Here is a 71,860-nt window from a genome sequence, read left to right as displayed (position 1 = left end):
ACATAGAATAGTGGCCACAAACTGAGAATGTGACTGCTAAATCCAGCCTTTAAATGTTATTTGGCCTGCACAGTGTTTAAACTTTTATATTCATTGCTAACATTTAAAAACCAGACTTCATACATGAATAGATTTTCAACTTCTCTAGTAAAGTTGAAATATCTGGTGACACTGGGCCCACTTTTAACATGGTAATAATTAGCCCAAACCAAAGAGTTGCTGGGCCTTTTTAGGCAGGATAATGTTCTCTATAATCTCCACCTAAATCTACTTGACTCATATGTTACCTTATTAGCTAGCCCCTGTATACAGTTGAGCTTGCAACACCTGTCTTAAAGGGCCCTTGGGATTTTGACAGGTAAAGGAGCCAATGAGAAAATTCAAAGGTGTGGAAACAAAACATGGGAAGTGTGAATGGAATGGACAGACATGGAATATCGAAAAATAACAGTAGTTAATATAGCAGGGAGAATAACAAAAAGGCATAAGGCTAGAAAGGTAGATTTACACACCATGGAGCCTAGATCATATGGATATATGGTATACATACATTATACATTCCCAAAACACACAGAAAAAAAATTCAGATGCAACTACCCACACACAAGCAAACTCTGAAATATTCATTCATTTGCAAACATTTTTTGAATACCTACTATGTACCAAGTTTTGGAGATTGAGAATTTTTTTATGACACAATTTCTGCCCCATTTACTCCAAGAACCTAATAGGAAAGACTACACAGTTCTTGCACAAAGTTCAATCAATGTTTTGTGTGGCTAAATAAATACGTACTTTTTTTACACTATCATTTTACTTACTTTATATGCGCTTTCCAAATTACAACACATAATAATACATATTTTATAAGCAGTATACCATATACAGCAGTCCCCTTTATCTGAGGTTTTCAGTTACCTGTGGCCAACCAGTCTCGAAGCAAATGATTCTCTTTCTGAGGTGTTGTCAAAAGGTCAACAGTAGCCTAATGCTACAGCACAGTGCCTACATCATTCACCTCACCTCATCTCACCACACAGGCATTTTATAATCTCTCATCTTGGAACATATCACCGGCAGATGCGGGGCAACTACTATATAGTATGTATAATAAACATATTACATAAGTAATTCATATAGTTTTATAAAAGGCTGGAAGGACATATTTCAAAATATTAAACACTGGGTCTACTCTTTCATTTGTGCAACAAAGATTTAATGAGCATCTAGAATGTGCTAGACATTTGGCTAGGTGGAAAGGTGGTGGCTGTTCATATTCTCATTACCATCACTTTCATCATTATAATGGCTGTGCTATCCCTGCTCTCAGTGGATTCACACTTCAACAGGAAAAGCAAAAAAAAAAAAAAAAAAGGAATAAATTTCAGGTATACAGAATCGCACTATTTAATGTTTTTGTAAGTTTTCCAAGTATCCTGGTAGTGAGTGTAGGTTATTTTCATAATTGGAGTGGAAACACTCCAAGAACTGAAACATTACAAGTAAAATTAAATGGCTGAGTCCTTTCTTAAAAATAAAAATGCACACATTTCTATGTACACATATACCTCCCCCCATTTTCCTTGGGAACTTCCAGCCACACAGTTCCCAAAATGGAAGGGGTCTAGTTTAGCAGCTAAGAGCACGGGCTCTGGAATTCGACTTTCTTCCAACTTTCCTGAGGGCGGTAACTGCTAGGAAGTCAGTTCACCTAGCTGCCTCTCCGCTTCCTCAACTGTAACACGGGGCTAGAACACCTGCCTGGCAGGATTACTACAAGGATTCCACCACATGAGGTACGCGAGGGGCTTGGAACAGAGACTGGCACATAGCCTCGCATAAATAACAGTTGCTATTAAGACGGAGGAGATGGTTTGTGTCATTACTGTCGTTACTGACATTGGCTCTCTCTAGACGGACAAACAGGCGCTCTCACTTGTTCCCACATACAAGACCAGTCCCAAACGGGACATCTGAGGTCAACAAGCGCCCCCAACTTCTCCGACGCTGATAAGGAGAGTTCCTCACACAAACGTAGCGCTTCAATGACCAAAGCGCTTTACAGCCTGCGCGTCCAGCCGGGAGGTGTCGGCAGCCCAGCCCCAGACCACCTCCTCCCACTCCCCAGCCACCTGGACTACCCGGCCCCGAGTCCCGAGCCCCCGCACCCCGCCGGCCTCCTCCCTGGAAGCCCCGAACCAAGCCCACCGCCACCGCCACCCTCACCGCCGCCACAGCCGCAGAGAAGCCACGCCTACTGGCCCGGAATACTCCTTCCGTGCGAGGCGGTCCCGCCTGCCCGAGAGCACTTCCGGGTCAAGCTTCCGCTCGGGCCCGAGCAAGCTGAGCTACCAGTCTGGTAAGTGAGGGTTCTGTCGGGGTCGTGCGGAAAGGTACTGGGGCTGCTGAGACATGGGTTTGAGCCGATGGGTCGGGTTTCGACGTGAAGGGGGCTAGGATATCCCAGGTCCTTTTTGAAGGCCAGGGCTGAGCTGCATTTCAGCCGTCGTCCGTTTCCTGAGCGTCAGCTACCTGCCAGGCGCTACCCTGGGAGCCTGGGACACACGGGTTACAAGCTGACACTGGCCCTGCTCCCAAGTAGTTGACATTCTGGGGCGAGGCCGACTGTAAACAAGTAAGCAAGCAAACAGTGTTATCTGAAATGGGGGTGGGGGAGATGGTTGTGCGTACTGTAAAGAAAATTAAACAGCATAATGTAATTGAACAAAGTGAGGGAGTAATCCTTATGAAGATCTTGAGGAGAGCATTCGAGGGGGGAGGAATAGCAAGTGCAAAGGCCTTATAGTGGTAACAAACTTAGCAAGGTCAAGGAAAAGAAAAAAGGCCACTGTTACTGGTGCAAAAAGAGGAAGGAAGATGAGGCCAGAGGCTTAAATGGGCCAAATCTTGTGTCTATGAGTCAGGACAAGGAGTTGGACTTTTATTTGGAGAGCAATGGAAACCATTGAAGGTTTCTATGCTGAAGAGTGGTGTGCTCTGATTTATGACTTTAAGATTGACCTTCATTAGAAAAATGCATCTCTTCAATTGTCTTTTAGCAGTGAAAATGCATGAAACCCAGGCTGAAAGCCAGAAAGAGGCATTACAGACAGCTTCATTGTACAGATGTGAAAAACTAAGTCCCAGAGAGGTGTAGGGATTTGGTCTTTTAAGAACCGAGGTCTTCCAACCCCATCTGTTGCCTTCAGAATTATCATCTCAATGTCCATATATAATAATTGTCACTTCCTAAAACCCTTCAGATAGTTTGCTTTTTATAGTGGTTCTCCATACTTAAGGGCATCACTGTCACCTGGTAGCTTGTTAAAAATGCCTATTCTAAAAACAAAAAAATCTGTATAAGTATAAAATAAGTAATTTCCTCTGGTTTTCTGTGGTGATGGAAATTGCATAGAATTTGTGGTTTAATTATGGGATCTCTGGTAAATCACTTAACCGTGTCTTAATCTTACATTTAAAATGCTGCTGATAATTATAGCAGCAGTTTTCAAACATTTTGGTCTCAGGATCCCATTACACTTGTAAAACTTACTGAGAACACCAAGGAGTTTGTGTGTGTGACTTATATCTATCAATGTTTACCATTTTAGGTATCAAAACAACTTTCAAAAATTTATTTAAGATAATAAATTCATTATGTGTTAACATAAGTAGCATTTCTATGACGAATATTTTACAAAACAAAAAACTTAAGAATGGCATTGTTTGGGGCGCCTGGGTGGCACAGTCAGTTAAGAGTCTGACTCTTGATTTCAGCTCAAGTCATGATCTCAGTGTCATGAATCAAGCCCCACGTCGGTCTCCGCACTGGGTGTGGAGTGTGCTTAAGATTCTCTCCATCTCCCTCTGCCCTTCCCCGACCTCCCCCCGACTCTTTCTTTCTCTTTCTCTTCCCACCCTCCCCTCCCTCTCAAAAAAAAAAAAAATATTTTTACAAGTCTTTTTAATATCTGGATTAATAGAAGATAGCTAGATTCTCATATCTCCTGCATTCATTCTCTGGTGATAACGCTCATCATGTAACATCTGGAAAATTGCACCATACTGTGTGAGAATGAGAATGTAAAGGCAAATAAGATCCTATTATTATTATGAAAATCATTTTGAAAAAGTCCCAGGGACCCCAGAGGCCCCAATACCACACTTCGAGAATCACTGGATTGCAATATTGTTATGACAACCAAAGGAAATACGGGCTCAATTTTTAGGTCATTAAAACTATACGCACATTAAAAAGCAGATGCTCAGGCCTTGCCCTTAGAGATGCCAATTCAGTAAGTCTGTGTGGGGCTGAGAAATACTCATCTTTAACAAGCACCACAGATTAATTTGATATAAGTTCTCAAAAATTGCAATTTGAGAAAACCAGTTACAGATCAAATTCACTCTAGAGTGTTTTCCCCACTAAAATTTTAAAAGCTCAATTTCCATATCTTCAAAAACCTCCATTACACTTTCCAGAGACTGAGACTCTGGAAAGTCAGCAAGAAGTTTGTAGCAAGTACCTTTCTAACGGCCAGGTTGATGAGGATCTGAATTCAAATTGTTGAATCCAGTCCTATGCCAAAGACTGAGAAAGTTTTTAGACTGTGATCTGTAGCTTACAGTCTTTTGGACAAATAGATAACTGATAGAAGAAGGAAACTGTTAAGTCTTACAATTGAGTACTCTCAGTGTGCTAGGCGACTGACAGAGCAAAAGAAATTCATCCAAAATGAAGAGGATAAAGGTTGAGAGGACTTCTTGAATAAGGTGAAATTCGAGTTGGATACTATAGAGAGGGTGGAATTTCTACAGGAAGATATATTGGTGGGGAGGAGCGGGAAGTTTCAAGCAAAAGGGACAACTAAAACCAGAACTTTAAGGTAAAAAGTTACTTGGAGAGATTAGAGTGAAACAAGTGTAGTTAAGGCCTTGAGCCATGACAGGAAGCTGGGAAGATTATCAAATTAAGCAAAGAAGGGAATGATAACGATAGTCAGCCTCCAGATGAGGAAACAGACCACTACAGATCATAGCTAATTGGTGACAGAGGTGTAACTGAAGATCAAACTTCTAGATCCATTCATTCCTTCAGCAAGCAATTATTCTGCACACAGATACTACTGGGCTTCCTCCGGCTGTTTCTGTTCTGCCACCTGAATCTTTCTGAAAATTATGGATACCTGACCAAAATTTGAAGCTTATCTCTTAGGCGGTGGAAAATCAATAGATTTTTAAATCATAATGACTTTCTTGGATTTGTGTTTAGGACTAGTTCTGAGAAGAGCAGTGTTTGGGGTATAGTTGGAGTTAATGAGACCCATTTAGAGATTAGAAGAATAGTATGGTGCCCAGGTAAGGTAAAAGGACTGTGACCTAGGGTGGGGACACAGTATGATTTAATTGAAAAACATCTAGGAAGTGGAATAATAATAACAACAGCATGTATTTATAATATACCCACATTAGTTCATCTAATGCTCATAACTACCCTATGAGGTCGTTACTGTTAATTACCTTATTCAGTAGATGTGAAAACTAAGGCCTCACAATCCCATGGCTTCGTGCAGGGATAGGATCAGGCACTTCAGTCCATGCTACTAAACAAGAAGCCATGATGATCTTGTAACTTTGATCTTGCAAAACTGAAAGAATTATATTTTGTGGCTATCATGCAAGATATGTATATACTTGACAAATAGGTCTGAGGGTAAGAATGAGAAGTTCTGTTTTAGTTATACTGAGTTTAATTTTTTAGACTGCAGAGAAAAAAAAGTGGGTAAGGAGATCGTAAATCTAGGCCCATTACATGCTACATCCAGTAGGTATTCTTTGTCATTTGCATCCAGTAGCTTCAGCAAATGCTTATGGCAAGAGGGTATAAGCCACAGTTATAGGAAATAATCCTGAGTTTAAAACAAAGCTCCAGTAAATACAGAAGAAGGTGTTTTTCAGTGCACCAGAAAATATGTTGAAGTTTCAGCTGAGTGCCCAAATGCCAGATATGAAGTGTGCGATGGCTCCAAGATATGACTGGGAGCGTAAGGGCTATTTTAATTAGGATCTTTTCAGAAAATGATCCTCAAAATGGTGATTTCTGTTGGAGTATTACTAACCTTTTTATGGTTCAGATCTCTATAATAATGCTTGAGTATGAGCAGAACAATTTTATGTTTGTTCTTTTCAAAGAATAGGGGAGTAGGAACAATCTGCTCTTCATTGCTTTTTCTCCCCCTTGCCAATTCGGAATGCCACTTTGACCATTTGTGTACCTGGCATGGGGGATCTTCTCCATTTTCCAAGTGTAACAGTGCAGGCAGAGAAGAGTAGATGAGCTGTAAATACAACCTAGGCCACATTTAATTATGGAGAATAAAGCATTAATATCCCAGTATACTTGAAACCAATACCATCTGGGCATCAGTGTTTTTCCCCACTTTGTGTTATCCCAGGACTATTTCTGCAAACAGCAGTTTCCTCAGCCAACTTAATATTGAGCCATGAGAATGGAAATCAGCACATTACTTCCTTATTTACTTCTGTTGAGAATTGGAGCAGAATGGAAATATTTCTTCTCCCTGAAGTTGGCAGGAACAGCAGCAAGGCAATCTGTTAGGGATGACAGCTTAGGGGCTTTTCTTTGTTCTTTGTTTCTTTCTTTATTTTTTTATGATATAGCCAATATTTAGAATGGTTCTGTTGGGTAAAATCATCTACATTTCTGATTATTCATGATCCTAGAAGAGCTTATATTTTATTGTACCTAAAAGATGAAAAAGGAGCTGGATTAAATTTGAGCATCACTTTTCTGTGGTGGCTAAAGAAAGGTAATAAAACTTTCTACCAAGTAACTTCACCCACAAGCATAGCATAGCCCTTTTTAACTGTTTGTAGGAAGGTGGCACTTTGATTTTCCTTTTTGAACTCTTTCCTCTTAGCCTCAGATGTCAACTGCAGCATTAAGAAATAGCTGGCTCAGCAGCAGTTTAAGAGTGTTCATAGTATTTTTCTAAACCCTGTCTTGTAGGTTTCTCTAAACTTCTAATAGAGGCAAATGGTTGTGTCTGTACAGAATAGGAACCACAAATCTTGACCACGTGAGTAGTTTGTGCGCCACACTCTGGTGCCTAAGGAGGAGAGGCAGTGGAAATCCATGATGAGGATTGCCTGGTAGCCACAGCCACAATTCAGTCACTTTTGCTGAACTTAATCTTTTTACTCCTACCTAACCATTTCTCCATTTCCTTTCTTGTTTTTACATTTAGTCTTAATTTTTGTGGTTTTAATTTTGAATGAAATTGTATAAAGATGTTTATTTCTTTGAAAAGAAAAAGTCATACTGGAAGGAGGAAGTAGAATTCTGTCAGGAGCCAGAGCAACACTTGAGTGAGCCTCTTTCTCTTCCCCTCTGCTCCCCTCCCACTCCCCCCTCCACTTTCCCCTCTCCTCTCTTCTTTTTCACCACTCTCTTTCTCTTCTCCATCCCTGTGCTCCTGTCTCTCTGCTTCTCTTTGTATGTGGCCCAAACCTGACTGCCTCAACCCTTTCTCTTTCTCGAATGGCCCTAACCCACCATGTCTCAAATCTAAATTCCAAGATCAAAGCTTCTGATTAGTTTAGTTGGGCAAAGGGTTGACTTCTATCTTGGGCCCCAGAACATAGAGGCAGATCTCAAAAAAGGGAAAGGTAAGCTAGGCACATCACAACAAAGATTATTTACCACAAATTCAGAATGCACTAGAACAATGTAACATATCATGGTTGGACTCCCAAGTTCAGTTTACAATGCCTGTTTGATCCATATTATTACTTATTGACAATGAGCAAAAGGAAAATGTGAAATTTAAAATTACAGATTGAAATTATAGTGTTTCCCCTCTCCCCTCCAAGATTTTTAAATGGTTGCATAGTATTCTGAGTAAAGGTGTTCCATTTATCTTAAATAATGGTTTTATTATCAGATGTAGATTTTAGCACAGTATCTAAAAGAACAATCAGCAGTAATAACTAGAGGTTATTCAGTGGTTACTACGGCCAGGCCCTGTGTTTTATACAATTTCCTTCAAGCGTCACAACAGTCCTATAGAACAAGTAACTGTTAATTTCCCTATTCTAAAGATGAGGGGACTGAGGCACAGGGAGATTAAGTCATTTACAAAAGTTGCAAGGCTCGTTAGAGTCCCATCAAAATTCAAATCCAGGAAGTCTGACTCCCGAGACTGTACTCCAACTCTCTCTGCTACCCTACCTTTCTCAGAGGCCTACAGTTCCGCTGATCCAGGGTATCTAAGTCCGAATGGAATGTGAGTGATAGTTCTCTCTTCTTGGAAGTGCTCAAACAGTCTGCAGTGCTGGTGTAAAGGAAATGAGGAGCTATAGTCATAGTCTCTGGATGCCAATCCACGGACCCTCGGCCTCAGAATCATCCAGGGAGCTAATTACATATCATAAATTCCAAAGTCCAAGTCCAGAGGTTCTTCACGAGGGCTGGGGTGGGACCCAGGAATCTGTATTTTTAACAAGCTGTCTGGATATTAGTAGTCAGCCTGGGCTTGGTAATCTTTTTATACCCACTGTGATATTCTAGGACATGGTGATTGAAGATTTTGGGAGTTGGGGTTGACTCAAGGACTGCATTAGGCATTATGCCTCTTAAGTTCTCTGGAGATCTTTAGCACTGGCTGTCTCAATATAATAAGTGCTAGTAAATGCATGTCAGTTCGAATAATTACAGTCCCTATTGCATAACATTCCTCAGTTTACAAAGATATATCACATGCTTTATCAAATTTAAACTAACTTCCATGAGTAAATATTTATTGAACATGGGCTAGTTGTGAAGTATAGCAACAAAAAATATAGTCCCTGTGCTTCAGGAACTCCTAGGTCAGAGGGGTGGACTGCCTACCAGTACAGAGAGGCACATACCAGAGCCAGTGAGTAGTGTAATGGTGACGGCTACAGGAGTTCGGGGAAAAACCAGCTTGCGTCCAGATATACTCTGGACTACATGTGAGGGAGAGCCAGGACTTGAGAGGAGACTCAGGGAAGCTGCATGAAGCAACTCCACACAGCAGCTACACTGCCAGGACCCGGCTTGCCCCACAACCCTCTCATGTGGAGGCTGTTTATTCTTTGAAAGCTCCTGCATCTCAGGGAGGGAGAGTCTGGTTTTTTTTGTTTTTGTTTTTGTTTTCCTATTTCCAGGGTCGTCTCCTCTAGCTGCCTTGAGGGGGACATTCCCTTTCCTACAGGTGGTCTATCCCACTCTTGACCCTCCACATTCTTGGACCTCTTCTTGTTGGACAACTGTCTCCTACACTCACTTTGGCCTCCCACTCCAGTTCCCAAAGTCCACCTCCAGATGTGCTGTTGGCCCAGACTGCTCCCCTCCAGAATCAGGAATCAGACCCAGCACTCTGGCCACCTCTTCTCATTACCACAACTTGTAGCTCTTTTTCCTGAACACCTCCTAACCAGTGATCCCTCTACTTTTTCCTCTGTCCATTTACTACAACACTTCTCTTCCATTCTCAATTCCTATTTATCCCTCAAGTACTGTTGCACACCTCACTTTCTCAAGGTGGCTCTCTGTGACACATTTAGCTCCCCACATTGGGTACTACCATAGCATCCTGTACTTTACCTTGGGCAGCATTTACCATATTTTGCATATGTTTAGTTAGTGTCTGTGTCTTTTGCCAGACTTAGCTCCATGAAGGCAGAGATGGTGTCCTTATACAATAGGTTGGCACATAGAAAGTGCTCAGCAGATACAGGTGAATAGATGAAAATGTATACCTCTAGTCTAAAATTGTGGTTCTGGGGTTCCTGGGTGGCTCAGTCAGTTAAGCATCCAAGTCTTGATTTCAGCTCAGGTCATGATCTCAGGGTCGTGAGATTGAGCCCAGCTTCAGGCTGAATGTGGAGCCTGCTTGAGATTCTCTCTCCCTGTCCCTCTGCCCTCCCCTGCTTGCATGTGTGCTCTCTCTAAAATGGAATGAAATGAAATAATAAAATTGTGGCTCTGACTCGGTGGAATAGGTAGGGAAGAAAAAGATGATGGCAGGATAAGAAATGAGGTGGTATTAGAATAAAGTAGAGTTGTGGGTGACTTATTTGTTTTATTTTTGTTTTCCTGACAGAGAGGGGCCTCCAGCTCAGAGCCTTTAGCAAATAGCAGTTAATAATAACTGCTTTGTTTTCATCGTATTTCTGTGTACAGTTACTTTTATTTACAGAGGTAATATAGACTTTTCTTTTGAAATAAATGTATGAAAGTAAAATGAGTTGACTTAAAAAGCAAAAAAAAAAAAAAAAAAAAAAAACTCATGCCAATAGAAGAATTGAGTAAAATTGGGAAAATGCTGACTTGGATAAGCCACAGGAACTCATTATCGAAATCCTAGGGAAGGCCTAGAGCACTTTTTCAGCACAGTCATTTCCTCTCACGATTGGGAAGCAGTAGTCTAGAATAAAGGAGAAAAGTTTTGTCCACCAATTATATATATTGTACTGAAAAAGAACTTGGGAGCTTACACATGTCAAGCTCCAAGCATGGTGCCTGGGTTATGGCAGTCACTTACTAAGTGTTCTTTCCATTGTTTGCACTCACCACTCTTGCCCAGTAGAGACCAGGATTCTCCTACTAACATAAAGTTTAATTTAAAGGAGCAAGTCACTGTAGAGTGAATGAGTTAGATCATTTTTGAAATCCCCTCCAATGCCCAATTTCTTTGTTTCCTATAGTGTCAGTTTAATTGGGTTTGGGGAAGAAATAGAAATAAACACATGTGGGGCTCCTGGGTGGCTCATTTGGTTAAGCGACTGCCTTTGGCTCAGGTTATGATCCCAGAGTCCTGGGATCGAGTCCCACATCGGGCTCCCCCTTCTCTGTGGGGAGCCTGCTTCTCCCTCTGCCTCTGCCTGCCACTCCCCCTGCTTGTGCTCACTCTGTCTCTCTCTCTCTCTCTATGTCAAATACATAAATAAAATCTTTAAAAAAAAATAAACACGTGTTCAATCTACTATGTATAACAAAGTCTGAAGTCTTTTGTTTTACTCTAAATAGTCCATTCTTATATTTTAAAGATACAGCAAGATATAGAAAATTATTATCTTTCAACCATCCTTTCAAGGGCTAATGAAAATTAAATGACATATACAGCTTACTGTGATTCAGACTCTGAGGGGTTTAATGACTGAATACAATGATCCATTGCTTTTTATGTTCTGTGATCAAGCAGCCTTCGCCTAAGTACAAAGGAGAGTCATTTCCAAAACTAATTATTTTGGGCCTTTATAGGAAATAAAGCAAGGCATTTCATCCTGTCTTTTATAGAAAAGGAAGTTGAAATTTTTCTTTGAGAGTCATTGATTTAAAAGAGGAATCAAATTACCAGGAAGATGATCATAATCACATACACTCTTAGGCTGGGATATTTTGTTCTTTGTTCGTGGTATTTTATTTGTCCAGCACTCTTTCCCTGTAGTTTATATTTGCATTTCTACTAACTAGACGTTGAAGATGTCAATTCCTCCCTGAGCTGGTTTTGCAGACTTTGAGCTAAAATTTGGTATTTTCATGAATTGTTAAATATACTGTATTTTGTCTCTTGATACTAAAAAAACTGTTAAAGGAAAATTCTTTTGTCTAACATTCTTGCCCAAGAGGGAGGTTCTAACTTCTCAGGAGTCAGTAACTGTTTATGTGTATGTAGTAATGCAGTTTTCTTTCTGATATTAAAACAAACAGAAAACTGCCTTAAGTATCCCTGCATTATTTAAAGCTAATATATTATGTACTTGGATTGCTCAAATTTTGAGCTTCATGGTTATGATCATGATGTATCAGTTGATTTACAGGTGCAGGTTGAAATAAAAGATCATTAAGCTAAATATTTTAGCCTTCACTGGCTCCCTGTTGCATAAGATTTGTCAGAGTAAAATAGAATCCTAGTCTTTCAGAACTAGAAGACTCTGTAGAGAGATCTCATCTAGTCTCTCATTTGACAGATGAGAAAAATGGCCAAGGGAGGATGCTACTTGCCAAGGTCTTACAGCTTGTTAGTAGCACAGCCAGGACCAGAATCTAGGTCTGCCTGCCATTTCCTAATTCAGTGCTCGTTCTGCTGTCTTTGTGTGAGATTTTTAGGTGGTGGCCTTTCTGTTTTGCTCCCTGATGTCAGCGCCAGTTATTCTAATCAATTTCACATCTGTTCATTTCTAGAACATAAGAGTTTCACCCCATTATGAGTCTTTGTTGGTTAAACTTTATATCTGGCTTTCTTTTAGGTTGGTCTCCACACACATCTTTTAATCTTGAAGATTTCAAAATACGCCTGAATCTCCCACTTTTTTGGAAAACTCCCAGTACCAAGCAATAAATTACCCACCGTGCTCTTGTTATAGCATAGAAGCTCCTGAGTTCTCCAGATCTAAACAAGACTTCCTTCTGTTTTTCCATGAAGCCACATTGTTGCCTGTTCACTTTAGTGGTGAGTGTTACTGTTCCAGCTGCTTTTGTTTTGGAAGATGTAGGCTTCACCCAAATGGCCCCACTGGGAACAGATCGTAGTTCCTTCAATTCATCATTTCCTCCAAGCTTTGAGCTCTCAGGTTCCCACTCAGGGGACGATGTCATCATAGCCAAAGAGGGAACTAGTGTTTCACTCGAGTGTCTTCTCACAGTCGACCACTATGAAGATGTCCATTGGTACAACTCAAAAGGACAGCACCTGGATGGCAGAGGCAGAGGTAACTATACCAGCGTATAATTAATCAAGGTCACTCATTTCCTGTTACTTCTGTCTCCTTGGTTTGATGGCATATGCATGTGATCTTGAAGATCCCATCCCATCTCAGTGATCAGGTGCCAGGGGGAATATTTAAAACTTTTGAAAGGCCTGGAGTGTTAGAACTATGAGAAAAAGCAAAATAGTTACAATTACTTAACCAGAAGAAAGAAAGAAAGAAAGAGTAGTTATAAATTTAAAAGATGTTCACATGATGACAGGGAGCGATCGTCTCTCCTGTTGGTGAGCTGGTTTCCTTCTTCACTGAAGGTAGATGACATCAGGGCTGCTGCAGACAGCTAGCCCTGTTCACCTAGACTATAATATGAATAATACAGCGTGATGGCCCTTTGTAAATACAGGAGGAAGGGTTGTGGCTAGACATATGTAAATTTGTCATAAATTTAAAAATTTTTTTAAAGATTTTTTTATTTATTTTTTAACAGAGAGAGAGACAGCGAGAGAGGGAACACAAGCAGGGAGAGTGGGAGAGGGAGAAGCAGGCTTCCCGCTGAGCAGGGAGCCTGATGTGGGACTCGAGCCCAGGACCCTGGGATCATGACCTGAGCCGAAGGCAGACGCTCAATGACTGAGCCACCCAGGCACCCCTTAAATTTAAAAATTTTGTTTGGAAATGAGTCACTAAAAATTTTAGAGGAAATCCAGGACGGTTTTTAAAAGATTATAGCTCTGTGCATAAAACTTTTAAGTCCCTCTGAGAATTAGAAGGGCACTGAGAAAGAGCTCTATAAGCCCTTCCAGCTCAATTTTTTTCTGTGTTACACCTTAATTTACTTGAAAACAGGAGAGCTTCTCTTGTACCTTTGCCTCTCCGTCTTAAAAATCACCCAGACATAATAATGCAACCAAGATCCCCTTTTCGACAGTTTTTTATTTGATTTTGCTGTTTGTGAACCTGTGAACACATCTTAATCAGAATATTATTTCCCTAACTAGTATTCTGCCAGAAAGATCTTTTTGAAGACTACTTGTATTAAAGTACCTCAAAAAGAAATCACCATGAAAAATCAATGGGATAAAGATTAAATGCTGGGATACTCATAAGCTACACTTTCAGAAAAGGCCCTTCTTGTCTTTTTTGCTAGAAAGATAGTCTAACCTCTTGGAATAGAAAGGATATTTGGTTATTCATATTAGAATGGAAAACAGAAAAGGAGACAGATGGTGTTTTCTTCTAAAGTATACGTGAAACATTCTAACTTTGTAAAACTGAGTAACTGGCCACCAGGAGATTGAAGAGTTTAAACTGTTAGAAAGAACAGAATATTTTTAATCATCTTCTTAAGAATGTAGATCTTTTGAGTCGGGATCTCTAGAGTAGTGCCCAGAATGTATATTTTGAACATGATTTAGGGTTTCACATTTGGATGCAGTGATCTAGATTCCTATTTCCTTTGGGCTCTAGGATCCTAACCGGACACATCTGAGAGCTGAATTATTCAGTCGGTGTGATCGTACAGACTGACCGCATCAACAAAGCTTAGGTTAGGATGGGACCAACCAAGTGGGATGGCAGTTTCATTTTCCTTTTTGCTTTCACTTTGAAAAACCACTAACATCTATCATTGATGCTTTCAGTAGCGGCTCTGGAAAATTGTATTAAATTTTATGAATCTCCAGTGAGAGGAGTTTAAAGAGCCTGTCAGTTTAGCGTAAGGTTCATAAATCTTGAGCTATTATCAGCAAGTAAGCTAGAGAGTTTACATTGTGGTCGTAGTACAGTGGTTGATGAATGGAGTGTATGTACTTCACCATACTTTGGATTCATAGGATAGCCTTTTCATAGCTCCAGATTCATAGAACAGAAGCTTGTGGAATAATGAATATATTCCATAGCTATATATTTTCCTCTTTTTTTTTTTACATTGGTGAAGTGATGTCTTTTAAAAATAACTGTAGCATTTAAATTTTGATGACGATAAAATGGGCATAATCCAGAGTGCTTACTAATTGAGTACCACTAAGATAATCCAGAACTATAGAATCTCAGGGATGAAAGAGACCTTGAAGATCTCTTAACTTCAAGATCTTAAGATAAGGCACTCAGGTGGTGCTTAAGAAGCAGTACCCCAGCCTCCTCCAGGACAGTGCCTCTAGTCATTGGGACTCACACCTACACCGCAGGTTAGCCCGTCCATCCCATCTTTGAATGGCTTTTGTAGTTAAAGTACAGGATACACTGAGAATTGACCACAAACAGAATTGTGTGGGCAGAGCCAAGTTACTAAAGGGTGTTGAATCAAGGTGGATAGTCCATAGGCTTTTCTTTTCATACTCTTAGATACTTTTGTGTACGTGTTCCCTGAATGAAGATACCTTCGTATATGGAAGACAGGCAGCATGGCTTAGGTTTAAAACAGAACCCAAAGATCCTTTAGGCATCTTAAGGGCAACTTTATTCTCTTTACCAAGCAGTTTGTTTACCCTGACTTGTGACACATATCTTTTGGCTTGTGCTTCAGTTACTCTTGCCAGAAAATCGGGATATCATCAATAAACCTTTTCTAACAAAACAAATTAAGTGTGCAAGCCATGCCAGATTAACCAGTTAGTAGTTGAACAATGCACTAAATTGGTGGGGTGGGTTGTTTGTTTTTTTTTAACTTGTCTCTTGTTATCAAAAGTAAATAAATACAGTTATATAAAAAGAAGAAAATGTAAATCACTCAACACATTACCCCAGAAATAACCATTGTTTGGTATTTCTGAGGCATTTCCTTCTAGTGTATGAAAATGTATAGGTTAGAGATTGTGGTGTACACACACACAAACACACTTCTTTTTTTTCTTTTTTAAGATTGGTCATTTAGCATTATATAGTCATACCTATCTCCCTGAAAGGCTTGTTATATCTAGCCTCGAAATGTAGCTATGGTAATCATTCACGTCAGGAAGAAAGATCTTGATTCCCTTTTTAACTTCCAGGCTGTTTAAATTCCTACTCTGGACATAAAAGTCCTTTCTTACATGATTTAAACAAGTAGCAGAACCTAAGAGATGAGGTAAAGCACTCCATCATGAAGAGGTGGCATATTTATGGTAAGACAGTTGGCTTTTTCAGTAATAATATTCTTTATGCTCTATTTTTTTATTTCTGTTGGGTTATCAGGTGGAAAATGGTTGGTTTCTGATAACTTCCTGAATATCACCAGTGTAGTCTTTGATGACCGAGGGCTCTATACATGTTTCGTCAGCTCTCCAGTTCATGCCTCCTACTCTGTCACCCTGCGTGTTATCTTCACCTCAGGAGACATGAGTGTCTACTACATGATTGTTTGCCTGATTGCCTTTACAATCACCCTCATCTTGAATGTCACACGGCTGTGCATGATGAGCAGCCATCTTCGTAAGACTGAGAAGGCTATCAATGAATTCTTCAGAACTGAAGGGGCTGAGAAACTTCAAAAGGCCTTTGAGATTGCAAAGCGCATCCCCATCATCACCTCAGCCAAGACTCTGGAGCTGGCCAAAGTCACACAATTTAAGACCATGGAGTTTGCTCGTTATATTGAAGAATTGGCGAGAAGTGTCCCTCTTCCGCCCCTTATTCTAAACTGTCGAGCCTTTGTTGAGGAGATGTTTGAGGCTGTGCGAGTGGACGACCCTGATGACATGGGAGAAAGAATTAAAGAGAGACCAGCCCTGAATGGTCAAGGTGGCATCTATGTCATTAACCCAGAGATGGGCCGGAGTAATTCACCGGGAGGAGATTCGGATGATGGTTCTCTGAATGAACAAGGCCAGGAGATAGCAGTTCAGGTTTCTGTCCACCTTCAGTCAGAAACCAAAAGTATTGATACAGATTCTCAAGACAGCAGTCATTTTAGCCCACCTGATGATATTGGATCTGCCGAATCAAACTCTTACTCCAAAGATGGGACATTGGAAAGCCGTCAGTTGTGAGCTATGCCGGTACCTTAAAAAAAAAAAAAAAAAAAAAAAAGCTCTCACAAAAGGAACCTGTTTCATGCAGGAAATAACATTTTTACCAAAAGATAACTGGGGGTTTCCCCCTTGTTAATATTAAGCACATCAGAATGTGAATTATTGCCAAAATCTTTGTAAAAATTCAGTGTTTTTCATACCTGATATTTCTCAGCTTGATTAAATGACACCTATTAAGATTTAAAGGAGTTTGAGAGGTAAGCATAATGGACAAAGTACCACACTTAGAGTTCCATGGCTTCTCTTCTGGTCGTGGTTCTTCCAATGGTTAGGACTGACACCCTGAGGCCTCAGTTTTCCCACCAGTAAAATGGGGGATTTGCATTAGATGATATCTAAAGTCATTTCTAGCCCTGTAACTTACCTGTCCCCTTTAAACCACCAGAATCATTAGCACATCTTGAAGTAAACCCTTCCCTAGACTTTTAAGTCCCTTTTCATGGAAAGGATAAAGCTGAAACTTTATTTTGTGATTTAGATTCCCATACTAATGCCATAGTGCATAGAGGTTTGGGTGTTTCTCAGATGTTTTGCCATGTGGAACGTGCAATTATATGTGCTAGGTTGGGTCTCTTTGGTGTAGCCAATGTCTGTATTGTTATACAGATATCAGGGAGCTAACTGCTCATTAATAAAATACTTTCCGTGAGTAAATTGGTCCTTTTGGGGGATAGATCATGTCTTTTTAACTTACTGGAGTATCATTTAGTTCATTGAGCTTGGCAGTGATTTCCCAACTGATCTCCAAAAGTGAGCAATTTGTTCTTAAGGAATAATGTTGAAGACATTATTGAAGACACTGAAGGTGCTTCTAGAATAAGAAACAATGTCAAATCATCTCTCTCTGGCAAATCATGGATTTTTGACATTTCTGTTAATAGAATTTCTCAGGCTTTCCCTTTTTGAAAGTACTGGACTCTGTAAGAGGGTTCTGTGTTTGGGATCCCGTTCCAGGGGGAAACTCAGAGCTGGGTTCGTCTTTAGATTTCTATCAACACTCTTGCCCTCCTTGGTTGTTAATATGGTGCTAAAGGCTGCATGCCTCCTTATCTGGTTTATTTTGTTTATATTTTGTTGTTGAGGTTTTTATTTTTGTGTACTTCAGATATAGAATGCTGAGCTAGGGCTGCTTTTGTGGTCTTCCTTAGAAGCACTAACCTGAAATAAGATTAGATAATGGTGTGTGGTATATACGAATATATTAAATACATAGGCACAGAGACAGGTACCAGTACGTAGATACTTATACACACAAATGATATAGAGACAAAGAGGGAGAGAAATTATGGATGATGCCACCTGATTCAGCTGTGTACAATGAACACTTGAGACAGTATTTCTTGCCTGGCTGAGGCCTGATACAGAATTGTAAATACTCTTCAGAATAATTTCTTCAGCTACCAGAAGCTTGGTGTCATACGATTTTTAAGAACTTGGCAGTTGATCTCCATTTGGTGCTTCATGTTTCTTCATTTGGCTTCTGATTATTGAAGCATTACTTGAACTAGAGGCTCCTGAGGGAAATGTTCAGAAGGGGCTTTACCAGGATTTTAATTTAAGGTTTCAAATGGAGAAAGGCAAGAAAATGGAGCGCATAACCAGATAGAGCTCACACCTCCCTTTGTCCAGACTCACCACAAGTAATACGTCTCTTCTGGATCGCATGAATGAATCGGTGTGCACTCTTATCAGATGGCTTTATGGATAAAGAGGATAATGCTGCCTTTTCTGTCTCTCAGGCTGTTTCCATGGCAACCTCCAGAGCCAAACAAAAGCTACCCATCATTTAACCAAAGCTTGCCTCGGCTCATGGACCTGCATGGCTTTAAGGAATAATGTTTTCATACAGTTGGCTATGAGAGCAAGGGCTCTTGCTCTCTTCACCATACCCTAGATTATAGAACACTTTTTCCCTTCCCAGGCTGTTTCTCTTGAAAAATTAAAAATGCTAAAAATCCCTTGTCTGAGGTCCGTTTCCTGACCATCCCTCAGATCTTTAGGTAGTACCTCCAACCCGGTCCCAGTGTAGTGAGTTTAGGGTCATTTCTTAGAATAACGTAGCTTCTCACACTAGAGAAAATGGATTTATCCCGCATGTTCTCACGATGGACATGAGTGTTTGGAACCTTAAGGTAGACCTATTTAACGGTCAGAGTCCTGAGAAATGGGACTTTGGAACAAATACAGTAAGTTTACACAATACTGTATAACTGTAGGCTACTCTAGTGTGTCACCTTTAGAAACATAATGGTGACTTAATTTGGCAGCCCAAATAGCTGGATTACTTTGAAGATTCCAGATTATGGTGCCAGTGATTAAAGAATTACATAGTCAAAATTTAATTGGAGTTGGTGTTATTTTCTAAAGCTAGTTTCCTAGAGGAAGAAAACCACACATTATTATTTTCTGTATCTAACCAAATACTCTTCATATATAATTAATAGTCTCATGTTTTTGTAAAATCCTTAACCTTTTGAACTTAAACTACAGTCAAACAGTCTTTTGACAATAACTGTGGTGTATTTAATCTTTTAAAGTTTCACTGGATTTTATAGTTAGTAAAAATGCCTTTACTCAGCAAATGTGTTTAAGAAGTCCTGTCATCTCATTTATAAATTTTGTATTGTGACCTAATGAACCTTATTGTCCTTATGAAATGAAATGGTGGCTTTGTGAAATAAATTTACCAAAAATAGATGTAAACATTTTATAGATTCCTTGCCAGCTGAAACCAGGAGAGGCATCTTTTGAACTGATACCCGACTTGAGTTTTAGGTAGTTTGATAAGCCTATCCTCAAAGTCGCATCTGTTCTGATAGTTAAATTTTTGATTCAGGACCAGTGAGCATTTGTAGTTCTCCCAACTACCTTGATATAAATACCTTAGGAGTTGCTGATCTGAAACAGTTGTGAGAAGGTTCTTGGCTTCTTTGCCTCACTTAACATGCATTTTGAAGTCAAAGCACGCTGCTTTCTGTTTGGTCCACCAGCCTCAGTGAAGCCCTTGGTGCATTCCTCTCCACACCCTGCACGTAGTTTCACCCTTGATCAGACTCTGTCTCGCAGGTCCCAGAGTGCCCAGAGCACAGCCGGCCGTGGGTGCCAGCCTTGTCTCCGCACACCAGCACTTAGAACACAAGTAGACCCTAGCTCCTGAGTCACCAGTAAGAGAACACAATCTTGTCTCATCTACGCAGGGAATTTGGAAAATGCTCAGCTTTATACATAAACCCCTAGGTTCTCAACACATTTCATAAAAGTGAGTATTATTTGGTATGATTCAGATGATGTTTAAATGGTCACCATTTTAATGAATACTTACATTATGATTTTGTCCTTTTTAAAAAAAAGTGATGCTTGAATATATTTATTAAATGTTCAATTGACTATATTTCATTTGTCTGAAATCTTTTATTGAGTATATATTCATTTTTATGTGTGATGGAATTTGATGTCAACGATTTTAAACAGGAGTAAATTTGATTCAACTTGGATTCTTACATAGCTACGCATTTTACTTTTACAAATATTTAATAAGCATCTATGTTTTTGGTACTATGGGCCATACTAAGATGGATGTCTTGCCCACAGTTACCATGAGGATGCAGTTAGCAGACCGAAGTACAGCACTTTTTCACTTCTGAGGTAAAGCATTCCTGGCAAAGGCCTAAAGAGGATTTAGCACATGTTTTGGAAAACACAATTAGTATATAAAGTCTGATGAGATTTGGCATGTGGGAGGGGTACCTGTGGTACAAGCAAATGCCTGCAGTCCCATGGGAGTGAAGGGTGATGATGGAAAAACACAGGAGCTCAAGAGACAGGCAAACGGAACAGGTAACCCTACAACTAATCACCTAAATACCACAGTTGCACTTGGCTGCATGCCATAGAAAACCAGTTGTGGTGGCTTACCCAAATAAGACCTTTATTTTTCTCAAATAACAAGAAGTCCAAAGGAAGCCAGTCCCAGGCTGGTGCAGGGCTCAAGTCCAGCATCAAGAACTCAGGCTGCTTCTAGATTCCTCTCCACCCATAGGATGTGGCTTTCATCCACATGGTCACAAAATGTCCTAGATTGGGTTCCTCCAGGAGTGCCTGAGACAAGGATTCATCGGTAAGTAGTTTATTTGAAAGGTGATCCCAAGAAGATAGGCGAGTAGGGAAGTGAGACAGGGAAAAGGAAGCCAAAGCCAGGGCGCATTAATGAAGGGCTTACTGCTTTGGGCAACTGCTGTTCAGTCCCACTGGGGACCTCAGGGAGCTCTGTCTGCTCCCAGTATACGTAGCTCATGCCTCAAAGGTCTCACCTGAAGGCCAAGGAGCTCAGATGTTTATGCACTGACTCCCACGTGATTGAGGGCTGCCCCCAAGTTCACTAACTCCAGCACTTTCAACCTGCCACACATAGGCTAGCCTGATTCTATAACTGGCAAAGCTCTCTGAGTCACAGGAGCTTTCAGGAGGGAAGCCTGTGTTGAATACAGGAATGGTGAGTGTCGGGGGTCACGGGCGGAACGCTGATAACACCTGCCACTTGAGACAACTGCACCTTCAGCATCATGGCTACGTTCCAGGCAGGGACAAGAGTAGGTCAAAGGGCAAAGACACATAGCTGAGTCTACCTTTTAATCAAGAAGATAGCTTTCCTGAAGGCTCACTTGACTCGTGTCACTCCATTGCCAGAGCTGGATTACATGGCTACCTGCTGTCGCTGTAAGAAAGCCTGGGAAGAGGAGTGTGTGTGTTTTTTAACTGGACACATTACCTTAAAGCGTTCTATTATGAAGGAAGTAGGGATAGAGTGGAAGTTGTAGGCAACTGGTAATGTGCAACAAGGTCATCTTCACATGAATTAACAGGAGCAAAATAGGGCTCTATAGGGGACAAAGTTGCATGTTCCTTGAAGATATTCACATGCACTGACAAAGCAAGAATCAGAAACAATAAATCTTAGTCTAAATCTTGAAGCCGGGACACCTGGGTGGCTCAGTGGGTGAAGCATCTGCCTTCAGCTCGGGTCATGATCTCAGGGTCCTGGGATTGAGTCCAGCATCAGGCTCCTTGCTCAGCGGGGAGCCTGCTGCTCCCTCTGCTTGTGCGCTCTCTCTCTGACAAATAATAATAATAAATCTCGAAGCCATCACTTATGTTGTCTCCAATACACATGGCTCAAATAGCAGACAGATAAGTTCTAGGATCCTGCTGGGACATAATTGTCTTACCTTAAACTAGTTATTCATTAACAGATGTTGATTGACCACCTGCTATATGCCAGGTGCTTCCAGGGGCCAAGGACTCCGCAGTGGTAGTGACTGGTGGGTGGCATCTTTACTCAGGGTCAGAGAACCCTCTCCAAAGAAGGCATTGGGCTGAGACCTAACTGATGAGGGCCCAGACATTCAAAGTTTAGGGGAAGAGGTACTCCAGGCAAAGGAACAAGCAAAGACAAAGCTCCTAGGGGACAAGGTTGGCCTGCTGGAGGAAAGAGAAGAAATAGGCCTGTGTGGCTGGTGAGGTGAGAGGGAGAAGTAGGCAGGGGTCAGAAATCTGGTTAAAAGACTTCAAAGCTTGTTTTGGCTGACCCCAGAAACGCATTTTTTTAATGAAGAAATGCTAGAAGTACCGAATTTGGAAGAGGAGATTTACATATTTAGGGAGGAAAGTTTGATCATTCAATAGCACCATTTTGTCCTGAAGTCATCTGCTGCTAAAGAAACAATTGTGCTAATTTTCTTTAAGGAATTAAACTCCTTCAGTGTTCCTTAAATTCCAGTCATGTTCTTGAGTGTTCATGTTTTCGCTGGAACCTATTGATTAGGAAATATATATGTAAATACACATATGTCACTCCATCTGCCTAGAAGATCTGTGGCTACTGCCAGCGCGTTTATTCTTCCTGACAGTTGGGAACTCTGCTTTGCCTCCTGCTCAGCTGTGCGAAAGGGAGGACTCAAGTGCCCTGAGTGATGACAAATCAGCCTTCGAGGGGCTTCCTTCCGCTAGAAGAGCCACCCCCTGAGAAATAGTTTGTCCCAAAGCAGAAGGGAAGTTCGTCAGTAGAAACTCCCTCTGTGCAGTAGTTTTGCGTGTCAATTTCATTGCTCTTTCAGAAGCCGCCGGCAGACAGTCCGACCCTGCTGAGGCTGCTCCGCTGGAGCCCCGTGACCCCTTGAGCACCACAGGCCATGCCTATTCAGTTTTCCAACAAATGTTTGTTGCACACACACTAGGGACGCTACCACAAGCAAAATCAGAGGTGATCTGTGCTCTTGGGAGCTTAACAACCTTATGGGAAGACAGAGCCTATTCAAATAGTTACACAGAGGGTATATAATTAAAAACTGAGAGGTGTGCTAGAAAACAATTCAGTGAGAGCCTAGAACAAAGATGCCTGATCTAATCAGAGGTCAGAGAAGAATTCCCTAAAGAAGGGACACTTGAAGCAATAGGCACTGCTTGAGGACTTATTATGTTCCTATCCCCGAGCAAGAAACTATGGATTTAAGTCATGGATCCCACTTAGAAGGAATTTATAGATCCATGGGAAAGGTAAGATATTTCTACAGTAAGCCACCTGAAAGAGACAGTGTGTCATCAAGTGCTAAATGGATTAGCACTAGATAATAAATGCAGAAGAGCTAAAGATGAAAAGTCAGTAGTAGCAGAGGATGGGCAATACTTTGTGGTTGGGGGGAGATTTGAGCTAGACACCAGAAAGGTGAAGAAGTCATGGATGGGAAGGACGTGGGTTAATCTGATCATGGAACTCAGGAAACTTCAATAGTGTCCTATCATTGAAGCAGGAAACAAATCCGATTTCTTGACCCTCCAGGATCTGCTCCCAATCTGTCTCCCCAAGTTTATCATTTGAGGACCCTTCCACCCCCTTAGAAATACACTAACATATCCTTCCTTTTATGTTATAGTTATTCTTTCCTTGCCAGTTTGTGACCAGGTTGAGAGATGGCATCGTGTATCAGTCACCTATCCTTGTGGCCCTGAGGGTAACACCTTTCATATAGAAGAGACAGTAAATGTTTGTTTAATTTAATGCAATGGGAGGGGTGAAACTCTCATGTTATGATATATGACCGTGACCATTGGTCAGTTTGGGACTGAGGGGTGAGGGCTTGGGGGGGTGTGCCTGCCCCTTCTCCAACAGCATTCTCTTCTTTGGTGACATCACCCACTTTCAAAGTTTTAAATGCCATTTTCACACTGGTGACTCCCAAATGGATATTTTTGGCTCTAAATGCTTTCTTCCAGACTCGTGGATCTAACACCTCCCTACTTGGCATCTCCACTTGGCCAGCCATCTCTAAAAGGCATCTCAAAATTAATACACCCAAAACAGAATTTTTGATTCCCTGCCCTGATAACAAAAGAATACATCAGTTTCTACCCCCACCATCTTCTCTCCACAAGCAAATGGCACCACCATCTACTCATTTGCTCAAGCCAAAAACCTGTGTCATCCTTGACTGAATTTGCCTCGCTCTTCATATTCAATAGATCAGCAAGTTCTGTTGTCTCACTTCAAAAAAATAGGTATCTATCTGATCCACCCACTACTCTCTACTTCCATTGACACCATCCCAGTCCAAGACACTATCACCTCGTGTGTGTGCTATTTGAGGCCCCTCTGAGCTCCCTGCTTCCACTCTTCTCCCCAGGTTATCCATTCTCCACACTACAACCAGAATGAACTTTCAAAAGCATAAGTCACATCATGTCATCCTCTGCTTATATTCTACAGTGTTTCCCATCATTAGAAGAAAATTGTAGAAGAAAATCCAGACTCTTTCCCGTGGCCCACAGGCCCTGTATGAGGTAGGTCCTTCCTGTGTGTCTTGAGCTCATCACCTACTACTCCAACTCATTACACCCTAGTCATCCTGAGCTCCTTGCCATTCTTCAAACACACCAAGCTTGCTCCCACCTCAAAACCTCTGGTCGTCTTGTTCCATTTGCCTACAGTGATCTTCCCCTACATGGGCCTTTCACTGGCTTCTTCTTGGTGTGCAGATCTCAGCTCATTTGTCCCCATTTCAGAGAGGCCTCCCTGACCACAGCACAGGAGGTGCATCCAGGGCTGAGGTTAGAGTTGGGGCTACCTAACTCTCTTTTGTTATTATCACAGTGTTGGTCACTGTCTGCTTTAGTCCGTTTGGGCTGCTAGAATAGAATACCACAGACTGGGTGGATTAAATGACACACACTTATTTCTCACAGTTCTGGAGCCTCGGAAGTCAGATCAAGGCGCCAACAGACCGAGAACCTGCTTCCTGGCTCACAGAGGGCTTCTCCTCGCTGTGTCCTCACAAGCTGGGAAGGAGTGAGAGATCTTTCTGGGGCCTCTCTTATAAGGGTACTAATTCCATTCATGTGGGTTTCACACTCATGACCTAATCACCTCCCAAAAGCTATGCCTTCTGATACCATCACACTAAGGAGGATGTTTTAACATATGAATTTGTGGGGATACAAACATTCAGTGTACAGCACTATTTGATATTAGTTTTTTATGTCTTTGTTTACCTCTCAGTCAGCAATTTCCCCCAGCTAGAGGATCAGTTACATGAAAACAGGGACCTAATCTATCTTATTTTCTATTATATTTCTAGCAACTAAAACAGGGCTTGGCACCAAGGTTGGCAGTCACTAAATATTTGTTGCATCATTGATAAAGATGGATGGGTGAATACTGAATAATTGTGTGAACTTAAATCATTTAGCATCTTTGCCTCAACTTACCTCCTTCCCTGATGTAGGTTGAAGGTTTTATACTACTTGTCTCTCCTTAAACACAAAGGCAGTGGTTAAGATAAATGAGAAGGCTGAAGGCTTTACCACTTATTATGAGAAAAATATTGGAGTGTATGGGCAAGGAGCCATTTGAAAGTGGCAATGACAGCCTAATGGAGAAAGAAATTCATTTGTTTTATTACCCGTGAACCTCCTGGGGACTGTGTAAGATGGGGGAAAATGAAATGTACCCATTCGTAATATAAAAATTCATAAATACAGCTTACATTAATTCAGAGTAGAGTAATACTTTGTTTATCTGGCGTCGATAGGTATTTTGCCAAGTGTTTGGGGTTTTTTTGGGTAGTTAATGTTCCCATTATAAGTAGACTTTTTTCAATTTGACTGTTTTAATGGAAATGGTTGTCAAATGAATTTAGTGCTGCTTTCTCCGACAGCACACTAAACAGAGCCTTTTTTGTCACTAACTTGGGGACATCATTATAAGCTTATATTTTATATTTGGGTATCAGATAGTGCTATACTCTGAAATCACAGAAATGTAGAACTATTATGCTTTCTGAGATCTCTTGTGTGTATTGCCAGGGTTTTTCTCTCTTCTCTCATTGATTTAATCAACAAGTAGGGTAATTAGCACCAGCAGGCTGGTTATTGAGAATTCTACCCAGAGTGATAAGCAAGAGAAATGTGGTCCCTGCCTTCCTGGAGCCCATAGTCTGCTGGGGAAGATTACAGTGAACAAGTAAGTAAGAATATGACAGGACTCTCAAAGGCCTCCCCAAAGAAATGGCCTTTAAGCTGATTCTTACAAACAAGTTGCTCAGGGGAAGAGTGTTCCTGGAACATGGGGAGGCTTGTGTAGGGGCTGTGAACCCTGAGAGCCAAGGTGCATTTGAGCAGATGAAAGAAGACCAGCATGGCTCCTGAGGGCTGCAGAGTCAGAGGGGCCAGACTGTAGACCCCACCTCCCCGAGGGCCTGGCTAGGAATCTGAGTCTTCATTCTAAAAACAACTTAAGTGGTTTTAAAGAAAGGAGTAACACGGTCAACATTATACCTCAAAATGTGTGTTATAAGAAAAGTAAGTACCGCTAAACCCATGTGTGCTTTCACACATATTTTGGTTTGGACGAAATTAAAATAGGTGTGCCACAGTCATCCACCTTCTACAAACTATGGAATTGACAGGTGGTGTTCAGGGTCACAGACAGAGTGCAAAAATCGAGAAGTGGAAATTCAGGTTTAGAAAATGCAGGTTTCAGAAAGGAACCTCATTATTGGAGGCTTGTTACAATATTGTTCATGTAAGAGCCCAGTTTAATTCAGTTCAACATTGCCTGAACCATCTGCTATAAGAAGTTTGTTAGGGTGGATGAACATGCACTAGGAACAGAGGCCCGCCTGGCTTTGGGGAGTCTCTTCCCCTCTGGACCTCAGTTTCCTCTCCTCAGAATAAGATGCCTACGGGGCCCTCCACTCTCGGCAATGCTGAGAGGCACCTAGCTTAGCGGGCAGGAGGCTCAAAGGGGTCTCCACCACCTACTCACCAAGCAACCTTAAGTCACTTCTTTGAACACCACTTTACCTATTTGTGAAAACCCTACCTCACTGGAGAGTTGTGAGGGTTAAAACAGTGGGCACAGAGAAAGCAGTCAGGAAGTATTAAGATCACTCTGTAATCGTATAGCTTAATATCTGATGGCTAACACATTAGCCCAATAAAACAGGAGAAAGGATAAGTGAATGTTTCCTTCAGGAAAAAAAGAGGCCCCTTATGAATTAAGAACTCATGCTACATATTATATTTTTCTGTATTCTTTTGAGACTTAGTAACATTTTGGGAAGCATCTTGCACCATCCATCTGTCCAACATTTGTGCTCTGGAATATCTTTCCTCTAACAGCTTCGCCAATTCTGTTTTGCATGTGTTCGGTGCTGCTATCCCTGGTCTATCTATTCTGAGCATGTTATTAACCTGAGCTTGCATGTATCAGTATAAATTCTGCTAAGACCCAACATTTTCTTAATTTCTGAGCATCCCTGCAGCATTATGCTTGCATGGTTTCTCTGTGCTCTCTTTGCAGCCCCCAAGGGTGTTAATAACAAGTCACATAACCTCTATTTTTCTTATTATTTTTAAATAACTGGGTTTTAAATGGTAAGTTTAATACATGCATATTACTTTAAAATATGAACAGTATAGAAGGTTTTTAGGTTAAAAATAAAACAGAAGGTTTTGGGTTTAAAAAAACAATCTTTTCTTTGTTTCCCACACCCTGCTTCCTGGTTATACTCCCTATATATTAGCAGCAATTTATACATTCTTCCAGAAATGTTCTCCCTTCCTTCCTTCCTTTCTATGTATATTCTACATAATTATCTTCAGTTTACACAAATAAGATTATACTCTCCTTCTTTCCCACCTTCCTATATGTATCTTATATCATTGTATTTATTTTACCCAAATGGAACCATAGCAAATGAACTGTTCAGACCCTATATCCTGGACATTTTCCTGTAGGGAGTGCCTATCGGTCTGCCTCATTCTTTTGAGTGGCTTTCTGGCATTCCATTAATGGAATGTACCCTTTAACTAGCTCTTTTTGATGGGCATTTTAGATAATTCCAATCTTTTGCTCTTATAAATATTTCTGTAACAAATACCTCTGGACATATATCTTTGCACACTTGAGGGACTTTATCTGTAAAATAAGTTCTTAGAAGTTTTAAAACCCAGCATAGAATCCTCCAATATGTTCACAAAGCCATAAGCCTATCACTGCTAATGTCAGGCCTCCGAAAAGAGCTCCTTCCACGGAGTGGCTATCTTATTGGACAACATAGGTACAATCAATACCTTGAAAGGGATCATTAATCTTTATGGTGAAGATACGTGATAACATAGCAAAGTCCTTAACAAATCTCTGGCACCCCATTAGTTACCTGATAGATGGTGGCTATCAGTCATGTTGCCTTTATGCTTGTGAACAACCAGTCAAGAATTTATCCCCAAGGCCTGAGGCCAAATGTAACTAGAGTCAATGGTTTGGCACAATATTAGGAAACTTTGGGTGGCATTGTTTTCAGGATATGCAGCCCTTTATTTAAGAGGAATGTCTGGTGGGACAGGAAAAGTCCTTTTTAGGTAGTAAAGGAAAACCTACAAAGCATTATGCTTCAATATTAGAAATTTCCTCTGGCTAGTTCTGCAAGAAGACTTGACATTTTCAACAACAAAAATCAATCCATCGTGGGTCGGTGTTAATCTGAACACTGGGAGAAAAGGAATTGACAATTTAGAAAAAGCAGTGTTGGTTCCAAACTTGGCAAGTCTTGAGAACATGATTTGAAGGAACCCTGAGCCAGAAATTCATTCGTTCATTCCACAAAAGAATATTCGTACCCTGTTAGGTGCCAGGCGGAGCTCCAGGTTACAGAGGGTACAGCGTGAACCAAACAGATATGGGGCCCGCATTTAGAGAGCCATGTGATCCTGGAGAAACCTCTTACCCTCCTCGGACTTTACCTTTTCACATATTTCAGGTAAGCTGCCTGACCTGCATTACCTTACAAGCGTACTACCACGTTCTGACCAGTGGGTGCTGTATTAGTTTCCTTGGGCTACCGGAACAAATTGCCCCAAATGTGGTGGTTTTAAAACAAAAGGAATTTATTCCCTCACAGTTCCAGAAGCTAGAAGTCTGAAATCACGGTCTCAGCAAGGCCATACTCTTGAGGCTTCTACAGAAGGATCTTTCCTCGCCGCTTCTAGGCTTCCGGTCTTGCCAGCAATCCTTGGTGTTCCTGGACTTGGAGCTGTATCACTCGAATCTCTGAGTCCATGCTCACATGGCATTCTCCCTGAGGGTCTGTCTGTGTCTCCGTTTTCCCTTATACGGACCACTGTCATTGGAGTAGGGCCATCCCCCCCACCCCCAATCCAGTATGACTCATCTGTAACTTTGCTGTTATGCCTGCAAAGACCCATTTCCAAATCAGGTCCTTTCTAAGGTAGCAGGCACTGAGCTGGACAGGTCAGGCAGCCTGCAGAGGTCATGCAGAGAGGCACCCTCTGTGAGGAAGAGGCAGGGAGTACAGCTGAGTATCAAGGCTGGCGGCTAAGGAGGGGAGCACGTTTAATGTAATCAGAGACTGTGCCTTGCGGACAGGTACCACAGGACAAGTGCACAGCCAGACTGAACACCCAGGATGTTCCAGCAGTAAATAGTTCTGTGCAACAGGAACACTGTGCTGGGGGTGGCAGAGTAAAGAATAAGATATTCAGAAGCTTCTGTCAGTTATAACTAGGAAACTTTATAACAGTGCTTTTGTCGTGCTTTTAATTGACTATTGGTTTCTTTGGGACAGTTCTGAGTCATTTTGTCTCTTCTAGCTGAGCACCAAAACTTCAAGCCTTTAGAAGGGTGTCCCACATGTGGGGAGCCTGACAGCTAGGCTTTAGAGCAGGGGTCAAAGCCTCCAGCCCTGGAAGCGACTCCAGGATGCAAGCTCTGCTCTCCCATCACACTGGCTGTGTGTCTTTGGGGAACATTAGTTCATTCCTCAGCACTCAAGCTCTGTTGTCTATAAACTGGGGATAATATTAGAACCTCCTCTAGGACTGTGGAGAGGAGGAAATGTTGTAAGGAAAATAATTCATGTGCAACATTAAACAGAGTGCCAGGAGCATAAAAATGTGCTTAATAAATGTTTGTTGTTATTAAAGTATCTATTAATTTCTCCCTGTGCTGGAAGATCTTTCCTAACAAAGGTAGAAACATGTTATTTCTCTAATATCAAAGGGGGGTCTTTCTTGACCCTGTTCTCCAACACCCTCCCTTTACAGCAACATCTTGCAGAAGACTTATTTATCCTCTGTGTCTCCAGCTCCTCTCCTCCCCTTCTACAAACAGGGCTTCACCCTTGCCCAGCCTCTCCACTGACATTGTTCTCAGTCCCTGTGGCCCCCCTGACCCAGATGCTGCTAAGTCCAGCAGTCTTCATGCTCCGTGAAGGGCCAGCAGTGACCATGGACCATTCTCTCCTTCCTGAAGTACTTTCTCACTTGGGTTCCTGGGACACCACGGGCTCTTGGTTCTCTCCCTACTTCCTTCCTTCCTACATCAAAGTGCCCCTAGGGCTTCCTCAGCCTTCTCTTTTCTTATCTACATTCCCTCCCTAAGTATCATCCAGCTGAATGGCTTTCGACCTCATCTATCACTGACAACCGCACAAAACTTGGATGTCCAGCCTGGCCATCGCCCTGGAGCCTATTCAGCTCTCAAAGAGGTGTGTCAAACTTAACATGTTCAAAATCAAACTCCTGATTCCCCTGCCTGGGAGACCTGTCCCTCCTGCAGTCCTTCCACCACAGTATCAAATGGAAACCACATCATTCCATCTGCTCGGGGGAAAAACCTGGGAGTCATACTGACTTTTCACTTTCTCTTGCACCCCGCATCGAACCCATCAGAAAATCCTGGTAGTACTGACTCTGGAGCATATCCAGGATCTATCCACTTCTCACCACCTTCGCCGCTCCTATTCCGATCCAACCTGTTACAGCAGTAACCTCGCAACTGAGCTCCCCGCTTCCTCCCTTGACCCCCTTCGGCCTATTCTCCAGCCAGGAGCCAGTGACCTCATGCTTGGCTGCACCTTAGAGTTACCTGGAGAGTTTTAGAAATTTCATTGCCCAGCCCATATCTCGGACTCATTAAATCGGAATCTCAAGCACGTTTTTATTAAAGTCATATCATGGCACACCTCCACCCCAGACTTCCAACAGCTTCTCATCTCAGAGTGGAAGGCAAAGTTTTCCACCCTGACAAAGCCATGGCCTCTAAGGCCCCACATCAGTGGTTTTCAGACTGCAGCTGCCGCAGACTCAGCAGAAGGGCTTGTTGGAGCCCACTAGAGGAATTCCGTGCTCAGCGGGTCTGGAGCAGGGCCCCCGGTAATTTGCATGTGGAACCAGCATCCACGTGACCCTGAAGCTAGGCTGGGGACCCATGCCTTACGCCACCTGGCCCCACAGCTTCTCAGACAGCATCTCCTGCTGCTCTTCTCGCAGTACATCTGGCCTCCTTGTCCCTGAAACAAGCCAGTGCCCCTTCACTTCAAGGACTTTCATTCCCACCCTTTCACCCAGCCAGGTGCCCCTCCCCATCTCTCTCAGGTCCTTCTTAGAGGTCACCTCATCAGTGAGGCTTTTCTGACCACCTTCTTGAAAAGTGTTACCCTCCTCGCTCTCATGACCCAACCCCTCTTCCCGGCTTAATTTTTCAGCAGTTCTGAACATCCAGCATCTAGGTTCACATACATGTATGTATATTTTCTGCCTCCCCGTTACATTAAAGTGTTATGAGTGAAAGAGTTTTGTTTTGTTCACTAGTGTGAACCTGTGGCTGGCACACAGTAGGTCTCAAAGATGAGCAGAAAGACTGAAGAAAACCCCGAAACTTAGCTGGAAACCGGACAAAAGTGCCTGTAGTTCTGTTGATGGACACAAGAGGCCGCTGTTAGGTCGCAGAATGGACTGGAAGGCTCACAGAAGCCCTTCCTCCTGCAGCGGCCCTTCTAATACAGTCCTGAGTGGGCAACAGCAGACCCGCACCAGGGTAACCAAGCAGACCCAGCTGGGACGTCGCAACGGTATTATCTCCTAAAGCCACGTGGCCAACACCAAGCCAAGTGACTCCTGGAGATCAGCTACAACCCGTACCCAGGAAGCTTTGGGAAGGGAACACATCAGGGTGGGCGCATTTCCACAAGTCCCCAGTGGAGGTTGATAGTCACCAGCTCCTGGGGAAGGGTTGAGGGGAAGGACTTCGCCTGGTGCAAGTAGACGTAATCCAGGGTCGGAATTAGATCGAGTGGGTAGTCATTCCCAGTCCAAGTCCAGAAACCAAATTTCCAAGAATTCCCCGGGAGGCTAGGTGAAGCGCTTAGCCTGAACACATCCCTTTCTCAATCTGGGGTGTTCCAAGGCCTACTCTCTCCCCTTTCCTCATTAATGTAGCCATCTATCTGTCCACTTACAGAAATACCTGAAGGGTCCAAGAGAAGCCATTTTCAGTCATGCTGATGAAATCCGGTGAAAGCTCCTGGTGAACCAGACCCATGTCAGGTTGGGTTTTCTGATGATGGTGGGAGCGACTTCTTAGCTTTCATAAATGCCACTTGAAACCAGCAGGGATTTATCAGGAGAACCCCCCCCCCCCCCAGCTATAGAAGTCAGGGGAGCCACCGTCTGATTTGCATACTATTTAAGAATAACATGAATTATAATAATGACTAAAAAGAATGGAGCCTTCGCTATGGGCCTGTAAACCCATTTTGTACTTGAAATGAAAGTTCATTTCATCCTCACAACACATCTGTTGTTGATGAGATCAGGACTATTCTAATCTCCCCTGGCACAGGTAAGGAGGCTAAGGCTCAGAGAGGTTAAAGTAACTTGGCCCAAGTAACAGGCTAATAAATGAGATTGGGACCCTGACAGCCTGCCCACTTCCCCCTTCTCCTGCACCAAAACCTGTTGAGTGAGCTAGAGGGATCGTGAAATCTGGCTCCTTCATAAAATGGTAGCACGATGTCGGGGCCCAGCCTTGGGCCGTAAGGTCACACAGACCTGGTGTGCATCCCAGCTCTTCTACTTCTGAGCTGTATAAACTCGGGCAAATGATTTCTCTTCTCTAAGCTGTCATTTCTTGCTGTGTAAAATGAAGATAGTATTTCCCTGGGAGGGCTGTTGTGAACACTAAATGAGATAATACATAAAGCACGGAGCCAGCTCCTGTCAGAGGAGATGTCCATTTCATATTAATAGTCCACCCCTAATTCCTCATTAAAGATGACAAAAACCCAAAGCACCAAGAAGCTAAATCTTAGCTGATATTATCCAGCGTGCCCTTTTAGACGTTGTGGTCAGTCCTTGGGCCATCTCCAGATAAGATTTTATCTTTGCTGCAGTTGGTAGTCAAGGATGTCTTCCCTTAGGCAGTCTTTTCTTAGGCAATTCCTCATCTCCCCCCGTCCCAAGGTGGGACTCTGGGAGGTAGAGGCCATCAGAAGCCTTTGCCCACCCTCATTCCCCTCTTGCTGGCCCTACTTTCCTGCCCCCTCTTCAGAGATCAAAAAGAAAAAAATGGGACTAGGAGAGGTGAAAAACCAAGAGATTAGGAGGTCACCAAGAGAATGAAGGCAGGGAGGGACATTGTAGCGGGGAGGCCACTGGCTTGGGCCACACCTACACTCCAGTCAAGAGCCTTTTAGCTCTAAGCCACCGACTTAGACACAGGGAGATTCACTTAGTGACAGTCTAGAAACTCATGTGGTAGGAGAGATGAAAAAGCCCTCAGCGATTATTTCATCTTCAGCCGAGCTTCATGCTTGGCCGATGAGGCGTCCCGGGGCGATTAACTTGCCTTGAGTCTCCTGTGAGCAGAGCCTACCCAGCACCCCAGGGTCCTGGCTCCCCAGCCTCTTTGCCTTGTACCACTTTGACTCCCGTGACCTCACCATTCTCTGCAGCGTGGTTGCCCTGGAGCATGGCCTGGTTAAGGCAGCAGAGATGGGCTCGACCCTCCTAGTGCCAACTTCTCAGCACTTAGGCCCCAAAGCCTTTTCCACTGCCTCCTGGCTGCCAGGAACCCCACGCCAAGATAACCTCCTCAAGCAAAAACCCATGTCCTGAAGCTTCCCCTCTGCCCATTTCTCTGTCACAATTACCTTTCCTGCATCCCAGCCACTATCAAATTCAGAAGGAGATCTGATGTGCAAGAAGTTCCCCGGTGTTTATAACTGATAATGAGCTCAAACAGTTCTAGGCTTGTTTATTTTTAAAACTGATGTCCTAGAGCAATGAAACTTTTATCCAAAGGGATAAGGCCCTTATGGTAGAATTCTGGGAATTCTGATGCAGACAATTCTCGCCAGCATTGCCCCCACCTGATAATAGCCTTGAGTCCGAGGGACCTGTGGTTTCAAGCAATAGCCTGATAATAGTCTGGTCTCTTTCCTGGATCTAAGAAACGCCTTGGTCTTCTTATCATACCAAATCTGAAGTCATTTATCTCCATTTCCTGGGACTGCTCTTTTAGTCCTTCCTTCCTTCTCATCCAGCGCCTGCAGTCAGAATGTGAAAAGAAGTAGGGGGCTGGTGCCGGCTCCTTGTTGACTACTTCTTGTCGCAACCCCCGAGGCAATTAAACTCACGCCTTCCTAAAAATCTCAAGTACCCCATCCCAAATGCCTCGCTTCCACAGGACTTTGCCCCTTTCCTAAAATGCTTCCTGAGATCAATAGAAGTGTTAATTGTTCATATAAATGGTGGTACCGGCTGCAGTAGATTCTTCATGTCATGGTGATTCGGGGGTTCCCGAGGGATGGGGAGGACCCAGGCGTCAAGAGCTGGGATCACCACACACCCCTGTGTCTGCCCCTGTCCTGGCATTAACAGTGACTTTCATCCTCAAAAGTGTTCTGGGCCAGCAGCGCCTGGGTGGCTCAATCCGAGAGGCATCTGACTCTTGATCTCAGCTCCGAGCTTGATCTCAGGGTTGTGAACTCAAACCCCTTGTGTTGGGCTCCACGCTGGTTGTGGAGCCTACTTAAAAAAGGGGGGGGGGGAGAAGAAAAAGAAAGAAAGAAAGAAAGGAAGGAAGGAAGGAAGGAAGGAAGGAAGGAAGGAAGGAAGGAAGAAAGGAAGAAAAAGAAAGAAAGAAAGGAAGGAAGGAAGAAAGAAAAGAAAGAAAGAGTCTTCTGGGCTGAACAATAAACCCTATCAAGAGCATGGGTTTGGGAGTGAGTTTGACCTGTATTCAAACCACAGCCTGTCTCTTAGTAGCTGAATGACTTCAGACAAGTTACTTAAAGTCTAGGGCCTCAGTTTCCAAATGTGCTGAAAGAGGATACCGTTAGCCCCCAGTGCATAGGGTTCTTTGGAAGGACTGGTCTTGCACAGTGCCAGGCACATAGAGAGAGCAACATGTGTTAGCTCTGTTTCTAGGATTATAGAACATCCATGTGCATCCTCCTCATTTGTGGACCCCTTTAAGGAGTATTTTGCCCTGAAAAAACTTGTAACCAGACAGACTAACACTCAAATCCCAGCAGCACTACTTCCAGCTCTGTGACCCTGGGCGATTCAAATGAGCTTTTTGAGCCTCACATAACCCATCAGTGCCACAGGGATAAAAATCTCAGGGTTGTTGTAAGGAGAAAATGAGATAAAGATATTGGAAAGCACTGTGCCCTGTGTATGAACTCAATAAACGCTGCTTCTTATTATACTGCGGGCCAGTGAGGCACAAAGAGGTGGGAAGACCTGCCCAGGTACAGCGCGAGGGTTCACCAGTGAAAGACAGTGCAGGTCAGCCCCGTGCACTTTCCACCTTCTCTTGCGGTCTCTGAGGGCTAGACTCTCCTTCCTCCTTGGGTCTCAAGTGCCCCAAGCCATCAGCCTCATTTCCAACTCAATATCAATCCTTCTCAAGCCTTCCTTTCCTTTATCAGGGAGATTAGAAATAGGAAAAGAAAATGTCAGGATGACCCACAGTTTGTCCTGGGGTTTCTGGATTAGAACCACGTTTCAGGTTTATGGAGTTGATGTCCATTGGTTGGCTGGGTGACATTGGGCAAATTACCCCGCCCCGCTGAGTGGCAATGTCCATCAATAAAATGACCGCTTTGCTGGGTGATTGACAAACCCAAGTCATTCTGACTCCCAAGCCCACGCTTTTAACTTTGACTGCACCTCAAGTTCAGGAGCTGTGCAGTCCCATGACCATTTGGGGGACAGTCAAGACAGTGGTAGGTAATAAGAAGAGAAGCTAAATTTGAGGTGTGTAAGAGTGACTTCCACAGTTTTGGATTCGGGCCAAGGTGTGATATATGATGCCACCCCACGTGGTATATATTTTATTCAAAATAGTCCACAAAGCATTTGGCCTGTTTTTGCTTTCCATACCTGTAAGCTTCGGGCGCAAACTAGAGCCTGCCAGCCAAATCGGGCCTGCTGCCTATTTTTGTGCCGAGTTTTACTGCAGTACAGCTGTGCTCATTTGTGTGAGCTGCCCACGGTCACTGCCTCCAAGGTAGGGCAAAGTTGCATAGTTGCAACAGAGACCGCAGAGACCACAAAGGCTAAAATAATTTCTTTGTGATCCTTCAAATAAAGTTTGCGATCCTGCTATAGAGTAAATACCATTTCAGTTTTAATGGTGATAATTACAATAATTCCATGCTACTATTGTGCTCTCGCTCCATGCCAAGGACCGTTCGTTCTACCGACCTCATTTGGAAGATCTAATTTAATGCTTGCAACAATCCCACGGTCCACACACACTGTTATTCCCATTTGATGAGTGAGCAGACTGAGGCAGAAGGAAGTTAAGTAACTTGCTTGAGGCTGCATAGCCAGGAAATGGCACAGGCGGGATTCGAACCCAACTAGTGTAAAGTATCAGGCCTCCTTAAAAACTTGCACACCTATTTTTCTTTCCTGATCACCTGAGCCACTCACGATAGGAGAGACAATGTTACGTGGTCCACAAGCACATTTAAAAACATCCTCTGCTATGGTACGAAAGCTATTCCCTTTTCAATTCTCCTTAACATTACAAATCTCCCGTTGAACAGAGAGAGCGGTTGGTCTCTTCACATACCTTTCGCTAAAATGTAACTGTATTGCTTCATTTCAGAGCATCTATTTTTATGGTTGACTTTCATTTGTGGCCAACGATCCTTGCTCTCCCTTTACAGCAGTTTCCCTTCAAAATAAATTTGTTTAGGGATAAAAAATAGAGTCAATTTAGTTATCAAAGCAACCATGTTAATAAAGGTGCAGATGGTGTGTAAATATGACAAAAATCATGACAACGGCACAGAAATGAATGACAGAGCCCCGAGCACTGGCCCAGGACCCAGGCAGCCTGGCCGGGGCCCCAGCCAGCAGCAGCTTGATAGGTGGCTGTGGACACATCAGGGGGGCCCCCTCCCCTCCACCCCAGGCCTCGGATTCCTTATCTACTGGTGAGGGAGGTGAATTAAATTATCTCTAACATTCTATGGCATCCCAGTTTATTCTTCCTGGCTTGGAATTTACCGTACTTTCACAGAGCCAAGATTAAATTAGACTTAAATTAGACCCATTCTTTCAAAGCCTGTAAACACAAAGGCCTCGATGGCAATCCTGCGTTTTTCGCTCTTACAGTGAGCCTATTAATCCCCTTCTGGATTCCTGCAGGAAAAGGGGAGGAGACAAGTGCATGAAGCACAGCTTTCCAATTTGTGCTTCTGGGCCAGAAATTGAATGGATCCAGTTTGGTCCAGGGCATTTACCAGGAGAAAGAGAAGCTCCTTGACATTTCCTCGCCCATCATTATTCCCCACAGGAGCCCTGGAGGCTGGCGTGATGGGATGTCTCTCTCTCTCCGGAGGGCCCTTTGTCTGTTTACCCAGAGACATCTGTGATCATAAGCTCTCAAGGGCTGGAAGGAAAAGAGAAGGATTTTTATCAAAAAGCACACGATATAGCACTTCAAATGGACTCCAAGCCTGAATGACAAATCACCTAACTGATAGTGGCATGAGTGGAAAGACCATTCTTCTTAACTCTAAGACTTCAAGGGTGCAGGGCAGCCAGGATGGGCCCTATTAAAGTCCACTGTGCTAAAAATCTGCTGTCTTTAGTTCTTTAACCCCCACATCAATCCTGAGAGGCGGGAGTTATCAGCATCAGCATCGTGTATCATTAATCGTATGATAATTTAGTGTATGGATGAAGAAATTAAGACTCAGAAGGATTACAGTCCCCTCCAGCTTCAATGCGATCCCAGTCGGTATAGGTGTTGTTCCCTATTTTATATGTCAGAAAGCTGAGCTTCAGGGAGGTTCGTTGACTCAGCTAGTAAGTAACAGAGCCAGGATCTGAACCCAGGTCTCACTCTGCCAGACTTATTCCTGTGCTTCCTCTCATGCAGGCCTCAGGAAAACTCTTTTTGCCTTCTAGCACTTAGCAGGGGACAGGGAGAGAGAAAGAGAGAAGCAGGCGGGCTGGATTGTGGAGACATGACAGCAAGAGAAGTCAAGAGGAACAAACGTCCCCTCCTGTCAATCTTTATAAGGGTGCCGACCCCACTCAACAACACTGTTGATTCCATTCCGCACTCTATGTCCTACATGGTCAATACGATGCTCATGTCCCCCAGCCATGCATGGAGATTTGCAACCACCCACCAGTCCTTCCCAGTGACAGCTGATGGGGGCATCTCCAAAGACCGCCTGGGTGCCTCCCACCAGTGCCAGCAGGGGGCAGGTCAAGAGCCACGTTGTCTGCAGCCTGTGAAGCCCAGGCTGTCTGGCGGACGGAACCTCCATCTTCAGAGAGCTTGCCATCCGTTGTGGGAGGAGCACTGTCAGTGCTCCCCACAGAGCCCCTCACAGCCCTTCACCATTTCAGTGCTCCCTGGGCCGGCTTCCTAGGGCTCACACTGGCGCTCAGAGTTCCGGAAGTGCCTGAGAGCCAATGACTGACTAGGGCCGGAGTATGAAAACCCAGCTCTGTTGCCTTGGGTCAGGGCCATCTGTAAGGTGTAGTCTACACTCCAGAGCTGCCCGCGGATGAGGCCAGGATGGAGCCTGAAATCGCACCTTTGTTTGGTCCCTTCCCATCCCATTCTGCTACCCCACCCCTCACCAGATTCTTTTCAGAGCACTCCCTTAAAAAGTCACGTGCAAATACAGTGTCATTTCTGGGGCTCCTTGTGGGGAGACACCATCTCTCATCCATCATTTGCCTTCTTTTCTTCCACGTTTGCAGGCTCTCTTGCCTTGAGTAAACATCCCCTCCAATCATCTCCCTAATCAGTCTATCCTTATGGAAGTTTGTCTTACAGATATAAACATGGTAAATGGGAGTGCCACTCTTCAAAGCTACCTAGTCTACCAACAGATGCCTAGGAGATAATAAACTCAGCCCGGTGGTATTAATGTCCATCTTGTATATAAAGCCTCTGGGGTAAGGGAATTTCACTACACATAATGGCATCCCATTCCCTCAATAGAAAGAAAAAAAGTAAGACATTTGGAGTTGAGTTTCTTCTGGTTCATCCATTCATTAACTGGCCCATCCACTTATTAACCTTAGATAAGTGACCTATTTTATTTTATTTTAAAAAGTGAAAGTTTTGGGTGCCTGGGTGGCTCAGATGGTTAAGCGTCTGCCTTCAGCTCAGGTCATGATCCCAGGGTCCTGGGATCGAGTCCCACATCAGGCTCCCTGCTCCTTGGGAGCCTGCTTCTCCCTCTGCTTCTCTCTCTCTCTCTCTCTGTCTCTCATGAATAAATAAATAAAATCTTTAAAAAAAAATAAAAATAAATAAAAATAAAATAAAAAAAATAAAAAAACAAAACAAAACAAATAAAAAGTGAAAGTTTTTTTTCCCTTGCCTATTAAAGTAATATATGTCTTTTGTGGAAATTTTTAGCAAATTTAGAAAAGCATAGTAATTCTAACATTAGCCAATGCTTTTCAGGAAATTTCTACCCAATTACTTTTTCTATGCAGATTTCCTTTTTTTTTTTTCTTAAGATTTTATTTATTTATTTGACAGAAAGAGACACAGCGAGAGAGGGAACACAAGCAGGGGGAGTGGGAGAGGGAGAAGCAGGCTTCCCATGGAGCAGGGAGCCTGATGCGGGGCTCGATCCCAGGACCCTGGGATCACGACCTGAGCCGAAGGCAGACGCTGAACGACTGAGCCACCCAGGAGCCCCTGGATTTTCTTTTTTTTTTAATGCTTTTTAAATATTTTATCTAAATTCAATTCAATTAACATATACTGAATTATTAGTTCCTGAGGTAGAACTTAATGATTCGTCACTTGCATTTAACACCCAGTGCTCCTTACATCAAGTGCCCTCCTTAAAGCCCCTCACCCAGTTACCCCATCTCCCCACCCACCCTCCAGCAACCCTCAGTTTGTTTTCTAGAGTTAAGAGTCTCTTATGATTTGCCTTTCTCTCTGTTTTCATCTTATTTTTCCTTCCCTTCCCCTATGTTAATCTGTTTTGTTTCTTAAATTCCAAATATGAGTGAGATCAGATGGTATTTATCTTTCTCTGACAGACTTATTTTCCTTAGCATAATACCCTCTAGTTCCTTCATGTCGTTGCAAATGGCAAGATTTCATTTTTTGATGGCTGAGTCATATTGCATTGTATATATACACCACATCCTCTCTATCCATTCATCTGTCAATGGACATCTGGGCTCTTTCCATAGTTTGGCTATTGTGGACATTGCTTTTCTATGCAGATTTTCTTAAATAATTGTGATAGACATGACTGTGCCCATCATCTAGTTCTCTTGTCCCTCCAGGTTCACGGTACAATTAGACTTCCCTTCCTCCTCAATATTAGGCAGGGTCATATGACTTGATTGGAAATGCGAGCAGTGCATTTAAGAGCTAGCCTGCCATTCTCCATGCCCTCTTCCCCTGCTAAGGTGGAGCCCTGAAGCTTCATGTTGAGATGGTGGCCACTCCATCTGCCTGGGTACCTAAAAGGTGATGAGAGCAGAGCCCCCTGCCAATCCAAAGTGGGCATGCAGCCTATGTAAGACATAACTTGTTGTTTTAAGCCATCAGGATTCAGGGGATGTATTAGCTCTCTAGGGCTGCTGTAACCAACCATGCAAAACCAGCGGCTTAACCCCAGAAATGTATTGTCTCACAGTTCTGGCGGCAGGTTCCAAGATCAAGATGTCAGGATGTTAGCAAGCCCTGGTCCCTTCTTGAAGACTGTGGAGGAGAATCTGTTCCATGCTTCTCTGCTAGATTCTGGTGATTTGCTGGCAATCTTTGCCTTCCTCAGCTTGAAGAAGCATCACCCTGGTCTCTGCCCTCATCTCCATCTTTCTGGTGTGCATGTCTGTGTCCAAATTTCCCCCCTTTTCATATGCACACCTGTCATACTTGATTAGGGCCTCCCCTAATGCCCTCAGCTTAACTAATTATATATGTAATGTTCCTAAGTCCAAATAAGGTTACATACATTCTGAGGTATTTTTGGGGTGAAGACTTAAACATATGAATTCTGAGGAACACAATTAAACCCATGACAGTGGATGTTTATTGTAACACCAAATCTTAGCATAAACTGACTGATGCAGAGATCATCTTTCTCTGTTTCTCATGCTGCTTTTTAACCTATTTTCACTTTATGAGGTTAAATAATTTGCCCATGGTCACAAAACCAAGAAGAGGGAGAACTGGAATTCTTTTTTTTTTTTTTTAGAGAGGGAGGGAGAGAGAGAGACAGCATGTGGAGGAGAGGCAGAGGGAGAGAATCTCAAGCAGGCTTCCCACCCAGCCCAGAGCCCAAGGTGGGGCTTGGTCTCACAACTGTGAGATTATGACCTGAGCCAAAATCGGTTAGATGCTTAACCAACTGAGCCATCCAGGCACCCCAAGGAACTGGAATTCTAATCCAAGTTTTTTTTTTTTTTTTATTGAAAAGACTGTGTGCTTTGAACAACTCTCTGGAGGTTGATCCCTGATAGCCTGATGGCTTTGCAGTTCACCACAGTCCCTGCCACTCCCTATTGATCCCAGACACTGAGGGTAAATACTGTCTCCCGGCTTGTCCTGTTGACTTTCCTACACACAGCCCAGTTTCCTTAGATCGCTCGCCCCCCTCCGGGCATTGCGTGTGCAGTCTTGCACTATGCTGTAGCTTCTGCATAATGAAGATTAAGGGTAATTCACGCCCTTTTACTCCACCTTCCTGGTCACCAAAACCCCTGCAGTTGCTAAGACAATCTGTGCCACTTTTACCCTAAACGACACTTGTTCCTCACGCTCAGCTCCCACTTTTGGAGCCCCAGACTCCTGGATGAGCTCCCCATCACCCATCTTGTACCTGTTTTCCACCAAGCAAATTTTCCTTCAAAGGGATGAACCGGCAATAAAAATATTTGCTCAATTAAAGCAAGTGGATTGTCGGGAAATGGCAGCCCCTCCTGTGTACGTCCTTTGTAAAAGAGCTCCTCACGACAAAGGACTTGATCACAGGGCAACTTTCTCTCATTCCCGATGCCCGCATCCCCGGATGCAGAGAAAAAAATCCCTGCTTTGTAAAGCTTATGCCAGGCAGTGAATCACAGAAGCCCTTCAATCACTTACTGCTTTTCCTCTCTTGCCATTCCTATTGAGCATGATGGCTTTTTTATCCCACACCGAGGGGCTTTATTGTGTGTGCTACTCCTCATTAGTTTGATCACAGAGGGCAGATCTAAGACGTGATTCAAGTAAATGAAAGGTTCTCCAGAAGCTATCCAGGTATAGGCATTCTTTTCTAAGCCCTCATCCGTGCCTCTGAATTCATTAGCCCAGAGCACAGAGCATCTCCAAATAGGCACATGCACCAAGTATTATACCCCAGAGAGCCCGACTCTGCAGACTGGCACCCAGTCGCCTTCTCCCCACCTCAGTTGACAAAACGCACATTGTGTTTACTCCAATTTTCTCATTAATTTTGCTGGCTGCCTGACAGCCTGTGCCTACCCAGATTTGCGTTCTGGAATTAGACTGATCTCAGTGCTCTAAGAGAACAGCAGACCCAACCCCGCTCTTCCCGGGCGAGAATCCCCATCCCCGTTTTGCAGATTAAGGCAACTGAAGCTCTCCTGGGAAAGATGTCTCTGAACTGGTAAATGCTAGGGAGACTTGCCTTCACATGCAGGTCAAGGGCTTTGCCTAATCGGAAGGAACGCCTCACCAAAATATCTCTCCGCCTGCCGCCACTGTGCTGCGGTGTACAGCATTCACCCAGGATTTACAGGGGGTATTTTAGAATGCAGCGCTTACCCGGAAGGATTGCTATAAAAGCCATTAATGCTTTAGTGCAGATGAGTTTGATCAAACTGACCTTAGCCACCTGACAGGGTCAGGAGGGACACAGAGAGACAAATTCTAGTGAGAGAAAGGGATTCAAAAAAGGCAGCCAAGGCCGGGTATTAAGGGGCCCAAGATCCCACAACATCAAAAGGACATTGGGTACCCGGTGGGAGAATGAAATGGAGAAAGTCCTAGGGAGCTCGGGGAGATGGAGCAGACAACTCTGTTACCCATCCATCTTAGGGGGACTTGAGATGATGTACACACATCCCTGCACATCCAAGCTGTGTGTCCTTGAAGGAGCCCCTTAAAAGTCCCTGACCCCATTGCAACTGTCAAAAGCAGACAATAAATGACTTACCTACCCAAAGGCAGAGGGGTGAGCTAAAAGATCCCTAGAGATCCCTTCCTCCAGGGAGGTTCTGTGAATCAGAGTGAACTCCAGCCTCTGAAGAAATCCTCAGAGCTGTAGCATCATTGTTAGAGTCAGATAGACTTTGTCTCCATTTTGAGCTCTGCTACCACACAGCACAATAAGCAACCTTGGATAAGTCCTTTGGTTGAGACTCTTTGGGCCCTACGTTTCTCACCTACAGCTAAACCACAAAGACAACCTCACTGGGTTGCTGGGAGGTTGTCAATAGGACAATGTATGTGAACCACTCAACAGTGCTGGGCACAAAATCGATTCTCAGTAATAACCATTTAGCTACTATGTATCACTTCCCGTCATCATGGTGCAGACCCCCTAGTGCTTTTGTGCCTTCTAGTGGTAGTTCAGCAGCATCATGGTGAAGGGAGTGGGTTTTGGAGTCAGACCATCCTGGTCTCAAAATAGGGGCTCTGATGGGGACCAGGTATCTGATCTTGGGCAAGTCTTTTCTTCTCAGCTCCAGTTCTCTCGTCTGGGAATGGGAATGAGGAAAACACCTATCTCCAAGGTGAGGATTAGTGAGACCAGGCATGTAATTCCCTGGGCGCAGTGCCTGGCACAAGGTAAGACTCCAATAAATGGGAGATGTGGGCCCCCAAATTCCCTTTTCTCATCTTCTACCTTTCTCTCTCTGTTGCTCTCTTTTCATGACAGATGTGGTTGAAATCCAGTTCCGTGGATGATCAGAGTAGATGCAGAAGCCTTTCTTTTCAACCAGAAAAACAAAGAAAAGCCCTGTGAGCCAGCTCAAGGAGCCAAATCTGGTTTCATCCAGCTCTTGTTGTAGTATTCTGGCTTTTGGGCATCAGTACAGAAAATTAGTTCCCCTGAAGTCCTCCCCTTCAGATTTGGGGCTGTGGAAGATAAAGAGTGGCTAAAGAGCTCTGAATGATGGCTAATCTTCTAATTAGCACTTCAGAGAGAAGCGATAACAGGAATGCACTAGCAGCAATAGGGTCCAGGGAATGGCAGGGGCTGATCAATGTTTTCCTGGAATTGTACTCAGAGCCCCTGAGCTCCTTCTAAGTTTGTGACTCCTTCCTGCAGCGTTATCTTCCACCCCTCCCTCTTCTAGTCTGTTCCACTTTCATGTGATCTTTTCTAGGACCCTCTTTCCTTCTGGTTCCCAGAACTCCCCCACCTGAACCCTGATACTTCCATCTCCTTCTGCTCAAATATGGAGTACCGGTAATCATTGGTGTTCGTTCCTTAGCTCAGGAGGTATTTGCTAAATGCTTCCTAGGTGCTGAGGATACAGAAAAGAGTAAGATGGTCTCTTTGTTCTCAAAGAGATGGGCTAACACACAATACACAGTGCTTCCAAATAACTACGATTGCTTCAGAAGTAGGCATGGGGGGCTTTTCCAGAAGTAGGCATGGGGTTGGTATAGGAGGCGGGAAGTGCCAAATTCTGGCTGAGCGGGACAGAGAAACCTATTCCGGAGGAGTAGGTCCTGGGCCTGAGACATGAGGAATAAATCTAGGTTTTTAAATCAACTGTAGTTCTTGGTCTCATTCAAACAGCTGTGACCTGGACATGCATTTGTCAAACAGGAACCAATATTCCTAAACGGACTGAGTTGTTCTGATATATATGTAACCCTGAGTTTTCCCCACTGTATGTCAGTGACCCGGTAGGAAAGGAGCTTCCCCTCCTTTGGGGCTCCTTAATCCCAGTGGGTGAATAAGGTAGAGATGAGTGCGGAACAGAACCTGTGACATGATTAGGCAAGTTATTAATATGATTCCTCGTCCATAATACCTGTAGAATGAGGGCCCTGGGTTTCGCAGTCTCTAAGGTTTATTTCTTGTGATTAAGTCCAGGTTTTCAGAAAAAACCAATGCCTTCTCCCCCCATCCCTTTCCAAGGCCCAAGCTAGCGAGTGAGACAAGCATGAACTTAAAAGCCAGACCTCTTGCTACTCCACCATTGATCTGTCCTCACTCTTGCTCGATCAATAGTTGGAGAAATTTCTGAGCGACAGCTCACAGAGACAGCGTGATACACTTAAGCCATTTGGGTTTTGAAGCCTTTTAAGTTTGTCAAAACAATGCCATCCCCTGTTGTGTCTGTGGCATAATAACGGGCTTGAGCCGGGTAAATCTTGACTCAACTTCCACGTCACCATGAGAACATGTGGGGATTTCTTTTTTTTTTTTTTTTTAATCCTTTATAAAGACAGGGATGTTTGGGTACAGTTTTCCCTCTGATTCAATGTCATGCACCAGTAAATCTGGAAGGCCTAATTTATCTTGAAATATTAAGGATTTAGTGAAGCAAAGGAAATTCACTCCCAGGGTTTAGAGGAAGTTAAAGAATATCCAGTTCCCTCTATGGGGGGGGGGTGCGGGCAGGGGGGCCTAAACGCCTTATTCACTGGTGAGTACCATGGCTTTGCTCGGGGCCTGATGTGTAGTAGATGCTCAAGAGTATTTGTTGAAGGAATCAATGTTTTTAACACAATCTCTACCACCTCCACTCCCATATCACAAAAGGCTTCTCCCCATTAGTTCCTTCCTGGTAGTGTGGCTTCCAGGCAATCTCCTTCGCTTTCTAGGGATCTACTTTCATCATCTGTCCTCATTTCACCTCTAAGTAGATTTCCATCTTGCCGCTGAATCTGCAATTTGTTCTTTTGTCGATCCTATGTTGTATGAAGGGCCTATTTGGGCCAAGCTTCCAAATAGCGACAGGAATGCAAAGATATGAAACATAGAGAAGATACCCTGGAAGACAGGCCGGTCTAGTAGAGGAGGCAGGAATGTGGGCCTCTGAAATCAAGGGTCTCCACCTGAGCAGAGATGTGTAGAGATAGAAACAGGAGAAAGAGGACACGTTCTCAAAGCAGCCCCATCAGAGAGTTCAGAGCAACGATAGATATACTAGTTTGTGGGGTTTGGGGCTTAAGAGTGTGGATCAGTGAAAGAACTGTAAAAGGAGCGGCACTGGAGTTGGGTATGTGGGCTGCCTGGTAAGAAGCTAGCTAGAAGCAGGATCCCTCTCAGTTCAGCCAGGCAGAGGGACTGTACCTAAATTCACCTTTCCACAGGACTGATGGCTTCCTTCATCCGGGGGGGGGGGGAACTCTGACTTACTTTTTTCTTTTTTCTTTAAAGATTTTATTTATTTATTTATTTATTTATGAGAGAGAGAGGAAGAGGGCACAAGCAGGGGGAGCTGCAGAGGGAGAGGGAGAAGTAGGGTCCCTGCTAAGCAGGGAGCCTGACGTGGGGCTCCATCCCAGGACCCTGGGATCATGACCTGAGCCAAAGGCAGCTGCTTAACTAACTGAGCCACCCAGGCGCCCCGGGAGGACTCTAACTTTCTATGGCCCACAAGTTCAAGTTTGCGGCAGCTATAAGCAGTGGGCACCCTAAATTTGGACTAACGGCACCAAGTGGCCTGTGTGTCCCTCTCCCGGGGTTGTTTTTTCACTGTTGCCTCATAAATAGGAGAAATGCAGGGGCAAGGTGGTCCCCGCTGGGAGTCAGACATTCACTGTGAGGCTGGCAGGCTTCCCTCTCTGCGGTGTGGAAGCCGCAGCTTCATGAGTTTTCCCTTTCCCCAGTGAAGCCTATTCCCTAACCCACATATAATTCAACCCAAACCCTGATGCATGACAGGCAGAGACCAGGAAGAGGCCCACGTCCCATGACGTGGGCATGGGAACATGCAGAAACAGGCAGGAAGAGCATCCCAGAGTGAGCAGGGCATAAAGTGGAAGAAATGGAGAATACAGTGAAACAGAAGGGATAGTTTGTGTTGGGAGTCATGAGAGATGGGCCAGCAGGGGCGGCTGGAACTTCATCATGCAGGTCTTCATGCAGGGCTTTTGCGGTAGACAACTGCGGTTTCTGCCTGTCTGCCCTTCTTCCTTTCTTTGGGGTTGGGGTGGGTAGCAGTACATCAATATTTCTTTGGGAAAATCTGCTTCCCCGTAGCATGCAGCCTGGTGGACCACACACTAGCCAGGAGATAGCTAATCCACACCATCAGAATCTTTCAGGGTTTAAAATCCTGAGCAGAAAGACACAGAGACTGAAGACCATGGCACCAACTCACCAGATGGAGTCCCCGAGGAGTGAGCCCATCTCTGCCCTGGATCCTGGAGCTCCTTCTGCTGGCCCTGTGCAAGGCTTCAGCCTTTCCTTTGCTTCTGTGAGCCTCACAGCCTTGCACTAGGGCCGCCTTGGGCGTGCGTTAGCCTGAGTCAGTCTGGTGGCTTGCTAACAGAGAAACCATAGGAGAGCCTTGAGCACCAGGCCGAGGCAAAAGAAGAAGCCCAGGGCATGAGGAGCATCAGACTCCACGCCTTCTGTTTGTACAGTGCTGGGCCGTTCTTTTTTTTTTTTTTTTTTTTAAGATCTTATGTATTTATTTGACAGAGAGAGAGAGAGAGAGCATGAACAGGGGGAGAGGGAGAAGCAGGCCTCCCACCAAGCAGGGAGCCTGATGTGAGGCTCGATCCCAGAACCCTGGGATCATGACCTGAGCCGAAGGCAGACGCTTAAAGACTGAGCCACCCAGGCGCCCCTGCTGGGCCCTTCTTTACACATTCCCAGAAAGTAGCACAGTTGGAGCCTTTTACCCACCCCCCACCCCCACCTCAGATACTGAAAGTTGCAATCCAGGGAACTGGGGACCTCCCAGCCCACCGTCACCTCAGTCTCCTGTTGGGAATGTTCAGTTAGAGAGAGATGTTGGTGATCAGAGATGGCTTTTTATCTTCCTAGCTCCAAGCTGCTTCTGAAGCTTAATAAAGAAATCAAAGTTCTATGTGCACATGAGCATGTATGAATGCCGAGTGTCCTTGGATGATATTCCAAGAAGCCATGCAACTTATTTGTCATTGTCATTTGCAAGCATCGCTCTTGTTGATAAAACTCAAACCCACCACATCCTGCAGATCCTGGTGACAACTGTGTGTCCCTGGAGCTTTGCCTGGGATCAGGCTTGCCCTGACTCTACTCTGTGTTTTTCTGAGTAGGGTCCTGGGGGTGGGGAAGTACCTAGCATGGCCCTGGGAGGAGACCCTCCGGAGCAAAAGTATTTAATCTTCAGGCTTACCTACCGAGAGGCAAAGAACTGTACATACCCATCTCCTCCCCAGATTTTACTCCCCTGGGTAGAAGGAAGGAACTACAGTGCAGAATTTTCAGGAGCTCCAGAGGTGTAAATCTAGTTCCAACTAGGGCTCTAACTCCTTGATGTTGTGCATAGTCAGCAACAGGGAGCCTCGTTCCTTACCACAATATTTTCGGCCATCCAGCATAGTTGTCTTGAAGCCGGTTGTCATCTTACCAAACGTGCATTCTGTGTGATGCATACTGGGTAAGGAAATTAAATCCAAGAGAGGAAAGACAACTCAGGTCTCCTGCTATTAAATATATGGTCTGATTAATGAGGAATCTTTTATCGTCTTAGAATTTCAGAGCCAAAAGCAATTTTAAAGGTCATCTATTTCAAGCCTTCATCTAATACCCTCAAATTAAAAAAAAAAAAACATATATACATGGATATGTGCATACTGAATGCTTTTAGGCACTGTGTTAAGTATTTTCTCTGGATTCTCTCATTAACAGACCGAATCCTCCCAACAACCCTCTGCAATACACACGATCATTCTCTGCCATACAGATGAGGAACTTGAGGCCCAGAAGTTTCCATCATTCACTCCAGGTCATGCAGCAAGTGGGTGCTTCAGAGATGCTGGCCTGGTAGCTCCTGGCCAAACCTCACTTGCCTGTGTGCTTTTAAATTTTCCAATATGGGGGCGCCTGGGTGGCTCAGTTGTTAAGCGTCTGCCTTCGGCTCAGGTCACGATCCCAGGGTCCTGGGATCGAGCCCCGCATCGGGCTCCCTGCTCAGCAGGAAGCCTGCTTCTCCCTCTCCCACTCCCCCTGCTTGTGTTCCCTCTCCCGCTGTGTGTCTCTCTGTCAAATAAATAAATAAAATCTTTAAAAAGAAAATAAATAAATTTTCCAATATGTTGTCAGTAATTTAAAATCGGGAGTTTGACATTTAGAATAACCCAACTTCCGTTTTTCCCTGAGAAGTCAGAAAACCTGGCCACCCACGCTGGGCCTTGTGCAATTTCCACACAGCAAATATAAGCTCGAGCTGAGTAGCAGATGCTCCTTCAGACACAGATCAGATCATGTCAGGAACCCATTCAGCTTTCCAATGGCTGCTAATAACACGTGAGGTAAACTCCAAAGTCATCACCACAGCCCACAGGGCCCACATGCCTGGCCCTCCGTCTGCTGCACCCCATCTTGTCTGCCCCCTCTGCTCCACCACACTGGGGTTCCCTCCAGGGCTGGGGTGTAATACACTCTCTCCCTCTCAAGCTCTTTGCCCTTGCTGCTTCCCCTACTGGGAAAGCCAATTCTTCTCCTCTCTTATGTCTGCCTTGTGCTCAGTCTTTAGCTTAGATATTACTTGCTCAGACAGGCCTTCTTGACCTCTGGGGTAAGAAGAATAATATTCACACTCCCCACCTACCGAATGATGTCCACATCCCAATCCCTGAAGCCTATGAATATGGTACCTCACATGGCAAAGGGACTTTGCAGGTGTGATTAAGGATCTGGAGATGGAGAGATCATCGTGGTGGGCCTGATGTAATCACTGTGGTCCCTATAATAGGGAGGTGGGAGGGCCAGAGTCAGAGAGGAGATGTGACAACAGAGATTGGCATGATTCAAGGAAGGGGTCATGAGCCAAAGGAATGTGGGTAACCTCTAGAAGCTGGCAAAGGCAAGGGAACAGATTGTCCTCTAGAACCACCAGAAGGAAAGCTGCCCTAAGACACCTTGACCTTAGCTCAGTGAGACTGATTTTGAGTTTCTTGACCTCCACGACTGTAAGAGAAACATTTGTGTTGTTTTCAGCCATTAAGTTTGTACTGATTTATTACAGCAGCAGTAGGAAAATAACACAACCACTTATTCTAAAATGCTTCCTTCCCCCTCATTAGTCTCCAGCTTAACCCTTTGTGAGTATCCTTCCATGCACTTACTGCAACTTAAAATTATTTTCATTGTTTGCTTAGTTTGGGTCCTTTCAGCCGCTAGACTGGGAGTCCCAAGAGAAGAGCGTCTAGCACACTGTAGGAGCTCAGCAGATATTTATTGAAAGACAAAATTGGTTATTGAATAATTGGTCTCATTTTCCATCCCAGGTGCCTTCATCTGAGCACATTACAGGTTGAAAATATCCCTATTTAGTGGTAGAATTTAGAATTGAACTCAGCCAGGTGCAAGTATTTCTTTGAAGCATAAAAAACAATCAGAGGTTTTAAGGAAATTAGGCAGCAATCCCAATGATAAAACAGGCAAAGCACCCAAGATAACTTCATTTCCTGTTTCCTACATCCTTGCCACTCTCAGCATCACCTGGGAGCTTGTTAGAAATGCAGAATATCAGACCTCACTCCAGACCTACTGAATTAGAATCTGCACTTTAACAAGATGCCCAGGAAACCCATATGCATATTAAAGTTTCAGAAATGCTGCACTACATATTTGGTTGAGGTGGGGACACTCTTCAGAAAAGCACGCTACAGGTTGGTTTGCCACAGGCAGGGGCAATAAGCATGGGCTACCTTATTACAGCCCTTTGCTGCCTCAGCCCATCACCTGCTTCCTATGCTGAATTCTCTGACTGTTGAAAATGCTTCTCACTCCCACCTCTCCACACCCAGCCACCTGCCAAGTCTATGGATCCAGGCAAACAGATGAAGAGTTTTTAGGCACTCACAAGCCCAATAAAAACCAGGCTGAGTCAGTGGAAGAAGCCTCTTCCTACCAATGGTGGTGCTAGCTGGTCTGGCTTTGTTGAATCCTGCCCTGCATTATTCTTCCAGGGAGTGGAAGAAGCTAGAAACTACTGAGGGTCTAGGTTTGGAGACAGTAAAGTTGGGTCTAGGTTTGGAGACAGTAAAAAGATCAGTGGTTGCCAAGAGTTGGGGGAGGGAGGAATGGGTGGAGCACAGGATTTTTCAGGCAGCGAAACTATCCTGTTTGATACTGCTGATACTGTAATGGTGGAAACATGTCATTACACATTTGTGAAAACCCACAGAACATACAATACCAAGAGTGGACCCTAATGAAAACAATGGACTGTAGTTAATAACACTGTATCAATATTGGCTCATTAAATGTACCACACTAATACAGGATGTTAATAATAGGAGAAACTTGTTGGGGGAGGGGTGTAGATAAAGGGATATATGGGAACTCTATACTTTTCACTCCGTTTTTCTATAAACCTAAGATTACTCTAAAAAACAAAGTTTAGGGATGCTTGGGTGGCTCAGTTGGTTAAGCGTCTGCCTTCAGCTTAGGTCATGATCCCAGGGTCCTGGGATCAAGTCTTTCATCAGGCTCCTTGCTCAGTGGGGAGCCTGCTTTTCCCTCTGCCTGCCGCTCCCCCTGCTTGTGCTCTCTCTCTCTCTCTTTCTCTGACGAATAAATAAAATCTTTAAAAAAATAAAAAATAAAAAAATAAAATGTATTCATAGTAATAATAAAAGAGAGAAAAAAATGCAGACCACTTTGGTTTAAATCTGGGTCAGGCACTTAAAAATCGAGAGCTCTTAGGCAGGTTAGTACATTTCTCAGCCTCAGTTTACTCAGCTGTAACATGAGGCTATTAATACCCACCTCGGAGGGCTGTTGTGAAGAACACGTTAATGCCTAAAGTGCCTAGTGTTGTTCCTGGCATCGTGTAGCAAGCATCCAATAAGTGTTAAGCTTGGGGGTTCAGGGGGTTGGGATGTTGTTTAATTGTTTTCTAGAAATACTTAAACCATTGAAACATTAGATGCTGGGAAGCTACTGCTCAGAATTCCCCTTCAGTAGTCTTCAGGTAGCAGCTACGTGCAGAACAGATTGTCATACAGAGAAGTTATAGGCAGGAAGGTAAGTCAGGACACTGTTCCACTAGGACACGGCGGAGAGGGGGGACAGGTAACGATGGAGGTGGAGTGGATCAATGGGGAGTAGAGAGGAGCCTTGGGAGGGAACTGGGTGCCCTGTTAGAAAAATGGAACTGTGAGTGTGAGGGAGTCAGCACTGGAATCTTAAACTGGTCAAAGAACTGGGGGACTATTGAGATTGTTTACCTCTGCCTCTCTGACTGAGGGTTGTCTTCATGTCCGACTGCAGTCAGGATCTTACATCATTTCCCTGCTCCAAAGCAGAAAGTAGATTTTAACACAGAAATTTACCTGCCAGTCGCACTGCTGCCTTGACATTTTAAGTGGTACCTGCCCTTCTGTGTCAGACATTTCCCACAAATAAGAAAGTGACAAGTTTCCCTGATGGGCATTCAGCATTCGATGAAGTCAGAACCCTGCCAAGGGTGGGGAAATGTGGTGCCTGCAGAAAACAAAGGGCGCATCAGCAACATATATATTTTAGCAATTATCTTGGGGCCCTCCCTCCTAATGTCCCTGTGCTCAGCCAAGCAAGGTCTTCAGGAGGAAGACTGAGCAGATGGGTGCCTCCTCCCCACCTCCTGCTGAGTCACCTCATAGCAAATTTCAGCAGGCAGCTAGAGTTGCCTTGCAATCAGCAAGACCAAGCCCCAGAAAGCACAAATGTTGGCCCTTTGGATTTGAAATTAGGTGAAAAAACATATAGGCAGCAGGCTCTTATAGAAAAAAGAACTGTAAAACTCATGTGGACCTATTGCCCTTCAGTGAGTGAATTGCCTCTTGTGACTTCGCTGTCATGTGTTTCCCTAGCTCTGACTGAAGCTTACTTCCAGTGACAGGGATTTTAAAATAAGGATTTTACCACTCAGCCAGGGCTACTTGGTTAATTGGAAACCTTAGAGCTAACCCACTAACTCAGATGGAGAATTCAAGAAGAGGAGTGGCTTGCTCTAAGTCACCTAGTGATCTGGAGGCTGCCTTTACTGGGTCTTACAGAACCCAGTCTCGAGCATGTTCATCAGGCATAACATGGTGGTTAAAAGGATGGGTTCTGGGGCCAAACCTCAGCCCTTGCTCTGGGTCAAGCCATCTTTCTTTTAAACTCGAGTTTTCTTGACTAAAAAATAGGGACAATAATAGTACCTAGCTTACTGTGTTGTTGTAAGGATTAAATGAAAACATGGTGGCACCTGGCTGGCTCAGTCAGAGGAACATGTGACTCTTGATGTTGGGGTTGTGAGTTAGAGCCCCACATTGGGTGTAAAGGTTACTTAAAAATAAAAACCTTTTTTTAAAAAGAATTAGAAAATGGATACCGAGTACTTTGTACTGTGCCCGGCACATAACAAGTATGGAATATTGTAGCTAGTAAATATAATTAATACTGATTCTTCTTATGTTTACCTGTAATGTCAGTTGGATATTAGGGAGCCATATTTACCATCCTGAGTCTTGACTGCTCATCATATGGTTCTGTGTAGCTCCCAGGGTCTCAAAGACCACCAAGATGGCAATGGACTTCCAAGAAGATATGCTGACAGGAAATGACTCGGGGTGGCCAAGGACCTCCCCTTTTGCCAACCTTTGCAGCACCCCTCCCCAGCCTCAACCACCCATCTCTCTGTGCACAATGCAGTCTTTGAGCTGGGCCAAGATGTCTCCCCTGAGATTTCCATAAGAATATCATTTATCAGTACCTTGGGCAGCATACAAATGATTCCTCATCGTCAACTATTGTGGAGGTATTCATTCCTTGACATAATGCTAGGTGACAGCTAAGGTATTTGGGAAGAAGGGGTTCAGAAATCTTCCTTCCCTGAGACCAAATCCCAAGGAAAATTGTACCGACAAGGGAATAAAGCAAGCAAACCAAGAATAAAACCTCCCAGATGTATAGCTTTCATTCTCTACTTCCCACAGAAAGCCCACTACTTATTAAAAGTTTGAGAATGGAAAAAACAAAGTTGGTACCCATTCCAAAGAGAGTGACTGGAACAAAGTAGGCACATTTCACAGGACTGGCTGATTTGCCAGCTCCCTCTCTGTGGCATTGTTACAATTACAGCTATTCTTGGGGATGTAATTCATTATGGACCCATTATTCCCAAGAAGCAGAGAAGAGCAAAAATCAAGGTTTATCATCTGGCTGTGGTGCATAGAATACAGCAGGCTGCCTGCTGGGTACATCCCGGGTGGCAATCAGAAACCAGAGCCCAGGGAAACTATACATTCCACTGAGCTCCTCCATCCACCCGGATAAAATGATGCTATTTGCATCAAGGGAAAAAAGACTGCTGGCCCCTCTTTGACCTTCTGGGCAATTTCCAGCCAGCTGGCAAACAGAGGAGGAGCTGCTGCCTTAAAAGAGAGGGGGATGGCCACCCTCACTCCCAGAGTTCAGAGGAAGAAGGATTATTACCAGTTGTGGAGCTCCCAGGATGTGTCAGCACAGGGCTAGACACTTTACATGTGTGGGAGAGGTATTATTAAACCCCATGTAGCAGAAGATGAACCTGAAGCTGAGAGAGGTTGTTTCGGACGCTTTCAGTGACAGAAACACAATTCTGACTGGCTTAAAGTAAAAAGGGAAAATACTGGCTCAAGTGACTAAAAAGTCCAGGCGTAAGTTGGTCTTCCAGTTCAGCTAGATAGAAAGGCTTAAAAACATCTATCTCTCGCCTTTGCTTTCCTCTGTATTATCATCACCCCTAGACAGGCTTTTCTTCTTGTTTGCAAGATGGAGGTCACAAACTCCTCCCAGCCTCATCCTCCGAGCCTAGCCACTCCAATACAGAGAGAGCTTCTCTTCCTTAAGAGTTCCAGCAAAAGTCCCAGAACTGACACCCATTGACCTGGCATGGGTCACATGCTATTTCCAAATCAAGCATTGTAGTCAGGGTGATGGAGCACCCTAGTTGGTCAGGCCTGATTCAAGGGCCTGCAGATAGATGGAGCTCAAGGAGATCCTTCCCCTCCAATATCACAGAGCAGGGGTGATTCCTTAATAAAATTTGACTTGCAGCATCAAGAGAGGGAGGAAAGGATACAGGTAGGCAACAAAAATCAATGTCCGTTATAATCACACTGCTGAAAAGTGGCCACATTCTTCCCACTATCATATATGTAAATCACTTAGCATAGTACCTGGCACACACCATGTACTTTGTCATACTGCTGCTCTGGAACCAAACTACACTACTAGCAAAGATAATATTTCACATTCCCACGGGGTTCCAAAGGACAAGACCAGAAAATTATGCTAGGTAATTGAGACTCTAACCTGACACCTTCTCAAAATCAGCCATTTTCCTACCTTGGACTGATTGGATGACCAGGAAGAAAATCACAGGTTGTCTGGATGAAAGGACAGATTCCTTATCATCTTGCCTATATAAATGTAAGAACCTATATATGTATATGTGTGTGTGTGTGTGTGTGTGTGTGTGTGTCTACTATGTTTAAAACCTATACAATGGAATGAGGAAAGAAAGAAAAATAAGACACAATAAATAAGGTATAAAAGGCTAGTTAAGCCATTCTTCTTCTCATCACGAGAGTACAGAATAATAAAACATCTTTGTTTAAAAATAATAGCAATTGTTAAACATGCACCAACTGCTTTGTATAGACGGTTTCATTCACTCTTCACAACAGTCCTGTGAGGTGTGTAGTATTAAAGTAGCCATTTGATCCAGACTTGGAAATATTAAGTGTCTTGCCTCATACCTACAGCTAGCAAATAAGCAAACCCAGGATTTGAAGACAGGGCTCTCTGATGTGAAGTCAATGTTCTTTAAAAAAAAAAATGAAATTAGTGTTCTTGACACTTTGCAAAAGCCTATAGGAAACTCCATTCTTGCTGGGAGATAAGGTAAAGTTTCCTTGAGAAGGTAGCATTTGAGTACTATATAGGTCAGAGACTTTTGATGTAAATGACAGAGATCCCATTCATGCCAGCTTAAACAGAAACAGAGGATTTTTTTTGTCTTATGTAACTGAAAAACCCAGGGAGAGATAGAACTATAGGCCCAGGCTGATCCAGGGGCACAAGTGATACCTGCAAGACTCACTCTCTGTCTCTGTTTCCTCTTCTGTGTGAGCTGTATGAGCTTCTGCGTGAGCACTTGGGTATGACATTCTCTAACTTAGCTCCCCTGCTGGGAAAAGGGAATTACTGTTCTAAGAATTCCAACAAGAATCCCAGATCTGAGTCTTATTGGACCATATGAGCCATGTGCGCATCTGTGTGGCCAGAAATATACCAACCATCCCTGGAGTCAGAAGAGCAGGTAGATTCGTTTCACCAGAAATACATAGCATAGACCGAACATGGAGGAGGGTGTCATTTATCAATGTAAAATCAGGTTGCTCTTACCAACAGAAGGGCTAGGAGATACTCAGTTGACAAGAACAACTGATGGCTACATTAGGTATCATTGTGCCTAAGAATCCATCCAGAAAGTGTAACTTACAACAACCACTATTTACCTAACACCAGATTCTGTGGTTGGCAATTTGGGTTTGTTCATGCATCTGTGAATAGATGCAGGGTCCACTGGGGCTGATTGGCCTCAGCTGAGCCATCGTCCCTGTTTCTCAAGGTTTCTCAGCCTCGAGGAGTCTAACCTAGGCTCATTTGCAGGGTGGCAGAAGATCTCCAAGAGAAACAAAAAGAGTTCAAGCACTTTTTAGGCCTCTGTTTGCATTTGCTAACATCCCCCGGGCCCAAACAGATCACATGACTGAGGCCAGCGTCACAATGGGAGGATACTCAAAGTTATGCAGCAAGGGGACATGGATTGAAAGAAGGTAAGAATCTGTGGGCTTTCTTGCAATCTGCCACTATCAGGCCATTCCAAACAACACTAGAACAGCATCTAGTACGTAGTAAACGCAGCGGTCAAATACAATTTTGTCAGGTGAATGACAAGGTTAGGACAAGGAAAGAGCAGGGAAGGATTCAGGCAGAAGAAACACTGTTGGAAAAGGCTCCAAGATAGTAAATACAGTTTTATTTGTGGTGAGTATGTATGCTGTGGTTAATAAAGGGGTAAAGGAAGTAGTGGGACACGGGGGCCATCTTAGGTTAGCACCTGTGGGTGCTGAGCTTAGGATTTGGACTTCTGTATGCACTGGGGAGTTACTGAAGACTTTTGAACAGTGACATGCATCAATTAGCAAGTCCCAAGCAGGATTTTGAAGTGTAGCTGTAGGCACGTGGACTTCTCTAAAGGACATCTTGAGAAGAAAGAGGGACAATGACGTCCTTGAAGGCACAGAGACAGAGCAGCTACAGAGTCTACTGGGCTCCAATGGGCACCAAAACTGAGTTTTGAACTCATTTTTGCCTTGGCCTATCCCAGATACTGAGCTTCCTCCTGCCTCCTCCAGGCTGTGAGAACTTGGAGATATTCTGTATCCTGAGCATCAAACAAATGCTACTTGTTTTTCTCATTAGCTTGTAGTAGCCACTTCCAATACCTGGGACCAGCTGGCTGTCAGACCTCCCACCCCCAGATGTTTCTTGGTGGGTCTTTAATGAGCCAGAGCCACCCTGAGAGTGATATCTGGGCTCTAAGCTTCCATCCACCTCTCTGAATTCCAAGCTTCCTCTCAGAGCTGACCTGCCCTGGTCTTTGCCAGCCCCTCCCATGTGATGCCAGCAAACACCAAAGATCTGAGACCCACTTAGGGGTGACATTTCTGTGCAGAACCTCTCCAAACCCAGCCACAGCTCAGCAGGCTTTGAAAATGACTGTGATGGATCCTTACAATCCCCTGATTTACTGAAACATGTGTCCTGCCTCCCAATAGCAATGCTTGGCAATGTGGACTTTTGGGGGGCTTATTTGTATGTATGTTTTAGCAAACAAGACAAGTATTGGCCTGTGGCAAACTATGAGAAACCCTCAGGCCACATAGTTGTCTTTTGAGAAACAATAAGCATCGCGCTCATACACCCAAAGGATATCCCACAGCAACCCTCTCAGCAGCTCTGCCCATTAACCATGGTATAGGCTTCATCCACAGACCCCAGCTCCCTGAGGCTGGATAGGGCTCCTGCAGCTCCCAGAGGCAGGATTTGGAAATTGCAGGTGTCTGAACTGCTACAGTCTCTCATTCATACCCACTTTCCATCTAATGGCATCCTCTGGGATGGAAAGCAAGAATTACAGCAGAAGGCAGGGCCCTATTCTAAGCATTTTATGTATTTTAACTCATTCAGTCTTCCTGAGCATCCTAAGAAGAATTGAGGAAGAGGTTTAAAGGCCTGCTAAAACTCACTGAACTTAATGATAATGCTTCCTTCCTTCATGATTAAATGCTCAAACTTAAACAAAACTGAACCAGAAAGTAAATAAGTGAATATTTTTTATTTTAAATATTTTATTGAGTTTTGACACATGGAAAACTGGAATAAATCTTACTGGAAAGAGCAGGAGAAAGCTCAAACATTGCCTCTTTGTATTAGACCCTCAAGACCCCACATGTCCTGCCTGCCCTCTTCATCAATGAAGAAGTGTTGATTCCCTACTTTGGGGTTCCCCCCCGAGATGACCCACACATATTCCTATCACATATAATGTTCATAACTGATCGTGTTTCTCTCTTCCTCAGTAGAAGTGAGCTTATCAGCAACTAGCCCAATGCCTGGCACGTAGCAGATATTCAACACTTGGTTGAAGGCCAAGACGTAGAAGGATCCCTAGGTTCTAGCCAGAGCTCATAATTGCCATGACTATAAACAAGCCATTGCCTGGTCTGTGCCTCTGTTTCTTCATAAAGGGAAACTTTGGACAGTTGGCACCGTTGGCTCGCTTCACATAGTGACAAATTCAGAAAAGTTGTATCTGTGGAATCCCGAGCTCAGAACCCAAGGAGCGGGAAGGCATGCCTATGAGGAATCAGTCTACATGCAGGAACCAGCCAGCCCGGCCCCAGCACATGGATGTTAATGTGTCTGGAAGTCAAAGTGTTCATGCAGTGGTACTGGGCTGCCACATGCAGCAGGGAGGTGTGACTGAGTTAGCAATGGCACTTCCCTCAATCACTGTGTCATCCAAAGGCTGCCAGGTGGCATGTGGCATCCTAGTCTGCCGCTATGGGCCAGGCAGCGTCCGTTGTTCTGGGCACCCAGCTAGCTCTGTTGGGGAAAGACTGGTGAGGGTTGCCTTTCTCCTGCTGGGCGTATTGGCTGGTAACACTGAGCAGGTGGGTAGGGGGTCATCAGTGGCACTTGGCTTAATCATATCCGCAACGTGGGATTTGGGGGTTGTGGTGGGATGGGGTGACCACCTGGATTCCTAACTTCCTCATTTGAGGTCTTCCACTACTCAGTGAGGTCTGAGTAACTTCCAAATGATTAGTTTCAAGTTCCAGTTCCTTCCTCTGTAACATAGGACAAGTTATCTGATTTCTGAGCCACAATATCCTCATTGGAAAAAGAATTGGAGGGATGAGGGGAATAACAATAGGTACCTGGCAAGGTTATTTTAAGATTCCATGATGAGCCATATCATCACCATACTCTCGCTAAGCACCTGAACTCCTGGGTGCCTCTTCTCTCTGCAGTCACTGGCCCTCATCATCTATATAAAAACACCCCCAATCCCTCCCTCCTACATTTTCTATGTATCATTCATCACAGTCTAATTAAGCTCTTGTTTAATTATTTGTTTGTAAAATATTTGTGTAGAGTAGTAATTAATTAAATTCAGTGTTAAGTTGTGTGGTTCCCTTGCTCTAGAACGTAAGTCCCATGAGGACACGGGATTCACCAGTCTTGATCCCTGCTCTTTTCCCAGCATCTGGCCTAACGCCTGACATATAGTAAGCACCTAAAAAAATAATGGTTCAATGAATGACCAGTGATTGGATGAATATTAAATCATTTTGCAAACCCTAAAATGCTCTTTAGATGCTCTTCTGTCTTTAGAAGTTATGGGTTATTATCACTGTTAAAGCCAGACCAGGGGCTACAAGTAAAACAGGTATCTACGAGTGCAGGTGTTCCAAGAACCAGCAAGAAGAGTCTACCAGGAAGATTGCTGGGGGACAAATGCCAAGTGTGCTCCAGCTAAAGCAGAGGGATGCACATGAGGAAGCACAAGAGGTGACAGTTTGGGAACAATGAGTGCCAAGGAGCTACAGGCAGAGCAATGATGATGTCCGCCCCACCATCTAAGAGGATGGAGCCTGAGAACTGAAGTCTTGCTTGCTGATAGTCTTGGGTGTACCTGAAGACAACATGAAGTGATGGGCATAGGATACAACACTGAGGGAGGCAGGCTAGAGCTAACTGTCTGGAAAATTAAAGGTGATAAAGAGGGTCTCAGAGAGAGCACAGAGTCTGGGGGCAGATAGTGATGAGCTGATGTTAGTAAAATGTATGTTGTTTCTTGAGGTCATGGAAATGGATTTGGGTGGAGGTGGGAAGCCAGGGTAGAGAGAATTGATAAAGTCAAAGTCCTACCCTGGGGCTGGTGCAGACTGAACAAAGCAATGACACACAGAGGCGCCATCATCCGGGTAACATACATATAATTATCATTTAATCCTCACTCTTGTGACTTCTCTATATTAGTCAGCTATGGCCACATTAATGCTGCATAACAAATTCTCCCCCAAATTCAGTAGCTTATAATACAAAGAATTTCGTCTTCTAGTTCATGGGTCTGCAGACCAGTTTGGGAGATGCTCAGCTTTAAGCCAGTTGTCTCCAGGCTCATGACTGGCTTCCAGTCTGTTCTCATTCTCTTTGGACCAGACACTATAAAGTACATGTTCTTCCCATGGTGGGTCACATTTGTGAGAACTAAACCAAACCTTAGAAGCACATTTATGGCCTCTGCTCACATGGAGTACAGAACATTCCATTGGCCCAAGCAAGTCACATGGTCAAGTCAACCTCCATAGGGTGAGAAAACACACTCCTGCACACACGTGTAAGGTCACATGGAAGAAGGAGGTTGTGAAGAATTGAGAACAGCAGTCTCATCCACTAACAACCTCATTTTATCCCATGGGGAAACTGAAGCTTCAAAGAGTTAAGCTATCTGTCGAAAGTCACAGCCTTGTATGGGATGCAGCTGGGTTTTGGACCCAGATTTGCCTGACACCAATGCTTGCGTGTTTATTATGATGAACTCCTCTGCTAGACTGCAAGGTGAGCTAAGCCTCCCAGGGCACAGGGAACTGGAGTTCAGCCTCAGAGGCTCCTCACCCATCCAGCAGTGTGCAAAGCACCCAAGTTAACTAGAGATCACCTGCCTGCTCAAGGTCATGCCCCAGATCAGTGTCAGGAAAGACACCTGGAGCCTTGTTCTTCCTGCTCCTTGCACCATTCTCCCTACATATTAGCATGCACTCTTGACTTGAAAACATCACCCAGGAGGGTTCCTCCTCCCTGAGAAATCTTACCCATTGCAATCTAACCAGAGGTTTTCAAAGCAGGCCCAGGAGACCCAGAGGTGACAAACAGTTCCGTTTTCACTTCCTTGAAATTTCTCCTGAGTGTGTCTACTCTGCCAACCATATCTGCAAAGGGAAAGAGGTGAAGTTCACACCATTCAACTCCCAGCTGTTGCCATGGAGCCCATCCAGACACCAACATGCCAGCAACTCTGCTGCTTTGCAATGGAATCAAAGAGGGGGAAAATAATCAGCGGGGGAGCAAACTCTTGTTTAAATGCAAATACCTTTGAGAGGAAGCAATTGAGGGAAAGAAATTATGAAAACCCCAGTAGAGAGAACAGAGTTGGGACTAAGGCTGATAAGCCATGCTGGTCCCTCAGCAGGATAGTCTCTGCTCCATCTCCTGCCAAAGTGGGAAACTTGTTTCCAGAAGCGATTTGCCAACGACACACAGCCCAGTCACCCCTAACAAGGTTCTTAGAAAAAGCAGAGCGGACTTCCTGATGGGCACGGAGTCTGTAAGAGCCCAGGATGCCGATGGGAGGGCTGAGCTGGTTTGCACTAGAATTTAAAGAGAAGGAAATGAAGGTTGAGAATTGGGACCCAAGTAGGAGATATTGGAAGGCAATATAGTACATCCATCAGCCTCCCGAAAAGGGAGGATGCCCCAGGGGAAGCAGGTTGGGGGAGGGCATCTGAAAGCTCAATTAGAGGCAGAAATGCTTTAGATCTTTCTAATAGGAATTATGGTAGATTTTCATTTGCTAATCTTTAGTAAAAATAAACCATCCATTTTTAGCTTAAAATTTCCTAAAGCTCAAGTATTTAACCACAAAGATTATATCTTGTAATTATTTTGCATTGAGGATTATTTTGATCTGTAAACTTTTTAAAGACACCTTGCAACTAAAAGACACTTTGTGTCTCTGATCTCAGGAAAAGCGGGTAAGCTGGAAGGCTTGGAGTGAGGAGAGCCCCTGAGACACTTCTAGTGCCTGGAAGCGCCAAATCACCCCCACCTACCCCACCCCAATGTCTCCCAACTTGAGCCACTGTTGGGCTGCAGATGTTACATGCAGGCACGTTCGGTGGCTGAGGTTCTGGGCATGATCTCAAGCCACTGCTATCTGCAAGCACTGTAGGAAAGGATATGGGAGAGAAGCAAGGAACACAGGATCGCCAGTCTCTGAGCTTCCCAACAGGACTTCCAGTTAGCCCTAGGCAGCTTAACATCAAGGCTATGAGGTTCTAGAAGGATTCCAGTGGTTTGGCAAAAGGGTGCCAAACTAGGAGTCAAAAAACCTGTATTAGAAGCCCTGGCTCCAATATAATGCAGCCATGCAACATGGGGACATCATTTCACCTGTCTGAGCCTTGGCCTCAGTTTCCATATCTGTGAAATGGGGTTGCTTTCTTATCACTCATTGAACACTTAATGGAGGTTGTGCACTGGCAAAGTGTGGGCCACGTGCTACACCCATGTCTTACGTGCACAATGCTGTGAAATAATTGTGAGCCAGTATTTTAAGATCAAGCCATTTCATATAAAAATCCAGGTTTCTGCTTTCTCTTGAAAAAGAATGTGATCTAGCGCCTGGGTGGCTCAGTTGGTTAAGCCACTGCCTTCGGCTCAGGTCATGATCCTGGAGTCCCGGGATCGAGTCCCACATCGGGCTCCTTGCTCAGCGGGAGTCTGCTACTCCCTCTGACCCTCCCCCTCCCCGTGCTCTCTCTCTCTCATTCTCTCTCTCAAATAAATAAATAAAAATCTTAAAAAAAAAAGAATGTGATCTGACACCATTAAGACCAACAACATTACAATCAGTGGGAGTAAACTCCATTTAGAGAAAATACACACTCTTTACTTGGCCTCAATTCCCACCACCCTCTGTTTGCCTAACCCTATGGCCAAGGGTCAGTTGCCTATTAATTAAAGAAACTATGTTTTACCCTACAGTAGACAGAAATTTGGAAAGCACTACATATTTTATCCTTATAACAACTCTAAGCAATAGGCAGTATATTCAATCCCATCTTACTGATAAGGAAACTGAGTCCTTTTGTTTTTCTGCCTAAACAGAATCATGCGTGCTTTAACTCGACCGCCACTTGCTCAAGGCCACACAACTAGTAAGTGACAGAGACCAGATCTGATCCCAAGCTGCCTACCTCAGAGCCCCTGCTTATAAGCACTTCACTATTCTGCTGGCCTACAAAAGGCAACATTAAACACATCACCGTATTGAAATCACGACATGGAGTTTCAGGGGGATGGTAGTCCGCCTGGGTAGCTTTTTCTACATCTCACTTGTTGCTGTAGATGGGTAACCTACACAGGGATCAAAGCCATAAATAAAAAGAGCAGGGGAAATACTGCTGAAGGGACCCAAAGAAATGATTCCATCAGATGCCTTCATTTGAAGGAAGGGAAACAGAAACTTGGAAAGGTTAAGTGACTTTCCTGTAGTCCCATATTCCTTAGAAATATCAATGCTAGGGCTAGATTAGGAAAATGAGGTAAAGATGTAACTTAGCCTGCCAGATAGATATTTAGGCTCCCAAACTCACTTGGGCTAACAATGCGTGGATGCGACAAGTACAACAGTTTTGCGAGGGAGTCAGAATGACCTGGGGATTGCATCCATTTCCTCCTTTGCTCTTGATAGAAATTGTCCCCAAAATCTTGGCAAGGGAGTCATGTGGCCATTTCACATTGTTTCCTTTCGGAAACACACATTTTCAGAAGTAAAAATGTCATCGAGAGGTCATCTAGGCCAATCATCTCATGTTAGAGGTGAGGAAGCCAAGGCCCACAGGTGCGGGGACCTGTCCCAGACTGTTCCACAAGCTGGTGCGGAGCTAGGCAGGAGCCATTCCTACCCCACATTCTGAGCTCACACCCTTGGTGCCCATGCTTCTGTGAGCTTCTCACCAGCTCAGCTTGAGTCTCTTCCTGGGAAGTATTTTAATGATGTTGTTCAGAGGCCCTGTGCCTTGTTCCTCAGGGTCTCAGGATGGGGAGGACAGCTGGTCTAAAAAAAACACTTGCAGCTGGATTAATAGGAGAAGCAACACCTTCAAGTTCCTTCTTTTCGGCAGGAGGGTGAGAAACACAGCTGTTTCTCTCTCTGCATCCCAGATGCTCCCAGGGAAGCGGAGCTGGTCCTTGCTTTCCCACTTGACTAGAATTATGTGTGCCTCACATCGAGTGTGCATGGAGATGCCTCCCTCTCCAAGCAGCCTTCCCTGACTCCCTGCCAGAGTCAGTGCTCCCGCCTCTGGGCTTATGCCCCATCAGTGTCAGCGGATCAACTCTATGACACCCCTGTTAGACTAGCCTTGCTCATCTCCTCAACTGTCCGAGAAGCTGCTCCAAGGCAGGGACCAAATCTCATTCTTTTCCCTGCCACCTCCCAGCAATGGCGCACCTCATAGTCCTAAAAACAGTTGCCGCCATTTATTCTGGGATTACAATAGACCAAGGTCAGGGCTAAGCGCTTGGCATACTTTATCTCGGTGAATCCTCAAAGCGGGTCTGCAAGGAAAGTATTACTATACCCATCTGATGGATGGGAACACTGGAAGTTAACTGGTTCACAGTTTTTATTGCAGCATTAGTAAATTCAAAACTCCCCATGGATTGCTTCTCTTTGCCCTCTCCCTTCACCCTCCACATTTCTCCAAGGTCCTCAGACTCACCCAACTTCCTCCTGCCTCAGGCTTTATCTGAGCAAATGTCTCTGTCCACGTCACACCCTCTCCTTCACCCTGGTAATTCTGGGCTCAAAGGTTTCCTCCAAGATGGCCTCTCCGAACTCCCAAACTAGGTCATGCCCTCTTGTAATTAGCTCTCAGAGCTTCCCCAACTTTTTGTTCATGGCATTTACCTCGTCCAGTGCTAATCAATCCCCCGTCACCCACCCCCCCAACTGTGGGAGACGGATTGCATGATGCCTAGTGAGCTATGGGTCTGACCAGACTCTTTTAGGGTTGACTTCTAATTTTTTAGGGGATCTCAGATGTAAGTTGTTCTTTCATACATAGCACACTCTTGTTGGGCCAGACAAGGCTCCTCTACTTGCTATTTCTTGTCACTTTTACTTTTTCCCCTTTGTCCTTCAACCCTGCTGCCTGCACCCTTTCCTGTCCCCAACATTTGTCATGGGCCTGCTCTGTAGTGTATTTGATGCAGGTCCTCAAGTATGCATGCATACAGCCTTGTAAAATGAGTTTTATTTATTGGGGCACCTGGGTGGCACAGTCAGCTAAGCGTCCAGCTCTTGGTTTCAGCTCAGGTCATGATCTCAGGGTCATAAGATCGAGCCCTGCATCAGGCTCCATGCTCAACGTGGAGGCTGCTTAAGGCTCTCTCTCCCTCTTCCTCTGCCCCTCCCCCCCAACTCTTTCACATGCTCTCTCTCTCTAAAAATAAATAAACAAAACCTTAAAAACTGAGTGAGATTAATGAGCATCCATATATCAGAGCTCATGAACATACATAAAAAATGAGTTTTGCTCTCCCTCGCTCCCTCTCTCAAATAATCTAAAAAAATAATGTTTAAAAAATGAGTTCCGCTTGCTTGTGTTTTTAAATTGCATAAATGACATATTATGATAAAAACATATGGTAGTTCCATACTTCGTGGGGTTATATGATTACCATCTGTCTCCTCCATCAGTATAAGCTCCTTGAGGACAGGCCCCATATCTGTTTTGTTTTGTCATTTTGTCCCCAGTGTCTAGCCAAGTGCCCAATATAAAGTAGGCATTTATTGACAGGATAAACATCTGACTTCTAAGCACATGCACAAACTACTATGCACAGTCGGGAAAGCAAGTGCCAAAGAATGATTGCATCAATGAGAGAATAGATGGAGGAGGTGATCAACCACAAGATACCAGCTGGGAAAGACCAACTCCTTGGCTAGCAGGTTATATGCAGCCCCAACAGGCAGCTAGCTGGTTTGCTTTCAACAAAGTAGGCTTCCTGTTTGGCCAAAAAGAAAATTACTTGGTTTCCCACTTTCTCTTTTCAGTAACGGCTAGGAGTCCATGGCTGGAACAGCCATCAACTACCAACCAAAGAACAGACCAGCTCTTATCAGAAGTGGATATAGAAGGGCATTCTTATTACTTTCTTCCAAGCACTTCACACACAGCCTCCTGGAAGAGCTACTCTCTCAGCCCAGACCCTGAAATCACGCAGACAATCTTTTTCCCCCCTGCAAATTGGGTTTTCAAACCTCCACTTAAAGGAAAATGGAGCGTGGGAAGGTATGACCTGAGGTGACAGGAAAATCAATAGCAGGGTTTCAAAGTCATTCTGGATGAAAGGCCCAGAGGCCAAATGATAGAAGAGAAAGGGAGTGGACACTGGGGGGTCTGCTGCAAGCGTCCGGGTCTTCTGGGAAGGCCTGTTCCCTTTACCCTGCAGGAGGGAAGAAATGGGCACACACAGATAAAAAGAGCGGCTGGAGAGAACACAAGCCTAAAGCTTATGTATGAAATCAGAGAAAGTGGAGGGAGGAAGGCCCCTGTGAGAAGGAGCATCTGGCCTAGCTCTTCATTTCACATCTACCCAAAGCCCAGAAAGACAAGGATGGGCCCAAGGCCCCACAGTGAGTCAATATATGGTGCAGACCGGAACCCTGGTTTTCTGGGTCCTACCCCAGAGCACTTTCCATTACATCAAGATTCCTTACACAGTAGATAATCCAGTGTGATAGGCAGAATAATGGCCCCCAGAGATGTCCATGTCCTAATCCCCAGAACCTATAAATATGTTACCTTACATGGCAAAAAGGACCTTGTAGATGTGATTAAGTTAAGGCTCGTGATGGGGAGATTATCCTGAATTACCTGGATAGGCCCAATGTAATTGCAAGGGTCCAAGTCAGAGAAGCAAATGTGATGACAGAGCAGAGAGTGACTCAGGAGGCCTCTGGAAGTTGGAAAACAAGGAAACGGCCTTTCCCCCTGGAGTCTCCAGAAGGCCCACAGCCTTGCCAACCTATTTTAGGCTTCTGACCTCCAGAACTACAAAGTGATAAATCTGTGTTGCTTTAAGCCACTAAGTTTGTGGTAATTTGTTATAGCAGCAATCAGAAACTAATCCATCCTGTGATACCACTCAACCCACATGCTAACAATGCAAATCCCCCAGAGACAAGAAGACTCAGGGATTCCCACCCATACTTGAGTGACAGTGTATCACAGTGATTATGAGCACGCTCCGCGGAAACAACCCCAAAGACCATCCAGAGAAGAGTGAATAGACCCTGTGGTATACTCACATGCTGTGGAATAGCATATGACCATTCAACAGAACAGACTGTTTTTTTAAAGATTTATTTATTTATTTTAGAGAGAGAATCTCAAGCCAACTCCCCGCTGAACGCAAAGCTGGAAGCGGGGCCCGATCTCACGATCCCTGAGATCATGACCTGAGCAGAAGTCAGGAGTCAGATGCCACCCAGGCACCCCTAACAGAACAAACTTCTAAAACATGCAATGACATGGATGAATCTCTCAGACATGACACTGGAGAGAAAGAAGCCAAGACACAAAAGATTAAGTACTGAATGAGTCCAGATGCATAAAATTCAAGCACAGATAAAAGCAAATCTATGGTCATAAAAATCAGAAGGATGGTTACCTTGTAGGAGGAGTATCAAAAGGAGAGGGGACAAAAGAGCCAGTGGGGGCAGGAAATGTTCCATGCTGTGATCTGGTTACACATGGCCTACAGAAGGAAAAATCCACTGCGCAGCACGCTTAGGATTTGTGCACTTTCCTAAAAAGTATACTGTGGTTTAATCTCAGTTTTGTCATTTCCTGGGTGTGACCTTGGGTAAGTTCCTGAATTTATCTGACTCTGCATTTCTCACCTGTGTAATGGGGCTATTAACAGCTCCTACTTCTAAAGTGTTCACCACTGTGCCTGACACGTAGTGAGGGCTTCACAAATACCGGTCATGGTTACTAGATGTAGACGAAGGAGTGAGCTGGAGCCAGTGTGCCCCAGCTCAGGAGAGCTGACTGTGTGCGTTTCTTCCCGACTCCACAATCGGAGCCGTTACGCTGGTAGCTTAAGATCTGCCATGGTGGGAATATTCCTACCACAACAATTGTCAAAATTGTCAAAAACTACAAATCAGTGACTTTTCGTTAACCTGTTTGGACAGCCAGTTGTTAAACACTTACGAGCATACCAGTGTATAGATAGTCGAAGTCAGACCCTCTCTGGAGAGTGTTTTACTTTTGGAAAGACAAGGGACCTTGTGGAAGGAAAGCAGGACCTGCCACCTCCACTCTGGAGTGGACCCAGAAGGCCAGACCTGCTGCAAGGGGCGAGCCCCTAGAGACTTGCCTCTGGGCCTCATAGCAGCACCAGAGTCCCCCACCAACCTCTCTTTCTTCTCTCATCCCTGGGCTTTAGCCACTTATTCCTGCCAACCTGGCCTTTCACACCCCATCTTCCCTCAATATACCCATTCTGAGAGGCCTGGCCGATCTTCCCACCCATCCCCTAGCCAGTATCCCCCACCCCCGGCCCCTCGCCAGGCCCTCCTCAGAGAGCTTGCCCAGAGTCACACTCCCTGTTCCTTCTCTGCCTGGAGCCAACTGCCCTTAGATTGTCCTTGAATCAGCTCTTTCTCATCATTAACATCTTAGCTCGAATGTCACCTCCACAGAGCAGTTGTCCATGGCCACTCTCAAGCACTTCCCATTATTACTCACCACTGACCCAAGTTCCTGTATGTGTGACTGCTTACCTACTTAGGACGCTGACTCCAGGATAGACACTGTTTTCATCACCCCCACTCTCTAGATCAAGAAACTGAGGATTGGAGAAGTTAGGGACCTTGCCCACCATCACAAAGCCAAGAAGGGACAGAGCTGGGATCTGAACATGCACGAGCCTGTGTGCTTAGCCACTTTGTTATCTGCTGGACTGCCTGGAAGGCAGGGCTGTGTGGGCACCAGGGGAGTCCAGACAGAAGACAGCGCAGCAGGACCTCAGTCAGGGGTGGGGGGCGGGCGCCACAGCCAAGCTAAGGGGTCCCACAGAGTCTGGCTGCGAGTCTGAAGTCCGATATCCGCAGGCCCACGCAGAAACAAGGTACAGAAAGCGATGAAGGGCGCAAAGGAGGCAGCAAGGCAGTGCGAGCGGAGCGTGCCTATATTCACTTATTTATAGAGGATGAGTTGTTAATCAAGGGCCCGTCCTTTGAACTTTTGGCCCCTTCTCCTACGGCAGTAGGTCAGCAGGTGCGACGAGCTGGCGCTGGGGAAGGCAGTCAGACTCTCTGCTTCTAAGACTCCCAGGCTCCCCAGCACCGGGCCTTTCCACGCCAGGGAATCAATCCCCCAGCCAGAGAAACGTGGGCTCTGAGGCAGATACGCGGGGAGTGGGAGCAGGAGTGTGGGAAAGCCAGCCAGGGCAGTGGAAAGGGTACTGGGCAGGAGTTTCCAAGCCCCAGAGGACTGTGTAGAGCACTTAGCACAGTGCCTGGTGCACAGCGGGCACTCAAGAAATGTGTGCTGGGGGGGGCGCCGGGGTGGCTCAGTCGCTTAAGCACCTGCTTGCTTGCTTTCTTTTTTTTTGTTGTTTTTTTAGTTTTTATTTATTTATTTGACAGAGAGAGAGTTAGCGAGAGCAGGAACACAAGCAGGGGGAGTGGGAGAGGGAGAAGCAGGCTTCCTGCCGAGCAGGGAGCCCGATGTGGGGCTCGATCCCAGGACCCTGGGATCATGACCGGAGCTGAAGGCAGACGCTTAACGGCTGAGCCACCCAGGCGCCCCAAGCATCTGCTTTCAGCTCAGGTCATGATCTCGGAGTCCTGCGTGTCAGGCTCCCTGCTTGGTGGGATGTCTGCTTCTCCCTCTCCCTCTGCCCCTCCCCCCAGCTCCTTCTCTCTCTCTCTCTCTCTCTTGCTTGCTCGCTCATTCTCTTTAGGAAATAAATAAAATCTTTAAAAAAAGAAAAAGAAGTGTTCATTGGTGGCAGCGGTCCTAGCTCTGAGTGACCTTAGGCAAGTCACGCAGTCTGTGCCTTCCTTCCTTCAGTTGCAGGAGAAACAGGAAAGAACTGCCCGCTGAGCCCTCCTCTCAGAAAAGTTGGGAGGTGCTCAGCACGGGGTAGGTGCCTCATAAATACTTACTGAATGACTGTCGTTCGTTTGTGCTAAACACAAAGCCCTTAAAAAATATAAGTTGTTATTTCAACAGCCATCTGAAAACGCAGTATGATTTCTGGACAGGTGGTGAGCTCCCCATCCCTGGGTGTATGCAGATAGCCGGCTATCCTCTGGGGAGGCGGTGCTGTTTAGAGATTCTGCCTCAGAATCCAATAGTGAGAGTTCAGATCCCAGGTCTGCTACTCATTAGCTGTGTGGTTTTAAGTTTCCTAATCTCTGGGATCCTGGTTCCCTCATCTCTTACACTGCAATCATGACCGTATCTGCCTTATGTGGTTGTTTGGGGAATTCAGTGATATAATAGGCAAATAAGTGATTTATTGAGCCACTGACATGAAATGTCTTATTTTCCTATTTCTGCCTCTGGTTGCACCCAGTCAAAGCCACCACCTTACCCATTTGGTAATGATCACTTTGGCAGACGCCAAAACATT

The 71,860-nt window shown here is 44.4% G+C and overlaps 2 protein-coding genes and 1 long non-coding RNA gene across 3 annotated transcripts in view; 2 read left to right on the top strand and 1 right to left on the bottom strand.

Annotated features, from left to right (window-relative positions):
- Positions 1-2,305, bottom strand: part of FAM114A2 (family with sequence similarity 114 member A2) — a 32,713-nt gene extending 30,408 nt beyond the window's left edge. The window contains exon 1 of the mRNA XM_025867182.1: positions 2,227-2,305. The gene's annotated coding sequence lies outside the window, so the exon portion shown is untranslated. The remainder of the gene's footprint in view (positions 1-2,226) is intronic.
- Positions 2,305-20,154, top strand: MFAP3 (microfibril associated protein 3). Its single transcript, XM_025867181.2, has 3 exons — positions 2,305-2,359; positions 12,298-12,759; positions 15,928-20,154. The coding sequence occupies exons 2-3, from the start codon at positions 12,468-12,470 to the stop codon at positions 16,719-16,721; spliced, it is 1,086 nt and encodes a 361-aa protein (XP_025722966.1). The 5' UTR covers positions 2,305-2,359; positions 12,298-12,467; the 3' UTR covers positions 16,722-20,154.
- Positions 20,155-24,520: 4,366 nt separating this feature from the next.
- Positions 24,521-69,144, top strand: LOC141371437 (uncharacterized). Its single transcript, XR_012376391.1, has 3 exons — positions 24,521-24,596; positions 24,999-25,134; positions 67,263-69,144. It is a non-coding gene; the product is annotated as an uncharacterized lncRNA (long non-coding RNA).
- The last annotated feature ends 2,716 nt before the right edge of the window (positions 69,145-71,860 follow it).

This window comes from Callorhinus ursinus, unplaced genomic scaffold (genome assembly GCF_003265705.2).
Source record: "Callorhinus ursinus isolate GAN/ISIS: 27379988/994484 unplaced genomic scaffold, GSC_fseal_2.0 scaffold3, whole genome shotgun sequence".
Taxonomy (NCBI): Eukaryota; Metazoa; Chordata; class Mammalia; order Carnivora; family Otariidae; genus Callorhinus; species Callorhinus ursinus.
This window is presented reverse-complemented; position numbering and strand designations above follow the sequence as displayed.

Coding starts and splice junctions, on each gene's coding strand:
- MFAP3 (XM_025867181.2), top strand. CDS start 12,468: ATGAAGCCACATTGTTGCCTGTTCACTTTAGTGGTGAGTGTTACTGTT. Junction 12,760..15,927: donor CCTGGATGGCAGAGGCAGAG/GTAACTATACCA, acceptor TTGGGTTATCAG/GTGGAAAATGGTTGGTTTCT.